Source organism: Gossypium raimondii, chromosome 8, assembly GCF_025698545.1.
Source record: "Gossypium raimondii isolate GPD5lz chromosome 8, ASM2569854v1, whole genome shotgun sequence".
NCBI classification, from domain to species: domain Eukaryota; kingdom Viridiplantae; phylum Streptophyta; class Magnoliopsida; order Malvales; family Malvaceae; genus Gossypium; species Gossypium raimondii.
This window is the reverse complement of record NC_068572.1, coordinates 41369944-41442032: the sequence shown is the minus strand read 5'-3', so window position 1 is coordinate 41442032 and position 72089 is coordinate 41369944. Positions and strand designations below refer to the sequence as shown.

General features: G+C 34.1%; 1 protein-coding gene across 1 annotated transcript; it reads left to right on the top strand.

The window, feature by feature from the left end:
- The first annotated feature begins 14430 nt into the window (after positions 1-14430).
- On the top strand, positions 14431-34768 carry LOC105793324 (uncharacterized). Its single transcript, XM_012622246.1, has 8 exons — positions 14431-14604; positions 14707-14850; positions 19098-19382; positions 19499-19743; positions 20132-20365; positions 34241-34384; positions 34477-34624; positions 34715-34768. The coding sequence occupies exons 1-8, from the start codon at positions 14431-14433 to the stop codon at positions 34766-34768; spliced, it is 1428 nt and encodes a 475-aa protein (XP_012477700.1).
- Positions 34769-72089: the final 37321 nt, after the last annotated feature.

Below are 72089 nucleotides of genomic sequence, written 5' to 3'. Positions count from 1 at the left end.
TCATAATTTTTTCTTTTCTTTTTTCATTTTCTAAAGCAAATTATTTTTTAAAATTGTACTTTACTATGAAAAATTAGATTTGACTTGTTTTTGGATTTCCCTTGGATTTATCTTGATTTCCTTTAATTCTCTCATTGATTTTTGAAATTTTCAAATGAAAAATAAGATTTGACTTGTTCTTTGATTTTCCTTGGATTTAGCTTGCTTTTCTTTAATTCTCTCATTGATTTCTTCTACTTACAGTTGCACTAAAGCCTATAAATATCACACCTACTAACATACTTTTAATACAACAAAGTCTCCTTTTTTTCCTCATTGAAATTTAACTTACTCTCATTCTCCCTCATTGAGTATTATCTTATTATTATTAGTATTATTATTATTTATTTAGAGTTCAATTTTTTATTTTCCAAAGTAAAATTTTTAATTTTTAGTCTTATGATGAAAAATTAGATTTGACTTGTTCTTTGGTTTACATTGATTTCCTCTACTTACCATTACATTGGAGCCTATAACAATCCCACCTGTTAACATATTTTTAGTACATCCGAATCTGTCTTATTCTTCAATGAAAATTAGCTTCTTCTCAATCCCCTTCACTAAGTATCTTCTTCTTATTGTTATTTGTTTTTTTTTTTGTAATAGAAGAGTTTGTTGAATTTGAGATGTATGTTGTAAGATGAATTATCCTTAAGGATAATGTCCAACAAACCTCAAACCTAAAAGCTCAGATTTTCAATTTCTTCATTCATTCGAATCTTCTAACACATATAGTTCCGTGAAGAAAGAGAAATGTGCATGAAAATTACATTTACTTTATATATTATTTATGCACCTATACGTGTTTACAGTATTTTGAAACTTATAATATAAGGTAAATTACAAAATTAGTTACCCAACTATGCCTTTTGCTCTACTTTGGTCACCCAACTATTAATTGTTTTATTTAGTCATTCAACTTTTCAAAATTAAATATTTCAATCATTCTTCTGTTAGTTGTCATTAGATGAGTGCTGGAAAGCTGATGTGGGCTTATTTGTCACACCCCAAGTTTTATAAAATTGTTATGTGCTTTTTGAGCATGTAGCACCCTATTCCTGACCTGATTTATCGAATCCGAATATAAGATGTCACAATACTTACATACTTAACAAAATTGTACAATCGACGAGAACCATACTAGATGTGCTTCTTATTTATTTAAAATCTTTTCTAAGACAAAATATTTGAATGAAACATATATCATTTATCATATACTTTCAAAGGTAGTATAAAACCTTATAACAAAAATGTTTAATAAGATAGACATTTTTGCAGCGTGTATTACTATTTGAAAACATGTTTCTAAAAATGTCCCTTTGTATGCATAACATCACCCTACGATCAACCACCTCAATGCATTCCTGGTTTCGTCCCTTTTGGCAGACTGGATCAACTAAAAAACCTGCATTACAATAGACGTTTGTAAGTTCAACAAAACTTAACAAGTCTTAATCATTATTACCTTTAAATAATATCATTGAGTTTCCCCCCGAATTAAGAATTCTAGACTTCCTTTCAAATTTTAGAGGATACTTTTTTTATTCCTGATGGATAACTATGCACGAACCTCCAACTTAACCACCTTGTACACACTCCACTAGATTGGCAGATCACAAACTACACAATTCATAACAGATCTTATTCCACACCTATTTTAAAGATAGAAGTTGGATGAAATTCTCAGGATGATATGCATATTGACATTACTCTCGGCGGATTCTTATTCTAGCCTTGGTGACCATCAAATTACCAGGTACATCGTGTCTTTAAGTATATTCAAAACATAATCTCATTTCAAGGAATGTAATATGCTTGATCATCCAAAAATAATTCCCAAATGACTTCAATACATACAAGAGAATACCTAGTTTTGGCGAACACTTACACCACTTATGGTTCCATGTGCATGAAGCTTTCTATTTTGGTGGATCATAATGGCTGGTTCATTAGCCAACATACTACTAAGAATTAGTTCAGAAAATGCCTCAAGGGCATATCCAGGTCTCACCACAAAGGCAGACGAACAACTCATCGATTAGGTGTTATAGAATTCACAATACAGACCTTCTAGAAAACTTGCCATAAGTATTCCCCAAATTACTTCGCCACTGAGGCTTTTTGAATAATGTCACAAAGACTCTTCGGATAATTCGCTACAAAGGCTTGGTTTGGTTTGCCACCAAGGCACCACACAAATTGTTGTGTTTGACGATATGGATTTGCTTAAACTCAGCATAGTTTGAAGTTTTCCCATCATTGTCCCTTGGGACACGCAGAAACCCAAGTAAGCAAGTGCGGCTCATTCGCCATTTCCAAAATATGCAATGGCCATGGTCTTTCCACATAATTGCCCCATTGGCCTTTTCTCATATTTACTGTCCTGGCAGACCTTGTGTTTATGATCCTAGCAGACTACCTTTTTTCATACTAGCCTTCGTGTTTACTATCCTGATAGATGTCATCAAAGTACCATTGCGGGGTCTATTATCCTACTATATATTTTCCCGACACTCTGCTCGAACCCCTTATCGCTAATCATACTTTGACATGTACTACTCAAATAAATCAACATGGACAGTTTTCACTCATAACCTTAACGAAAATCATACTTTCCATACATGATTTTGACACAATATCATTTTCATAGATCACATCGTGTACTTCAGTACATACATACAATTACCTCATAGAAAACACGTAAGCAAACATATATATTGCCACTCCTTCAAGAATATATACTCTTCTATATGGACATTAGCCATGCAAAGAATCATTACAATATAATGTGTAGGGGACAGGTCTAGAGACTCACCAAAGACTCACTTTTACCTCGGTCTAGAGCTTCTATTTTGTTCGTCTGTCTCGATCCAATAGTAAAAACTTAAAAGATCATAAAATTTTCTTTAAAATCCATATTATAGATAGTTTACTATCATTCCATTCACATGGGTCCCCCAAGTAGGGCCTTTCCACTCACACCTTACTTTTAACATCTTTCCCCTTCAATAATCGTGATATACAAAGCTATATGACTTATTAGAGGGTTGAATCATCCACAAATTAAAAAAATCTTGGTTCTAGCTTAACAAAGAAGAAGGAAACATTTTAGTTAGTGAGAAAAGAACTAGAATCGTGAGGTAGAAAATAAAGTCATCTAGAATGTCTTTTCCCTTACTAGATATAAACTCCCTAACCCCTTATTGTGGGCTTGACAAGTGACGATGCTTACCTAGTCGAAACTCCTTGATTTTCCCATAGAAATCTTAGGGTAGGTAAAGTGAAGTCGGTGAAGATCTTTGCTACTATTTGACTTGTCATGGGGAGGGTCAAATCAATCGAATTAAATTTTGTTGAATACTGGCCAACCATGCTGCTATGATGATTTATTTAGTTGGCTTTCTTTAACGTATAAGCAATGTTTCATGCATCTCAATACTCTGTTATATTCTTTACTTTGTTGCTACAGAACCCTAATAACTCCCAACTAAACCTGTTACAAGAATCAACTTAATAATGTTCAAGCAAATTGAGCGTACTAGACCTTGACGGTGACTCACGTATGACATGGTTTAAAATACAATTAAGTCTATTGTACTATTCTCACACACTTAGTAGGCTCTTCTTGCTGAGCCAAAACTTTAAGGTGTACTCTTTCTTCACTTAAAGTTACTCAGCAATTAAATCATTAGATATCGCCAACTAGCAGTTACTTTAACGTTAGTATGCGCCAAAACTCTATTTTGCCAACCAACCGGTTGAGTGGAAAATCATGCTATCATAATACGACAAAACCAAATTAACATGAATTATCTCACTCTCAATTGGATTTGCCAATTCTGGGGTGTGACAGAGCATTAGTGAGTTACTGGCCTGATGGTTAATAGTTAGTGAGTTCAACCTTGAAACCCAAGTTCAAGTCCCCACACTCACATATTTTTTAAAAATTTTGGCAAACCTTGTCGTCAACCTTTGCTTACAGCCCATGATGGTAGAGATAATGTTAGTGTTGACTCATAACTTGCTCATATTGTCTTTCCCTTTCTCCTCTCTTTCATTTTATTTTGTATCTTTCCCTTTGTCATATTTTGTTTACATATTTCCCCATTTTTTCCCTTTTGTCTTTTCTTTCCCCTCATATTTTCCCTCCTTTGGCTGTCCCTTTCTCTTTTCCTTGCTCCCACTCTCTTTCTTCTTTTTCCTACTTTTTTTGTTTGTACCACCACTCGTACCACCGTACACCACCATTTCTTCCTTTATGCCAGCCATATCTCCACCTTGTACTCCTAATTTTTTTCTTTGTCATCGTCCCTTCTCTTTTGCCTCTCATTTTGCACTACTACTTGTAACACTCAAATTTCTAATAACCTGAGGTTAAGAATAATTAAGGGACTAAATTAAAAGAGACCGTAAGTTAGCAGCCTCTATTGAAAAATCAATAAAATTTAGAAACTAAATTGGACATAGTTGAGAACCAATTCTGGTTCAGTTGAAAAGGAACCAGCCGATGGCAATGTGGGAGGTATAACGATTGTGAATACAAGGTTCTTATAAGGACAATAATAGAGCGGGAATGACTGTAAATAGTTGGGAAATATATTTCCATGGATGATTTTCTTCCCGATTCTATTTTATTTTCTCTCGTTCTTTATCTTCTTCAGTAGCTTGGAGAAAGAATAACCATGGAAGGTTCTGCATGGAGCAGACTTCATAAGGACTAAGATGGAAAAGTAAGGAAACCAGTAAGCGGGTAAGGTTATTAACCCTTCTGTGTACATAGAATAAAGTTATGGACTTTAGAACCATTTTAAGGGTTTTGCATGTTTTTACAAAAATGGGTTTAAACATAGAATTTTGAGTATAACCCATGATTTTGGTTGAAATGCTTAGCTTTTTGGAAAATGGAAGCTTTGGCGTTTGAGAAGGCTGAGCCATGGAGACGATTAACTTCAGGTGAGTTCTAGACTCGAAACCTACCGTTATTATCCATTCTATCTAAGTATGCTATGAAAAGTATGTGCACATGAGTATTAATAGTTTGTATGACATTATGCTTAAAATAGATGAAGTATGATGATATATGCATGCATTGCATAATTTTGGGAAAAACCTCTATGGGATAGATGAAGTTAGGAAGGGAAGTGGGGAGAGAACCTATTAGATATCGCATCGGGTGAAGCTCTGGACCTTATGGAGGGAACATTGCAATGTTCGAGCATCAGAGTTAGGTGGAGTAAATGAGGTAATGGGAAGAAGACTAGGGTAATATGGATTATAGAAAGGTATTTATCGCGATGACGATATCGACTGGCCTTTTGGGGTGACGCCATGATGACGGTATATGGCATAACGCCATAGATGAAAGATACTTTGGTAGTTTGGTATGAGGTACGCAGCATAAAAGCATGGATGAAATACGCCATGGCAGCATGATACAAGGTATAAGATATATGGCGTAAGAACATAGATAAAAGATGCTTTGGCCGTCAGGTATAATGAGTAAGACCATGGATGAAAAACTCTGTGACATCATATGATAGTACGCCAATATGATAGATCGGTGTAAGAGCATGGATGAAAGACTCCATGGCATCTATAGAGATAAGTTCGCTGAGACAGTAAACACAGAATAGAGATAATCCCTCGAGACAATAAATATGAGGTAAATTTGCTGAGAAAGTAAACACAGGATAAGTTCAATGGGACAAGGGAAATGAGGTAAGAAGTGTGTAAGACCATAGCTTGGCTACGACAACCTATAGAGTCTTTCAGGAAATAAACGTGAAAAGTTTCCGGGACATTAAGTGCAAGGTATACTATCAATGCATTAAGTATGAGAAACCACACAAGTGGAAGAAGAGTTAAAGGAAAGTGTAAGTGATGGCAAGCAAATCTAGAGGAATCTATCAAAAGTGATGAAAGCGGTAAAGGTGGATGTGAAAGCTAACAATGCATGGGCGAAGACTCAACATGAATTAGAGAAAGATAGGGCTATGTTGGAGCTATTCTAAGTGTGGAAAAGTAAGAAGAGACATAATATCTGTCGAGGTTATTCCTTTTTGAGGAAAGTCTAATGTGAAAATGCCGTCACAATGAAAATAGTAGGAAGGAAACAAGCAAGAGGAATGACAAGCTCGTTTAGTTACATAAATGATATCCTGCTAGTTCAACTAACTAGAACGATTTTTACTTATGGGATAAGAGAGTCTCCAAGTAAGGGCTAGTTTGAGTAGTGTATTATTGGATGTAATCCCACTATTGTGAACACTAAGGTGGAACAAAAATGGACTCACTAAAGTGGCAGGACCTACTAAAGGTCAGCACAATACAAAAGTGCCAACATGTCCTTTGAGACTAAAGTATGGTTAGAGGGTGGAAGTCTGCTAAGGAAGGTAGGTCTTAAGAAACCTTAGATGGGAAGACGAGAAGTTAGGATAGGACTCGCCGATATGGTGAGAGGTCTGGATCATGGTTGAATGAAGAGTTTGATCAGAGGAAGGTCTATTAGTGAGCCAAGTAGCTTATAGGATTGAGTAAAGTCTGCAACCCTAATAAAGAACACTCACCTTGGGCAAGAAAGGAGTAAATTTAAGTTAATTTATTTTACATCTGTTACCCTCGTGCAATAGAGTTTATTTGTAGTGGTTTAGTGAAGGAACTCACTAATTTCATTTAAACTTATAGCAGTGTGGTTGATGTTCGTAGAATTTGTGATGAGGTTTGAGGACTTAGAGAAGGGACCAAGCCAAATGGAGTAGAGATCAAAGATCGATGTTGGATCAAATTCATGCACATAGGAAGGGGGTACCATTGGAGATTTTCCTTAAGATCAATCATGGTGTAACCAGACGATGTCCTTAGGGTCTGGGTTTTGAGTTAAGTAACCCTAAGTTAAGGAAACTTTATAGGTCTCTTTGTATACGAATAGTTTAACTAGAAACATAAAGTTGAAGGACTAAACATTTAGTTACTTAAGGCATTGGTTGTAAGAATTATTGTTGATCTTATGATTAGATGGTTTTATTTTAATCTATTCTATAACAGTTACTTGAAAAATTTTAGGTTAAGTTAATTTGATTCATTTTTGATGCTCCATTCTCAGATCTGGCTGATGGATCAAGCGTGGGGTGTTACACCACCACCCGTCATCGCCGCACTACCGTTGCGCCCCTGTCGTGTCGTCGTCGCACCATCACTACCATTCTTCTTCTTTTCTTCTCCCTTTTTTTTCTTTTGGTTGTAGCTGATAACTCTTGAAAAGATTTATATTTCATGACTTTAGACCTAGCTAATTGCTTGTACTTAAGTATATTTTGTTGCATTTTAAGATATTTTAGTTAACATTTTTAATATTGGATTAGGACTTGGACTGTGTTTGAATTAGGTGCTTTTAATTGCTTACGATGGAGTTTTTGTGTGGCTGGAACAAGTTTTGGAACTAGGAAATAAATTAGTGAAGTTTTGTCAGGGTAAAGTGTAAATAGTTTGCCAGCACGAATGTCGCGGCAATGCCGGGATGACCAAGTCAAAATTTTTTGCGCAACAGTCCCAATTCAAATTCAAATTTGTACCAGATAAATCCCCCTAAATGAGGAGAAGATACTCACAAGCTATTAGTCGACCTTAGCCTAAATTATTTATAAAAACTAATGAAGGGGACCTCACAAACGGTAAACAAGTGAGAAAGATCCTTAGGCGTGAATAAGGGTTCGACTGTACAAATGCAAGGAACTTAAAGGCAGTTCTTCTTAGCCATCACTGGACGCTGTACTTCCAAAGTGTAGACTGGGCAAGCGAAAGCTGTTTCCCAGCTCATGAGTTAAATCTCATAGGTTGAGATTACTTTCGATGAAACCTTAAACTATTTTTATGGATGCAGTATATATCTAATTTACTTTACTGTTTCATTTGATTATTCTTATTTTGTAATTAAAATGCAACGATCTCTAGACATAGAAGGTTGTTCACATACTATAAACTGATTCTAATTACGAAAGAGTTGGATTGGTTGGATTAAAATTAAATGAAATGAGGAAGTAATCGATAGACAGTTGTAGTAGACTCTAGACATAGAGTCATGATCATATAGAAAAAACCCTAGCAATATATTTAAAAAGCCTATAGACATGGGCAAGGTAACTTAAGGTTTTGCTATCGTGAGAGGCAGGCCGTTTTATAACTCTTCTGTGCAGTTAGATATGATTTTTCGAAGGCACCATTGACAGTAAGGGTCAATTCTGGGTAATCTCGACTTTATCCTTGTTCTTTGTCGTAGTATCTTTGTCACAACATATTTAGTTGCTTATTTCTTTGTTTACATTCTATTCAAATGATCACTCTTGTTATTGCCATTACATTTTTGCTTTCACTTTTTCCATAGCATTTCTATTTACTCATCAATTCCATCAATCGCATACATTACCATTGCTTTGAGTTATCACTCCATACTTGCGTTAGTTTACAATTCATCAGTTTTTCCATTGCATTAACTGTGTTTTATTATAATAACTTAACCACATTTGTGCCTCAATTCTATCCTCGTGGGAACGATACTCACTCATCACTTTATTACTTGAATTGACATGTATACTTGTACAAAATCAAATATCATTTTACACGCGACAGTAGCTGAATCTCCCATTGTTCTTCTTTCTTTTTTATTTTTCTTTTGTCGAAACTCTTTTATTCTTTTCCTTTTATCAACCATTTCAAATCTGTGTAGTGTAAGTGTCCTCTAAAAGCAGATCTGGTAAATAGATCTTATTTGTCTTTGTCGAATCTAATGTTAGTGTTAGCTAAATCTAACATGTGATGTCTGCTATATGTACTTTTTGATTAAGGTGCAGATCTAGACGTGTTAAACCATTTCTTAGTTGTTGGAAGTACTATCATAACATGAACGTAAATGGGAGATAGTGTAAGTTGATTTTCACCAGATTTCATAAATGGATCTAGATAAATTGCTTTAACCAAACTGATATGTGTGTTGGTATGTGTTTTGTTGTTCAATGATTAGGTCTAGGTGAGATCCAATCAGATCGATACCAAAGGAGTACATTAGTTTAGATCTAGTACTATTCAGACGTACATAATAAGGTGTGTGTGTCTTTACTAAGTATATATATGTGTGTTTGATGATATCTAAGTGATTATATATATTATTTGTAACAAACCAATGGCATGAATGTCTTTGGAGTGATAGTGGAATGAGATCTGTACCCTTTCTTAGGGTTGGCCGCATGTAAGTGTCCCTAACTAAAATTTTTTGTTTTGATCGAAATGGTGTGTACCATAATTATATGATTTGTACAGTTTTACATATTTCGTGATGCTAAAACCTGCATATTGATATTGATATTCCAATTACTTGTTAATAATGTCTACTGTTACCGTTATTACTGATAGCATGATAAAGCATGCTCACTACTACTGATATATTGAATCCATGATAAATCATGCCCACTCAAAATCGTATGGTCATACATGAACATATACATGTATTTTGAAAATTGTGATTCTTTACTGTTATGATATTCTGTATATTAGTTGCATGATGTGTCATATATTTTTCTGTATTGCTCTGATTACTTGAGTAATGACTCATATTGAGCTTCTTAAGCTCACTCATTATTTCATTGTCTTTTCAGATAACCAATGAGGTTAGGATTAGGATTCGGCAATTGGTGAAGTATATTGGATAAATTTTAATAAACATATTTTTAAACTTGATTTTTAAACTTTTTGTTATTTGAGACTATAATGTTTTATTTAGACTGTGGCATGGGACTTGTAACACCCCATACCCGACCCGATCGCTAGGTTCAGGTACCGGATACTACATATAAGAACAACTTAATCACTTGGGCCTAATTGCCAATAATATCATACTCTAAAAAAAAGAAACATAAAGATTTCTTATGACCTTAATTTTTGTATTTTGTTACAATGTTTGAGTATGATTTTATTGTTCCTTTGTTTGCCTTGACCCCGAAGGCGAGGCCTCTACGGGTGCCCATTTACATACATGTACAACTTCTACTATGTCATATTGAATGAGTGATGGCTAGCTTGTTCCCTCTATTCACATCTCTTGTCACGCTTTATCTTGTGATTAAACAGTCAAAGCTATAAATTCTGGTGAACTTAGTGAGAATCTGCTTAACAACATAGTACAACAACTAGTAAGAAAACTATAATAAACAAGTTTTGGACAGAGATTTTGACTCACTGTCTCCTTTTGGTATATTAAAGATTTCTCCAGGGATGTTGTCTCTCCACTTCTCTTATAGCTTCTTGTAGTTCCGACTCTATCTTAATATGATACACGAGTGCATTCTTTCATAATATTGGTCATTTGATAGGTCATACCTAGCTCTGCCATACTCTAACCCTACCTTTTTACTTTTTCTCCACTTTTCTTGGCGAGTTGTTCCCCATGAGTTGTCAGCGAACTTATTCCGCCCCTAGCAGTCCTTCACCTACGGATCCCTACTGATTAGTTCTACTTGATCACCTATTGCCACCTCGAATTCTCATATTTTGCTGATGAACTATTCTGAACAACCAACCATTTACCCCTCTTCTCCTTACGAATTGCCAGCGGACCTTCCATCAGCCTAAGACTAATGATGTTAGGCCAACAAACTTTGAATCGTGTTTGCTTAACCTCATAAGATCTGGTGAATTCCTTTATGAATTCGAAGATCCACACCCCTCAGGTGCACCTCGCTTATGTGTACATGTAATTTATCATGTCATTCACGTTGTTCTTTTGTTCTTAGTCCATGGCATACCTCCTGTGTGGCGAACTTTCTCGTTGGGGTACCACATTTTACATTTTGGTAGACCTTTCCACATTACCATTCCGACGGACTTTCTGTAACGTCATAATGCTATACCATCATGGACTAACTCAGTATAATCTTTATGTTTAGCATTATGGAAAACTATTTAGTTTTTCTTTATGTATGACTCTTTTGGTTGCCTTAGCCGAGATAAGGTCTTACACCATGCTCACCACATATTCCCTTGGTCCTGGTAGATCACCTCGTGTTTATTGTCCCGACGAACTATCTGTACTGTGTTTACTGTACCAACAAACTGTTTGTTCTGTTTATAGTGCCAACAAACTATCTCTGTGGATGCCATGAAGTCTTTCATCCATGGTCTTATACTGACTCGCCATCTTGGCGTACTATCATATGACACCATGGAGTCTTTCATCCATGGTCTTACTCATTATATTTGGCGGTCATAGCATCTTTCATCTATGGTCTTACACCGTATATGTTTTACCTTGTACCATGTTGCTAAGGAGTCTTTCATCCATGGTCTTATGCTACGAACCTCATACCAAACTGCCATAGCGTCTTTCATCTATGGTTTTATGCCATATACTATCATCACGGTGCCGCCCTACAAGGCTAGTCGATACCACCATCGCGGTAAATACCTTTCTATGATTTTCATGTCCCGAATCCTCCTCCCATTACCTCTTTTACACCACCTAACCTTGATGCTTGAACACCACAATGTTCCCTCCGCAAGGCTCGGATCTTTGGTCAAGGCGGTATCTAATATGTTCACTCCCCATTTTCCATCCTAACTTCATGTATCCCATTGAGGTTTATCCCTAGTTATCATGCAATACATGCATCAACTCATCATCTATCTTAAAGCAACAATATAAGCTTTTCATGACACAATAACCTTACTCATGCATAGATTACGGATGCATTCCCTAGTTCATGCAAACATCATATAATCATCTATCACCTAGAAGCAAGGTGTAGAAACTCACCTTATTTTCTTATCCCTGTTACCGTGCGTTGATCGAATGCCAGTGTCTCCTCAGGCTTAACAACAGTCCCTCAATTTTTCTCCTTCTTAGACATCCAAGCCTACGACTACTGCAACATGTAAAACCTCCCACAGTTATATCCTCTTTTTCTTGAAGACGACTGAAGAAAAATGCAATGATTTTGAAGAGAAGAATGTGTAAACAGGATTAAAGAATCCCCCCTTTTTCTCGTCCCCTTATCTACATATATATCCTTATTGTGCGATCATTACAAACCGTCATCACCACACAATCCTAATTATTATGTTTCCCACTATGTAACTAGTCGGTACCAATCTAACCAAACCAGATTTGGAGTCTAACTTTATTTTAACTAGCCATTTAACTCCCTAAATTTCTCACTAGTACCCCTAACTTTCCATTACTATTCAATTAGCTCCCCAAGTCCTCCCTGAATTCAGGTATTTTGGAAATTCAAGTGTCATAGGACTTTAATTTGGGTTAATTTTGGCATGTATGACATTTAAGTTTTAAACTGTCTAAACTCAAAAATTGATTTAATTATGCAAGCAACCTAGTTTTTAATTAAAGATCTATCAAATATCACTTTTTCCGCTTCAATATGGAAAGTTAGTTTTGAAAAGTTAATAAGTTGGAAATCAACTAAGTTTTCAAAAATAATCAACCTGTGCAAAGTATATATATTTAAATAAATTATTTTATGTTTGAAACTTGTACTTTTTTGCAAAATTAATAGATTCACCTGATTTTATATAGAAAGATAAGCAAATGGTTTTCAAAACATATTTTGAAATCTGATGGTTTTACTAGGCTATTTCGGTGGTCAATGTAGTCTTAAAAATCTAGTCATAACTTTTAAGTTGGGTTTGGGAGGTTATATTTAATGGTATTAGAGCTTGAGTTCAAAAATCAAACTATGGTTTTTTAAATGAGTTTCCATGCATGTTTTAAAAAGAGATTATTGGGATCCATGCTACAAAGTTTTAAATAATATTTTGTCAAAAATAAAATCCGAGACTCTGATGTTGATCATACTTAGTAACTGATACTTTTGAAACTGTAGACAAACATTAAAACTATAATTTTTGAAACTATAGACATAAAACTGTAGACTTTCGACTGAAAACACTTAGGCAGATAACTAGATATTTTAATTTTGAAACTATAGATAAACAAAAGATTGTAGATTCATGAATTCATTAAGAGCACTCGAGGTAGACGACCCCGAGGTAGGCCACTTCTAACTGCTCATGTTGAGCCACAATAGCTTAGGATGACACTCCAATTCTTGAGGCTAATTATGGTGAAGATTCATTTGCCACTGAAGGCGTAAATCTTGATAAGGGTGATGACGCAGTATCCTAAGTGATTGTGAGGGTTCTACAGAGGGTTGTTGGAGCCCAAACTAGATTTGGAAATTAAGGTTCTGTGACTGAGATGCTTCGATCTATCGGAGTCAAACTGTTTAGGGGTGTTGTAGGATGACCCTGACTGTAGCTAAATATTGGATAGAGGCTATTGAGAGGATTCTGGATGACATGGAATGTACTTTAGAATAGAAGTTGAAGAGCACTTTATCCTTGTTAAGAGATGAGGCTTATTGATTGTGGTAGTTCATTTTGAGAGGTACTTAAGCTGAGCGTTTGACTTGGGAGTACTTCCTGGAGGCTTTTTAGAAGAAGTATGTGGGCACAAGATATGTGAAGGCCCACAGGCTTAAATTTATTGAGCTTAAGTAGGGATATATGACTGTGGCCGAGTACGAGGCTCGATTTATAGGGCTTAGCTGGTATGCTCAGGGTATGGTTGTTACGAAACAAGATAAGTGTGTGAAGTTTGAGAATGGGCTGTGATATGATTTAAAGATTCAAGTTGCTTTACATCAGGAAAGGGTTTTCAAAACTTTAGTTGAGAAAACCAAGATAGTAGAGAAAGTTAAGCACTGGGAGCACGAGAAGAGAGAAAAGATTAAGGTCCTGATTAAAAGAGATTCTGGTCCCAATGGCTCGACTTGATGTCCCATGAAAGGTGTCAGAAAGCGCAGACCATACCAGAATATTGTGCATAATATGGTAAACAACATTTGGGAGAGTGTCGAAGGAAGATGGGTGTTTGTTTTACGTGTGGGTCTATTGAACACTATATTAAGGATATTCCTAGTAAGGGTGATCAGATGCAAGCTCTAACTCAAAATCAGAATAAGAGAGCTAGATAGTTACCTCTGAAAGGCCGAGGATAGAGTAGAACTGGTAATATGGGTCAGGATTCAAACAAGACAAAGGCTAGGCAACCTGCTTTGATTTTTTCACTAGGCCTTGAGAGGATTGAGATGTAGCCGGTGTCATCGCATGTACTTTTATGATTCATTCTGTTCAACACTTTTCTTGATTTATATAAGATCTACCCATTCATATGTTGTTTGTATAATCGCGAATAAATTGGGAATTAGGGTAGAAGAAACTGTTAGTTGTGTAACTTTAGCTAGTCCATTAGGAAAATTTGTGATTGTAAACAAAATCTATAGGAGATGTCTGTTGGAGGTTCAATGTAAAGTATTATTGACAAACTTGATGGAGTTTCCCTTTGAGGAATTTGACTTAATTCTGGGGATGGGCTGGTTGGTTGAACAACAAGTCAGTTTAGATTTTGCTGCTAAGAGAGTGAGTTTGAAGAAAATTAATGGCAGGAAGATTGTGATGGTTGGTGAGTGTAGAGATTACTTGTCTAATGTGATCTCTATTATGGTAGCAGAAAAATTGGTTCGAAAAGGGTGTGAGGCATATGTAGCCTATGTTCAGGATGCAAGTGCTTGTGGTTCAGCTATGGGCAGTATTTGAACTGTGAAGGAGTTTCCAGATATTTTTCCCGAGGAACTAGCTGGATTACCTCCTAATCATGAGGTTGAATTTGGGATTGAATTGATGACTGAAAATATTTTGGTGTCCATTCCTCCCTACTGCATGACACCTGAAGAGCTTAAGGAACTTAAGGTTAAAATTCAGGAGCTTTTTGATCGAGGGTTCATTTGATCAAGTGTTTCGTCTTAGGGAGCTCTGGTTCTATTCATCAAGAAGAAGGATGGCATGATGTGGTTGTGTATTGACTACTGATAGTTGAACAAGTTGACTGTTAAGAACAAGTATCCTTTGCCAATCAGTTTCAAGGAGTGACTGTGTTCTCTAAGATTAATATAGCACCCCTAACCCGTATTCGTTGCCAGAATAGGGTTACGGAGCATTATCGGAGTTTACTTTTCAAAACTATAAAAAATTTAGAATATTTAATTCACAACATCAATCAATGTAAAACAAATTAATGACACACATATTGTCCTTTATATGAGCCTTCGATGCCCTAAAAATACATTAGAAATAAGTCGGGGCTAAACCAGAAATATATAGATTTTTTAAGAGAAAGATGAAAACTTTTAAATTGCAAAGGTCACACAGCAGTGTGGCCAGGCCGTGTGACTCACACGACTGAGACATATGCCTGTTTCTCAGGTCGTGTGGGTATTCGAAGTAGGGACACACGGCCGTGTCCCAGCCCATGTAACTCACAGACTTGGGTCACACAGCAAGCCACACGCCCGTGTGCCAGGCCGTGTAATTCTCGAAATGCAACCTTTAAAAACGTACATGGGACACACGATTGAGACACACGCCCGTGTATTAAGTCGTGTGGACTAGAAATAGGCCATTTTCAAGCCATTTCTTTCACCCAAAATATGTTCATACATACAAGCCCTTGCACTTATTTCAAGCATTCAAAAATATACTTAAAACATGCATAATAGAGCTACATTAATATGGTATTTATCCATACAAAAAATATGCCCAAAAGGCACCTCAAAGCAAGCACTCGACTTAACAACACATATGCATAATTGATCACTTTGCTACCATTTTAAAACATACCATGCTTAACTTATACATTGTCATTATAGCTTATCATTTGATCTATAGTTTTCATGCATCCCAAATATACATATAACTAACTTATACATATTTGACCATAAATTATCCATATATATATAGTTTAATTCATACCAAGTTATACCATAATTGACCACATCCCAAAATCACATTCAAACATACCAATTTGGTTATTCAAAACACAACTTCAAATGACCATTTCAACTTCAACCATCAAGGCCATCTAAATGACACAAATATAACCATATCCAAATGGTTCCAACAATCAACGTGTATAGAAACCATATTTCAATCATGCACATCTATTCAAAAACCTTTCCAAAGTATACCATATCTTGACCATGTTGAGGTCAATTCATCATATATCCCTTTGGCCATTCAAACATGCTTTAACACATTATTAAATTAACACATATCAACAAGGCACTAAATGTACCAAGGTTACATCACCCAAAATGACATATACATGCCAAACTCATCAACTAATATTCAAGTAATCATCAAACATAAGTCCACCAATACATGCCATTATAACCTTAACCAAGACATCAAAATCTACTGATATAATCACTGGATAGTGTGATAGATCTTCGACGAGCTTCAAACCCGATCGAGCTTCCGGTAATTTGTAAAGGAAAAATAACTACGTAAGAAATGGATGCTTAGTAAGTTTGTATAAATTTAGTCATATCAATCCATTTTAAATATGAAATTTATACATATCAAGGATAATCCTATACCAATACCACAAGATTCATTAAACCATATTCAACAACTCACAAAGTAAATAAATCCATAGCATCACATATACATATCATCCTTAGCATAGTAATTTTATAAAACTTTAAACTCTTTCAATTTTTTCTTATTTTCATTTGCATTTCATTACTTTCCATTGCATTTACTTTCTTTAGCTTAAATAACAACACCAATTCAACTCATCATTCCTTTTTTCATCATTTTACACTTCAAGCATGAACTTAATATTTTATTACCTTTCCACACTCGTTTCATATGCATAACATACAAGGCATATGCATATCATCAACCATAGCCACAAGCTAGTGCATTTAAACATATTTATTTTGGAATTAACCATATGATAATCCATTTCATAAGAAATTACGTAATTTACATCTTACCACTCTTTCATGAACACAAGCATATTTCCATTTTGGAACTTACCATTTCAATGCATAACTTATAAGTAAACATAATACAATCCAACCAATAGCTTAGCACATGCCTAAGCATCAAACAACAACACATGTTAACATACTTGAACATATTTCATATGAATTCAACATGGATAACCATTATACTTGAATATGATTCAATTGGATATAACATCCTTCATAACATAACATGCTTTCCATGTATCTCATCATTTCAATGTATTTCATGTATACTTGTATTTGCTTATATTTAACATTTACCGTTTCCTTTCCAATTCATCCCCATTGAATCGAATAGAATATCGTTGGATACTCAGGATAGCTCAAACAAAGTGTGCTAACTCATATAACTGTAATCCGTCAATTCATGTACATGTATGCTCACACGAGTTGTAAAAATGGGCCTGCTTTCACGAGCTGTGGGTCAGAACGTAACTACACGATGCTGCTCACACGAGCTGTGGAGTATCCGCAACACATGTCAGACCTCAGCCATCAATAGGAAATTCAAGACTAGCACTCAAATCATGTAAACCATAATGACATGTCATTTGTATCCTACGAATTCCTAAGGTTCAAACGGGACTCAATAGTCGTCATACGTCGTTGGATTTCCTTCGTCTCGTGACATGAGAGATTTCATAATAACATATATATATATATTGATGCATTTACATTAGAATAACACATCAAACATTCAATTAAACCAACATTTAAGTAATTATAGTTTATACGTACTTACCTAGCTAAATTGCAGAAATGTCAAAGTACGAGGGCATTTTTATAATTTTTCATTCTCCTCGATTTTCCACCAGATCTTGATCTAAATTAATAATTTCATTTAATCTATTAATTTAGATAGTAAAACAATGTGTTTTATGCAATTTAGTATTTTACATTTTACAAAATTTCCTTAAAGTTTTACTTTTATTCAATTTAGTCCATGAGCAAAAAACATGCAAATTAACCATTTTTTTCCAAATTTAAGCTTATTCGAATGTTCATGGCACCCAAAACAGCCCACATTTGTATTAATTTTACATCAAATCCTTATATTTTTACTATTTTAAAAATTTAGTCCCTAATCAATAAATTCATCGAAAATCACTTAACAAAATACTTTTAATTATCAATCAACATTTCAAATCCATCATTTAACATAAAAAATCACAAGATTCATCAATAGAAAGAATCAAAATCTTTAATAATGTCAAAATCAAAGATACAGGCTAGTTGAACCTAGTTGCAACGACATCAAGAACATCAAAATTATTAGAAACGGCTAGCTTAGGAACTTACATGCAAGGAAACATGGTTGGCCGAACTTCAAACTCTCCCATGGTGGTTCGGTGATGAACAAAACCAAATGGGGAAGAAAACTATTATGTTTACTTATTTTATTAACCTTTATTTTATGTTTATCATTTAATAATAATATAATAACATATAAAACACATAAAATTAAAAGAAAATGAAGCTTTAACCATCCACCAACTAAAGCATGGGTAATCTACCCATTAAGGCCACCCAATTTTAATTCTTTAATCAATTTAACGCCTTTAAACTAATAGTGATTAACTTTTTCCACTTTTATGATTTAGTCCTTTTAATTAATTAACTATCAAAACGTTAAAATTTTTCAACAAAAATTTAATACCACCTTAATGAAAAGCTGTAAATATTTATAAAAATATTTAGGGCTCAGTTTATAAAAATGAGGTCTCGATACCTCATTTTCTAAAACCACTTGACCTTAGGGTCATACCACTTGAACTTAATAACTCTCTTATATAACATAAATTATCAAATCAAAAACCTTTTTAAAATCATATTTGACTCATAAATATTAAATAATAATATTTACGAACTTACTCGTCTGATTTGGTGGCCCCGAAACCATTATTTTTGACACCACTAGAAACGAGCTGTTACAATTGATCTAAGGTAAGGTTATTAACAACTCAAGTTGAAGGATTCAGATGTACCCAAGACTATATTTAGGACTCGGTGTGGTCATTACGAGTTCCTGGTAATGCCTTTCAGTCTGACTAATGCTTGTGTTGCATTTATGGACTTGATGAATAAGGTGTTTCATCATTTTTAGATCAGTTTGTTGTTTTTATCAAGGACATTCTGGCCTATTCTAATACCAAAATCGAGTATGGTGAGCATCTAAGAGTTGTTCTGAATAATGGCTCTGTTGCATTCTTGGACTTGATGAATAAGGTGTTTCAGTCATTTTTAGATCAGTTTGTTATTTTTATCAAGGACATTCTGGTCTATTCTAAGACCGAAATCGAGTATGGTGAACATTTGAGAGTTGTTCTACAGATTCTCCAAGAGAAGAAGCTTTATGCTAAGTTGAGTAAATGTGAATTTTGGCTTAGAGAAGTGATGTTTCTGGGTCATGTGGTATTTTCTAAAGTATCTATGTGGATCCAAAGAAGATTGATGCTATTTTGGAATAAAAGTAGCCTAAAAATGTTTATGAGATTCAGAGTTTCCTTGGTTTAGCTGGGTTTTATCAGGGATTTGTCAAGGGGTTTTCTTTGATTACTGCTCCTTTGACAAAGCTATTGATGAAGAGTGCATTGTTTAAGTGGACTGATAAGCAGGAAGCTAGCTTTGAGAAGTTTAAGGCTATATTAACTCGAGCATTGGTTTTGATTCAGCCCGAGCCCAGAAAGGATTACGTGGTGTATAGTGATGCATCTCACATTAGTCTTGGTTGTGTACTGATGCAAGATGGTAAAGTTATAGCATATGCTTCAAGGTAGCTTAAACCACATGAGTGCAATTAGTCTTGGCTGTATGGTGAGAAGTGTATTATTTATACGGATCACCAGAGTCTTAAGTATTTTCTCACCCAAAAAGCATTGAACTTAAGACAATAGAGATGGATTGAGCTGCTAAAGTATTATGATTGTACCATTGAGTATCATCTCGAAAAAGTCAATGTTGTGGCAGATGCTCTAAGTATGGTCATAAGTGTTGGACACTTTTGTGTTGGACTCAATTGGGTGAAATGAAGATTTCGGGTTCGAACCTAGTTCAAGAAACTAAAGGTAAAGTTAGGCTGATTCAAGACTGATTGAGAGTGGCTTCGGGTAGACAGAAGTCTTATGCATATCTAAAGAGGAAGGACATTGAGTTTAATGTAGGGGGTTAGGTATTTCTAAAAGTGTCTTTGTGGAGGAAAGCTCTGAAATTTGGACAGAAAGGCAAGTTGACCCAAGGTTTATTGGACCTTACCAGATTCTTAAGAAAGTTGGACTGGTGGCTTATCAGTTAGAGTTACCTCTTAAGTTGGACCGTATCCGTGATGTGTTCCACATTTTTATGTTGAGGCAGTACCGATCTGATCCTCCTTATATTGTTCTATTGAGTAGATTGAGGTGATACCATATTTATTTTTTGAGGAGGAGCCTATTCAAATTCTAGATCGTGAGGTTAAGAATCCTAAAAAGAAGTGGATTCCTCTAGTTAAGGTTCTGCAGTGGACCCATGGCATTTAGGAGGCTACATGGGATCCAGAGGACTCGATTAGTGAGCAGTATCCTCATATGTTTGGATCAAGTAAATTTCGTGGACAAAATTTCTCTTTAGGAAGGGAGAGCTTTCACTCCCAAGTTTTATAATTTTTTTATGTACGTTTTGAGCATAGTTGAGTTATTGGCCTGATGGTTAAAAGTTAATGATTTCATCCTTAAAACCCAAGTTCAAGTAGCCACACCGAATATTTTTTACAAATTTTGGCAAACCACGTGGTCAACCATTGATTGCCGCCCATAATGGTGGAGATGATGTTGGTGTTGACTCATAACTTTCTCATCTTGTCCTCACATTTCTTCTCCCATTTCTCCTCTCTTTCATTTTCTTTTGTTTCTTTCCCTTTGCCAAATTTAGTTCACATATTTCCCAATTTTTCCCTTCTGACTTTTATTTCCCCTAATCTTTTCCTCCCTTTGGCTACCCCTTTCTCTTCTCCTTGCTCCCTCTCTTTTTCTTCTTTTCTCTACTTTTTTTTGTTTGCACCACCACTCGCACCACCATACACCACAAATTTCTCTTTTGTGCCACCCATATCTCCATCTTGTACCACTATTTTTCTTCTTTACCATCGTCCATCCTCCCTTACCGCCCATTTTGCACCACCACCAACCATCCTCTCCACACCGTAGCTACACCACCACAACCATTCTTGTTATTTTCTCCTCCATTTTATTTTTCTTTTGGTTGTAGCCGAATCTCCCATTGTTCTTTTTTCTTTTTATTTTTCTTTGGTCGAAAATCTGTTCTTCTTTCCCTCTTATCAAAAATTTCAAATCTGTGTAGTGTCAATGGAACGACGAATATGTGCAAGTGTACACAATCACAACAAGTAATAAAGTGACAAGTAAATTTCGAGTTATCTACCCACAAGGACTGTGAAAGGAATTTTTTATGAATGCAATTAAAAATAGTTTGGTGAAGAAAAATATTTTGATTTGAGAAGGTGATTAAAAACTAAGAATTTTAAATAAGTAAAATAAATAAAGAGAAAATAAAAGTTCCAATGCACGATTTCAAAAGATGATTTTAATTAAGATGACATAATTATGTTAGATTAATTACATTTCTTAACTTAGAATTACTAAACTCATGTTCATGTTATGAATAAATTCACGGCAACTCGGTAATTTGCTAACTTATGGCAACTCGGTAATTTGCTAACTTATGAACATACTTACCTACCAAAATCCATTTATCTCTTGACCATATCTCTATGTCAATTCAACTGATTAAACAAATTTTAATAAGCAAATGTGTTAATGCACATACATACTTATGAAATTAAAATAATCTCTTGTCCATATCTCTATGCGAATTCAAAGAATTAATTCAATCCCATAAGCACGTAAAAGATTACGTGAGGTAATAATGTATTTCTACTTTGAAACAGTTTAATCACAATAATCTTGCAAGTTATGCAAGGCTAATGTATCGTTAGATACCGTTGCTAGTTTAACCCTAAGCTACCTTAGATGATTAAACATGCACTGATTAAGTATTGTGTCAATTAATTACAATTTCAATCCATTTAAATAATTAATTCATTAGTTACCTTACAATTGTAATGCAAGAATAACTTAGTTGTGGTTTTACTTAATCAAACATCTTACCAAGACCTATAACAACACAAACACAATTTAATAAATTAAGTGGATAAAATGCAATCAACCTAACACGAATTAAATTGAAGCCATATTAATTAAATTAAACATATCAACATCACAAATATCCATAGATATATTCATAACAACAACAATAAAATTAAAAGGATAAGAAACAAAAATCAAATTCGATGTTTCTCCGAGGCTTGACTAGTTTGCTTTGCTCCTCCTTCTCCACTTGTTCTTGTTGAACTGAGGCTTCCACAAACACTTGAATGCTGATACAAATGGTGGTTGAAGGAATTTTTTTCAAGAGTTGAAATCGACAAAGGAATGGGGAAGAAAATGAAGAACAATGGAAGGGGATTGAAGAAAGAAAGTGAGAGAGAAGTGAAAGGATAAGAGGTTTTCAGACGTGTTTGAAATGAGCAGCCAAAGAGGGTATTTATAGGTTGAGTAGGCTGCTAAAAGTAGCAAAAATCAGCAGCCATGGAGGCCCCCCCATGGTCGGCCACACATGTGGCAAGTTTGAAGGTTGCAAACTTTCTATTTTAAGGTAGGGGCAAATCTAGGAAGGCATGATAAGTGGATGGGTTTGAATGCAAATTCAAGGAGTCTTCAAGGGATTTTTTTGCAATCCAAATAATCAGAAAAAAAAGCTGATTGGGTCAGCATATGGGATGGTTTTGGGTAGCCCAGTGCTCGGTTGGATCGGTTTTCTCGGTTCAGCTCAATTGAGCCTCTTTTCATAATTAATTAATAATAATTATTTAACCCAAAATAAATTGGATTAAAATGAAAATTAATTATATTATGAATTATTATTTATAATTTGGACCGTCTTCGGTTGAAAAATTAATTTGCCTTGATGCTTCAAAAATCGCTTCTCAGTTTTGCGCTTCTAGCAGTGTCTACTGAGCCAATTTTCGCCATTTGTGCAAATTTGTTGAAAATGATCAAAATTAATCAAAATTTATTATAAAAGTAATTAAAATTCAACATGTTAATAATTTAAGTACAATTTAATTATTTTATAATTATTATATATTTTTCGACAAGAATTACTACGAATTATCATGAATTTGAGTTAAAAAGGGTATGAAAAAGTGTGTATATTTTTGTGTTTCCAAACCCCAAACTTAATTCATTGCTCATCCCGAATAATGCACAAATTGAAAATAATTTCTTAGAAACACCCTCAAAAAATTCCTTCACAACAACATTCTTCCCAAAATTATGAATTTAGTATACTTATGCTCAAGAACAAGAATTTGGAGATTTACGCTACTTAAGTAAACATATCATTCAAATTAATCTCAATTATTATTATGATAGCAAAAATAGACTAAATGCTTGCTCAATAAAGACATGTTAAATCCCTGCCAATATGATTTTATTCCCTTATTTAAGATTAAGTTGCAATCATCAAGTTTAATTTATGCCTTCACATGTTGAGCATAGCAATTTCTTTCCACTAATGTAGGTAGCATAGAAACTTGAATCAATATGTCTTTTAAATAGGTTGTAATGTGGCTAGGCTAGGGGTAGGTAAAAGATAGATAAATTTAGGCTTAAAACCCTAGAATCAGCTTCAATCGAACCTTCGAAATATTTACCTTCAATACACCAACTTATTTTGCTCTCACATGCTCCTTTGTACATCTATTTTCTTTCAACTATGTACGCTTTTCTCTTTTTTTCTTTTCTTTTTTTTTCACGAGCCTTTTTCTGCATCTACTACAATTTTTTGAGCATTTGATACTTCTTTTCAACTCCCCCAAACTTATTTTCAAAGAATGTTCTAAATAGTACTGAGTCTAGTGTTTGGGACAATTTAAAGATAATAAGAGAAAAGTGATGACTAAATATTGCAAGGGTTCAAATAAAATTAGGTCATATAGTCTCAAAGTTGGGTTTCAAGGGATAAAATTTCATCAAGGTTGGCTTGAAAGGCTCAAAGGGTCCAAACAAAAGTTGCCTAAATCATTTTCAACATTCCATGCTTCCTAGGATTTCGCCTCAAGAAACTATTAAGTCAATTCTAGAGACTTAAACTTTCATACATGCCTAACTTTCTTAAGGAACTAAAAATTTTATGGTATGATTTGCATGATTTATTAAGAGTACATTTATGTCATAATTCAACCAACATAGCAATTATTGAAATAATAGAATTTTATTCATACTAAAGTTTACCATACTTAACAAAATTTCAAATTTTTGAACAAAATATATCATAACCATCATTAAAAGAAAATTTTATTCTGAGAGGAAATAATTTCAATTTTTCAGTCCCCCTACTTAAGATTAACGATGTCATTATTAGAAGTGAATAGATACTATACACTAGGTAGATTCTAGAAAAGATGAGGTGAGTCAATTTTACTGCTTAAGTACCAAGCTCTCTCTAGATCCAATCCTAGACATGTATATATCTATTGTCACACTTTGTACTTTGCAACTTGTTCATTTTTATTTATGATTTCCACTTCTTGTTTTATTATGCGAAAAATAAAAATCCTAATAGAACCTAATCCTAAAACATTAAATAACCTAGGAAAGAAAATGAAATAAAGTAAAGATCCCCCTTTTTATTTATTTGCAGATCCCTCAGAATCTGACTCATCTTTTTCCTTCCTCGACATTGGAGTTCATGGTTCGAGTATAAAGTCTAGAAATTCAGGCGCAAAAACAAACGAGTTATGAAATATATAATTAAATGCATCTCTAATTGAGTCATCTCATGTTTTTGAGTATCTTCAGTAATCTTGTTGTTGCAACTACATGTGTTGCAGCATAGCCATTATACCAAACTATTAAATTCATGGAATAGTGCTAGATAAAGGGACTCTTAGCGTTGAACTTAGGAAATTTGTTAAGGGTGGTTTCAGTTTTGGGCAGGTGAATGAGTAGCTGAGGGTAAGGTTTAGAGTTAAAGAAGGTGGCAATTTTAAGGATAGTTTAGGTTCGATAGTTGGTGACTTCGACTGAAGGTGTTTGGGGTGGTGATTCAGGTAGTTAAGGGATGCAACATTAAGGGGTTAAGTGAGATGCACTATTGGAGTACTTGGGAGTGGTAGTGGAGCAAGGTAAGGGATATAGGTTTGTGCGGAAAAGAGTTGAATATTTCCTTTCCTAGCACTATCTTAAGCCCAATGGTAGCTCCTTTTGGATCCTAAGCTCCTGTACTGAAAGTAAACTAAAAAACTCAAAGAAATTACTGCTTGGGTTAAAATTTGACCCTTTATTTAACAAAACAAATACTTAAACTCTTCAGCGTACTTAGAAAAATATTTTTCAAAAAATTACATTAAATTAAACTATTAGGAAAGAATAGAGGGGTCACAGATGGTCCCGCTTAAGTCCCAATCTCCTAGACAGAGTTTTAATTAATGTAATGAACCAAAGAAAATTTTATCTAAGTCTACCATTTTATTCAAATGAGAAAAAAACTAAAAATATAAAATAACGATAGAGGAAGTGAATAGAACTCCCTCCATTTTATTCAGGATCGTCATTGACCATGGTGGTGTCAAATGACCATTTGTCATACCAACCATAACCATCTAGCAAGTAATCATATTCTTTCCCATCAAATCTTTCGAACATCTTATGAGGGAAAGAAAACCCAGAATGATCTTTCCTGGTGGCATTGTTTAACTTCCTGTAATTCCTACAAATCCTCCAACCCGTGACTCGAATATTTGCAATAATCCATTCGACACCCTTCTTGTGCTTTTCCAAAACAAAAAATGACTCTTATTCTTGATTCTTGGTGAACTCAACTGAAATCATGATAGGTAAAAATGGAGATAAACCCAAATAATCATATTTCAAATGAGGAGGTAGAGTCTTCAGTTCCAATTCGACTGACTCTTCAATCAACACTTTTGGTTGTGTGTACTCCTAAAATAATAACTCTAATGATCCCAGTGGAACTTCTTGAGTATTGATTGGAACATTTTCAGCTGAAAAATTAATTCGCCTTGATGCTTCAAAACTCGCTTCTCGGTTTTGCGCTTCTAACAGTGTCTGTCAAGCCAATTGTTTCACTTTGTGTAAATCTATTGAAAATGATCGAAATTAATCAAAATTTATTATAAAATTAATTAAAATTCAACATGTTAATAATTTATGTACAATTTAATTATTTTATAATTATTATATATTTTTCGGCAAGAATTACTACGAATTTGCATGAATTTGAGTTAAAAAGGGCATGAAAAAGTGTGTATATTTTCATGTTTCCACTAAGTGTCCTCTAAAAGAAGATCTAGTAAATAGATCATATTTTTGTTTTTTTTTGAATCTAGTGTTAGTGTTAGCCGAATCTAACATGTGATGTTTGCTATGTGTATTTGTCGATTAAGGTGCAGGTAATGTAAGTTGATTTTCATCAGATTTCATAAGTGGGTCTAGATAAACTGCTTTAGTGAAACTGATATGTGTGGTGGTGTGGGTTTTGTTGTTCAATGATTAGATCTAGGTGAGATCTGATCTGATCGGTACCAAAGGAGTACATTGGTTTAGATCTAGTACTGTTCGGATGCACAAAATAAGGTGTGTGTCTTAACTAAGTATATATGTGTGTTTGATGATATCTAAGTGATTATATATATTACTTTTAATCAACCAATGGCATGAATGTCTTTGGAGAGATAGTGGAATGAGATTTGTACCCTTTGTAAGCGTCCTTAAAGAAAATTTATTATTTTGATCGAAATGGTGTGTATTGCAATTATATGATTTGTATTGTTTTACATGTTCCGTGATGCTAAAACATGCATATTGATATTGACATTCCAATTACATGTTAATACATCTATACTATTACCGTTATTATTGATAGCATGATAAAGCATGCTCACTACTACTGATATATTGAATTCATGATAATGCATGCCCACTATTTCTGTTAAATCTGATTGCATGTTGAAAACATGCCTACTGTACTAATTCCTCTACTATCACTGTATGTCATATTGCATCGTATTGGGGTTGAGTCAATTATGAAGGGAGGAAGTTCTAGTAGTTTATCTGTACTACTGGTGGCTTGTCCACAACACGATGTTGGGTAGGATCTTTCTCTGTAACTCAAAACTGCATGGTCGTACATGAACATATACATGTACTCTAAAAATTGTGATTTTGTACCGTTTTGATATTTTGTATATTTGTTTCCTGATGTGCCATATATTTTTTTTGTAATACTCTAATTACTTGAGTTATGACTCACACTGAGTTTCTTAAGCTCACTCCTTAGTTTACTGCCTTTTCAGATAACCAGTGAGTTTAGGATTTGGATTCGACAATCAGAGGAGTATCTTAGATAATTTTTAATAAGTATTTTTAAACTTAATTTTTAAACTTTTTATTATTGTGGACTGTAATGTTTTATTTGTACTATGGCATGAAACTTTAATTTAGGTTTTTTTTTTTTTGCATGCATGACATTTAAGTTTTAAATGGTCTAAACTTTGAAATTGATTTAATTATACTAGCAACCTGATTTTTAATTAAAAAACTGTCAAATATCACTTTTTTCGCTACAATTTGAAAAATGAGTTTTGAAAAGTAAATAAGTTGGAAATCAACTAAGTTTTCAAAAATAATCAACTTTTACAAAGTATATATAATTAAATAAATTGTTTTATGTTTGAAACTCATACGTTTTCACAAAACTAAGAGATTCACACGATTTGATATGGAAAGAAGCAAATGGTTTTAAAAATATGTTTTGAATCTGATGGTTTTACTAGGCCATTTCGGTGGTCAATGTAACCTTTAGAATCTAGTTATAACGTTTAGGCCGGGTTCGAGAGGTTACATTATTTATTGGCATAATAATAAAGTTATTCCTTCAATGTTTACACATTCTATCAATTTAATCCTAGATCTAACACGTTCAACAAATTTAGCCTTTAATGCTTACAAAATTTATCATTTTAATTCTAATTCAAAAAAATTCAATAAATTTAGCCCTCAACATTTACAAAATTTGTTAAATTAGTTCTAATTTGAAAAGTTTCAAAAAAGGAAAAAATTAAAAATTCATTTTTGGGTAAAAGTATAAAAATGAATTAAATTTTTAAAAAAAAGAACATATATATTAAAAAATAAAGTAATATCAAATGATTCAAAAAGAAATAAACATGTAATGTATTGGTGGACATTTGGGAGATGAATTTTGACATCCCCATAGGACATAAAATCGACAAAGTTATCTTGTTTAATTTAGTTCAGCCTATATTTTCAATTCCTAGACTAGATTTTCAAGGACTTTAGTAGTTTGACCGACATACTTGGAGTACTTAAGTTTAGAAATTACTGACGACATGTTCAAGTAAAAAAAAAAACATAGCAGAAAAAAAACATTTCTAGGTTTTTCATTTCATGAAAGATTTCAGATTGCACTGTTTCCTCTACGTGGGGATTAGATATTTGTATATTTTAAAATAAGAAAAAAATAAAAAAATCATTTTATAATAATTTTAAAATTGTTAATTTTTAAGAGGAGTTTAATTAAATAATACGATACTAATCTAAAATATGACACTTATCTAGTTGGACTTAAACTAACTTGATTTTATACCATATTCACGAAGGTGAAATTTGTTTAAAATGAGCACAATATGAATAATGTTAAATACTCTAATTGTTCAACAGTTTTAGAGGTATGGTAAGGAATATTAGAAAATGAAGTTTTTCTAAGTATTTTCTTTCTTTCTTTTTTGAAAATTTTAGAGTTAGAACTAAATTGACAAATTTTTTAATGTTGAGGGCTAAATTTATTGAATTTTTAGACTTTTAATCAAAATAAAAAATTAAACATTGAGCTAAATTTGTTGATTTTTTAGATTTAGGATCAAATTGATAGAACGTCTAAACATTGAAGGCTAAATTGCTATTAAAAGGCCACATCAACTTTTCGTCACTTATCTAATGAAAGCTAACGAGAGAGTGACTGAAATATTTAATTTCAAAAACTTAAGTGACAAAACTAAAAATATTAATAGTTGAGTGACCAAAATAAAACAAAAAACGGTTGGGTGACTAATTGTACACTTTACCCATTACATAAATAGCCTTAATTCATAAACCATTGGACCAATATTGTCATTATAAGGAGAAAAAGTAATATATAAATATAAAAGGCTAAATTATAAGTATATGCCAGTTTTTTAAAAAATAGGGTTTTAGGCTGATTTTTGTGATATTTAAGGAAATAGGCCAATTTTGGATAGAGAAATTAAAAGCGCCTTGACATTTTTTTTTGTGAAAATTTGGCAAGAAAAATTTATTTGTGTTTGTGTTTGAGGTAGACATTATGATAATTTTAAGCTATATTTGAGTTCACGATGCTTATACGGTCACGGGTTAAAGTATAATAAGGGCTCTTGGTTGACGATGTTTATACGATCATGGGTTAGAGTATAACTCTAGAAGCAGTTGATGTTGGTTATACAATCACGGGTTCAAGTTTCATGATAACAAAAGAGGATGCTTTGTAAATCCGATACATAAGTTTGTGACCATAATCATAGGGAAAAACAAAGGGGTTTTTCAGTATAATCAACTTATTATTTTTCTCCATCTTCACCAAAGCAGCATTCTAAACCTAATTGTCCAAGACCTGTGACAGAGTTGGATGCAAGAGGGCTTTTGAGGGGGCGAGTGATTGTGGTGGTGGAGAGAAGCTAAAACTCGAGTCGGGGTAGCAACGATTGTAGTTATTAAAGAGTTCTTTAATCACAGCAGACGCTGACACAACAAAATGACCTTCATCTTTTCTCTACTATAACAGTCACTCCTCCCCAAGAAAGTCCTCTTGCCTCCAACTCTATCACAAGTTTCAAACAATGAGGTTAATGATAGTATTTTGATGGAGATGGAGAAAAAGAATAAATTGATTATACTAGAAAGCCCCTTAGTTTTTCCCTATGAATATTGTCTCTGTTTCGGGTTTATAAAACATCCTCTTTTGTTATCATGAAACTTGAACCCGGGACTGCATAACCAACGTCAATTAGCTCCCGAGTTGACTGCATAACCAACGTCATTCGGGAGCAGTAGTTATACTTCAACCTGTGACTATATAACCAACATGAACTAGTGCTCGAGTTGCAATGAGATAGGCTTCTAAGGCGATGGTTCGATCCACACACCGCATGTAACACCCTATACCGACCCAATTTACTGGATTAGAATATAACATGTCACAATACCTATATACTAACAAAATTTTACAAGTTACAAAAGCCATACTGAATGTACCTCTTATTTACTTAAAATCCTTTCTAGAACAATAAGTTTGATTAAAACATTTATTGTTAGTTATAGACTTTCAAAGGTAGTATAAAACCTTGCAACATATTTTTTGATTTAATAGACATACTTACAACGTGTATTTCTATTTTTCATTTGAAAAACGTATTTCTATAAATGTCCCTCTGTATGCATAATATTTCCCTCGATCTACCTCCATGGCGCATTCCTAGCTTGGTCCCTCCGACACATTGATTCGATTCTCAGACCTGCATACCAAGAGATGCATATAAGTTCAAAAGAACTTAGTGGAGCTCACTCATTATTACCTTTAAATGGTATGGTAGAGTTCTTTGACTCAAGGGTTTGGATTCCTATTTAGACCTAGGTGAATAATTTTCTAAATCCTGGTTGGTAGATAGTCATGTGTCAATCTCTACACTTAACTACCTTTTACACATTTTGCCCAAATGGCAGATCACAGACTTCACCCCATAATTTGAACCCTATTACACACTTTCTTAGCAGAAGGTAGTTCAATGCACTCTTCAGAATGGTACTCAACATATGTTATTCTTTACGGATTCTTTTGTAGGACCCAACAATTATCAAAACACCAGTTACATCGTATCTTCATATCAATCCAGATAACCATTCTTGCTTAGGAGAATATAATGTTTTGATCCAAGCAATAAAACCCCAGATAATGCCTAAGATATGCCCAAGTTTGCCACAAAGATGGAATGACAACTCATCATGATGGCTTTCCAAATGATACGTCACAAAGGCTTTTCAAGTAATCCATGTTTACTGTCCTGACGAACCATCTTTGTGCATGCCATGGGGCTTCTCCCACATGGTTTTATACTTTCATGCCCTTTTGACGTATTAGCATATGATGCCATGATCTTCCCTAGATTTATTTCATAATCTGCCAATCCAATTAGCAATATACCTACCCTACTGGAGGCTACACAATAAATCTCCATTTCACAGTGATCAGCTTGTCTGGTTAGCAATATATCTGCCTTATCGGAGGCCATACAATGTAATTCTTATTTACATTTATTCATACTAAAAATTCACCTGTACTGGACTCGTACCACATCAAAGATCCTTTTACTTAGACTTTGACCATACACACATAGGTAACACTGATTATTATCACGCACACATTCCAGAGACGACATACCAACTCTCTAATAATAAAGAAACATATCATGTTATCTCATATTCAAACAACTTTCAACACTCATATTTTACTTCTATACATATATTTTCCTCAAAGAGACATACCTATCTATAGAGGCATCAACCATTTATTCAAATTAGAATGATATACAACAGTTGATTTTAGAGACTCACCAGGGACTCACCCTTACCTTAGCCTATAGCTTTTGCTTTGACAGTCCTTCCCAATCCAACAACAGCAACTGTTTAAATGATCATAAGATTTCCCTTAGAATCTCCATTATAGGCATTTTACGAACATTTCAACTACATGTGGCCCTCGATGCAGAGCCTTCCTATAACACTCTTTCCTTTTATAATCGTAACATGCAAGGTTGTAAGACTTACCAAAAGGCAGAATTGTCTACTCATTAAATGAGATCCTAGTTTGATCTTAATGAAGAAGAATAAGATATTAAGGTTAGAAAGAAGAACACAAACAATAAGTAGATAGAAAAACCATCTGAAAGATGTCCCTTTCCCATAAATATATTCTCGATCCTCCTAATTTCCTTACCAAATCCAAGTTAGGAACTGGAAAATTTGGTAAAGGTTTACTTTACTGTTGACCAATCATGGGGAGTGTTAAATCAATCTAATTGACTCTTTTTGAGAAATGGCCAGTCATGCTGGTTGTGATGAGTTGTTTAGTTAGCTTGTTGTAGTGTACAAACAATCTTTCACACATCTTGCTGCTCTGCTCTCTAGACTAATTTCTGCTTCTGTTGTTGCAGGATCCCAACAACTCCCAACCAAACCCGATACAAAATCCAATTGGACAATACTCATGCAAATCAAGCATAGTATATATTGGTGGTGACTCACGTTCGGCATGATTTTAATGACAATTAAGTCTCTTACAGCTTCTTCATAGGCTTGATAGGCTTTTAATGTTTAAACAAAACTCTGGGGAATACCCTTCATAGGCGCGTGTTGTCTTGGGCACAATCTTTCTTCACTTGGAAACGTCCTGCGATCAATTCCTTAGATACCGTCATGGGCAGATGCTTTAATGCTAGTATGCGTCAATACTCTAACTCACCATCAGGCCAAAAAGGTGGCGGATTATGTTACCACAGTGCTCCAATTGTCTATATACCTACCTTATCCATCTTTTTGTATTCGTAAATTTTCATTGTGTGACAACTCTCTCTTCCTTTAGGAAATTTCATCTTTTTGGATGCATAGCTAACTCCCCGAATCAAATGTATAACATTGCTTGGCGAAATGCCCAAGCATAGTTATAACAAACTTCTCATCGGTGTCGTATAGTCTGTAGATCCGAACTGGCGTGGATGCAAATATTTAGTCTCAATTGGCAGATTCTAAGCTTGTAGGAAAATGTTGGTAGGTACTCTCGTGTTTTCAAACGTCCCGTGGCCTTAACCTAGACAAGTGTCATGTTGTGATTTGAAGAATTTGAACAATTGGTTTTAAATTTGAAACTTCTTACGGATGTTTGGTTCTTTATAAATATTAGGATTAAACACATTCCCAATTATTATACTATATCTCAGAGCCATAGATTTATTTTCTGTCAAAACTTCTTGTTTCCTTTCGTCTCCAATTCACATTTTCTTAAGAGGTAATTTCCCCATTCATTTTCCTTTTCATTTAATTGAAAATGGTTTGAACAACTACACACGGAAGAGGTCGTGGTGGTCCTGGCTAGAGTAGTATAAATGATAGCCCTAGAGATGCGTTCACGACCGATCCTAGAGGTCCGAATTATATGCAACATGTTGCTCCTATGTATGAGTGCAACACCACTGATGAAGAACTGATGCGATACCTAGGGGCCCGAGGCATCCTTCGACAAAAATATGCGTTCAACTTACAGATAGTTCAAAGCGAGTGTCAACTAAGTGATAATACCATGGGGTTTATCCTTCCTCTTCTCTTGTTCGAAGTTGGTTTCCACTTGCCTCTACATCCTTTTTTCTGCTCGGTGCTTAACGAGTATCGTATTTCACTAGGGTAACTTTCTACTTTATCATGGTGGACGCTTGTGGCCTTCTTCATAAAATATTGTATGCAATACAAGCCACCGATGCTTGGCATATTCCAAAAGATTTACCAATTAAAGGTAAAGAGATAGTGTGCCTCAATTGGAAATGCCCACTTTAGCACATGCTAGGGCTTTGAGCCTATAATCCAGATTTGGACCTTGAACCTGCATATTAGAAAAGACAAGTTTGTGAGGGTCATCAGTAAGCTCGAAACTGGTTTTGGCTTTTCCACCTACTTGTCCCTACCTCAAGAAGGCATTTGCTTACAAAGTCAACCTGTTGACTCAAAGGTTTCTTAGAAACAATTTAAACGGTTAAGGGTGTGACATGTTCTAGAATTAGGGGAAATCGTCACTATTAGACATGTCTTCCAATGCTGTTTCTAAGGACTAAATCCCAATGGTTTCCAAGCTAATGAACTTCTATTATGAGTAGATTCTCAGAATATCCCTTCTACTGAAGTAGTCTGGCCCTATAACTCCAATAAGGATTTGGCATGAATTCTAGTGGGAAGGATTAGGGAGCCTTCTTTCTTGTCCTATGATCATTGTGGTCTACATCCATGCCATTTTAACATTATTTGTCATTATATGTCTTACACTCTTTGTCCCAGTAAGGCTAATTCTCCTATTGATGTTGCAAGGTCCACTTCCAGTTCTTATACCACTACGCCAGCTCCAGTAGTTAACATGGATGCCTTAGCTTTACTAGACGAGGTTTGTGAGAATAACGGTGCTATCACTGCCCCACCAAAAATGTAGTAGGTAAGAAAGCTCAAAAGAGGCCAAGATTGGAAGGAAGTACCTAACATGCTGAGGACAATGATTGCCCACAACTAACTCAATGTAGACTTAAAAAAGGGTTTGCTCCTCCGAACGTCAACACTGTATCTGTTCCTGCCCTTCCTCCTGTACCTACCCTGCTTGTAGAGTTTGCTAATTTTGTGGACTCTCAAGTCTATGCCATTGATTCTCTTACAGCTGAAATTCTACCAGAGGCAATACGCCCAAACTAGCCAGAGGCTCATTCTAGTTCCTTACCCAATAATGCTTCTACTGGAGAAACAGATGAAATTTTCCCTTGGCAGAATCTGTTGAGGTTAAGGCAATCTCCCTTCTCACTGGATGCCATCCATCAGTAGCAAAAAAATATTGTGCCTAAGCAGGTGAAAGAGGCTTTCCTCTCATTCCTTTCTTCGAATTTTCGATTACCTCCACTCTTGATACTGGGGAGGTCTTCCCAAGCCTTAGCAATTTAATATGGGCCTATGAGTTGGGCCCATCTAGAAACTTGTAAGCAAAACAATGCTAAAATGGTGAGCTTAGAAGAATCTATATACTCTGGGAAACAGTCTTTGGCTCACTTACGCCAGACTCATCAAGAAGTTATGAGCCAAATCGAGGATCTCAACTCTTGTTTCTTGGCTTGGAAGGCCAAGTATAATAATGTACAAGTTAGGTGTGTGCAGGTGGAGGAGGAGAACAGTTGGTTGAAGGCTAGAGAGTCCTTTTGGGAGGAGAAATTAAAATCCCAAGAATAACATCACTCATCAGAGTTTGAATGTCTATGTTAATCCAATGAAGAAGATCTAAGAAAGTAACAATAGGACATAAGGAAAAACAGAGGCTTTTCCTAAAATGAGGTTCAATCTGGTCTTCCATGCCCAAATTGATGTGGGCCCTTTAAATCTAAGCCAGGTGGATTTTAACTGTCTACAGAAGGTCTCTATCAAATTCTTGTACTTCAATGTTTATAACTCTAAAAGAGAATAATGGGAAAAGTTCTAGAGGGAATGAAAGTAATCAGCCAACTTCTTCATTCCCACTGAGCTCAAAGTAGGGGAGGAGGAGGACTTAGAAGGTTCGATTGATCTGGAATGAGTCCTTGGAGAATGCCCCTAGACAGAAGAAGCTCCCACCGAACCAATTGACTAGCCAACTGAGGCGGGAAACTGAAAATTTCTCTTCTATTTTTGTATTTAAATATCTTTACTCCTTTTGTACGAATTTCCTTCTCTCATTAATGAAATTATTATTTTCATTCTCAAATATCTCGCTTACCTCAATTCTAATAGTATACCAAAGTATTCACAACACAAAAGTCTTTAAATTATCTGAAGGGTTCTGCGTATTATGCAAAAAGGGTAAGCTCTAATTTAACTGCTAGAGGATTGGCTGAACCGAAAGCTCTTATACCAATCAATTTCTAGAGGATCTGAAGGTAGAATTCTTCGACTCAAGGGTTTGGATTCCTTCTTAAACCTTGGAGAATACTTTTTTAATTCCTAGTTGGCAAATAGCCATATGCCAATCTCTACACTTGACCACCTTCTACACACTCGGCCTAATTGACGAATCACAAACTTCACCCCCTAATTCAAGTCCCATTACACACTTGCTTTGCAAAAGGTAGTTGAATGCACTCCTTAGAATGATACTTAGAAGATATTATTCTTGACGAATTCTTTTTTAGGACCCAGCGATTATACTTTCACGCCCTCTTACCGTATTAACATATGATGCCATGATCATGGACTTCCCTCAGATTTATTCTATGATATGCCAATTTGATTAGTAATGTACCTACCCTACCGAACGTTACAAAACAGATCTCCATTTTACAGTGATCTGTCTGTCCGATTAGTAATATATCTGCCCTATTAGAGGCTACACAATTTAATTCATCTTTGCATTTATTCATATCACAGACTCGCCTGTACTAGACCCGTACCACATCAAATATCTTTTTACTTAGACTTTGACTATACACACATAGGTAATACTAATTATTATCACCCACGCATTCCAGAGACGACATACTAACTCTCTAACAACAAAGACATTTATCATGTTACCTCGTATTTAAACAACTTTCTATACTCATCTTTTACTTCTATATAAATATTTTCCTTAAAGAGACATGCCTATTTATAGAGGCCTTACTTATTTATTCGAATTAGAATGATATACAAAAGCCATTTCTAGAGAGTCACCTTTACCTTGGCCTAGAGTTTCTCCTTTACAGTCCTTCCTGATCCAGTAGCAACTGCTTAAACGATCATAAGATTTCTATTAAAATCTCTATTACAAAACATTTCAACTACATTCGACCTTTATGCAGGGCCTTCCTGTAACACTCTCTCCTTCTATAATTGTAATGTGCAAAGCTGTAAGACTTACCAGAAGACAAAATTGTCTACGCATTAAACAAGATCCTAGTCTGATCTTAACGAATAAGATGTTAAGGTTAGAAAGAAGAACCTGAACATTAAGCAGATAGAAAAACCATCTAAAATGTTCCCTTCCCATAAATATACTCTCGATCCCCCTGATTTTCTTACCAAATCCAGGGTAGGTACAAGAAAATCGAGTAAAGGTTTACTTTACTGTAGATCAGTCAAGGGGAGGGTCAAATCAATCAAATTGACTCCTGTTGATAAATGACCAACCATGCTATTTGTGATGATTTGATTAGTTGGCTTGTTTTAGAGTACAAGCAATCTTTTACACATCTTGCTACTCTGCTCTTTACTCTTATTTCTACTTTTGTTGCTGTAGGATCCCAACAACTGCCAACCAAACCCAATACAAAATCCAATTCGACAGTACTCAGGCAAATCGGGCGTACCATATCTTGACAGTGGCTCACGTTTGACGTGATCTTAAAGACAATTAAGTCCTCTATAACTTTCTTATACACTTGATAGGCTCTTAGTGTTCAAAAAACTCTTTGGCGCATACCCCTTCATAGGCGCACACTGTCTTTGGCACAATCTTTCTTCACTTGGAAACGTCTTGTGATCATTTCCTTAGGTATCGCCAATGGATGGATGCATTAACGCTAGTATGTGCCAATACTCTAACTTGCTATCAGGCCAATAGCGTGGCGGATTATGTTACCACTGTGTGCCCAACAGTTTACATACCTACCTTACCCATCTTTTTAGATCCGTCGAATTTTAGGGTGTGACACCACAGATGAAATGTGAGGGGTCTTCGTGTGTCACCATATCATTGAAAACTCAAACACACCTTAAAATTATCATACTATCTCCCTTAAACACAAATAAATCTTCATGTCTAAAAATTTCAACATTCAACAAAAAAATTAATTTAGGAGAGAATTTTTTATCTCGTAAAGGATGGTAGCCATAGAGTTAATGAAATAAGGGGGAGAAATACCCCACTTCATATAGGAAACTAGAGGGAATTGAAAAAAAAAACAATGTGAGAGCCCAATCTGAAAATTATCTTGCGATTCCTGTAATCTATAAAAATTATCTCGTGATTCTCGGGTTTTGAAATTATTTTACAACTTAAGGTTAGGGTTGAAAATAGGAAATGTTCCCTCCTATTTTCAACCCTAATCTATGAAAAATTCTCATAACTGAAACTTTAACCCTGAACCAAATATTCTCGAGCCAAACAATTTTGAATAAAATATTTTTAAAATCCTTCTAATAAGACGCATTTTTTAAAATCTCGTCAGACTTGTCATGTCAAATCTTTTCCAAGACTTTGAAGTTATGTTTGATATCGGGGGTAGTATTTGCTAGAAAATGAGCCACATTTCTGTTGGCGAACTTCTATACTAAAATTTCAAGTAGACTGTTTTCATAAGGAGATTTGCGTAAGGAGAAGATTCTTTATGTCAAAGACTTGAATTTTAAAAGTTTTGAAATTATTTTACAACTTAAGGTTAGGGTTAAAAATAGGAAATGTTCGCTCCTATTTTCAACCTAATCTATGAAAAATTCTCATAACTGAAACCTTAACCCTGAACCAAATATTCTCAAGCCAAACAATTTTGAATAAAATATTTTTAAAATCATTCTAATAAGACGGATTTTTTAAAATCTCTTTAGACTTGTCATGTCAAATCTTTTCCAAGACTTTGAAGTTATGTTTGATATCGGGGGTAGTATTTGCTAGAAAATGAGCCACATTTCTGTTGGCGAACTTCTATACTAAAATTTCAAGTAGACTGTTTTCATAAGGAGATTTGCGTAAGGAGAAGATTCTTTATGTTAAAGACTTGAATTTTAAAAATTGACCCAACACACTAAGTTAGATCAAGTTTTACTTTTTTTTTGGATAATTAGTACTCTTTTTTTCTACATAATGTTTACGTGAAACAAGTTATTTGGTTGAATAGGAGTAGACAAATTAAAATGGTTATTTATTACGAAGGTCAAATTTGTCACATCGAAATTGGGGTCATTTTTGTATTAGCCCAATGTCCTAGATTGGCTTTCAACAAGAGCATAAAACTACATAAGCTTTGGTCAAGAATTAGGAAAAAAGTTGTGAGTTCAAACCAGAGAAGACTTTCAAGCTTGAAATATAAATATCTAATGTCACTAAACCCTATTAGATATGATATATTTGAGCTCAAAGGCGACATGGAGGTCGAGGCGATGCTCGATTTGTATTGCTTTAGTGGAAATGTTATACTAGAGTTATATTCCCACTTTGTCAATGTCGTTGAAGGTGCTCCAAGTTCGACAACAGTTCTAGTTAATACCGAAGTGGAACAAGAAGTAAAAAGTCTAATCACATGGTTGTGCGATGGATTCAGAACATTGTTACAAAGCTTTTATTATGAAATCTCTAAATCATCAATGGAAAGACATTCCTCAATTTCAACCTTTGATTTCAACTTTGGTGCACAGCCCGTCCAACCGTCAAGGTTTGTCGATAACCTAAACTTTGACACCCCGACATGACATGCTGTGAGTGCTCTTGATTTAAACTTCCAAACACTGATGTTTTATGTCAGAAACACTTATATAGGTAAGCCATCAAGTTACACCAATGATTTTGGTTGTAACTTAGGGTATACAAGAACGGATGATTTACTCCTTACAACCTACACCAACGAAGGAACATCCAACCTGGAACATGCAGCTGGGGTTGATAACTAAAAGGCAACTGAGGATGAAGAGGGAGCTGAGAATGAAAAGGGATCTGAATTCGACAATGATCCAATCTAGGAGTCCAGGCTGGACGGTTCGAAAATTGCATTATTCTCTAAACTAGAATCAATTCCAATCGAACTAGAAGAGAGTGATTTTGATGGCGAATGTTCAGACAATGCTGGAGGAACCCATCCGAATTTCACGTCATTTGCACCTCTGACTAAAATTCATAATGTCAACCTCCATGCTAAAGGTAGGTTAGAATTTCTAGAACTCCCTTATTGAAGATTGGGCTATGCAAGTTCTTCGTTAAATGTTGGTGATTTACAAGTTAGAATAGAGTTTTCCTCAAAAGATGCTTTTGTTGTTTCAATGAAGTGGCTCGACATAAAGAATAGGGCCAACTTCCATGTTACAAAATCCTGATCAGAGAAATTTGAGGCTAAGTGCGCAATGTGTGACAATAGATGTTCATATAAAATCATGGCATTTGTGAGAAAGAAGACATGGTTCTAGACAATTAAAAAATATAACACTCTACATAATTGTGTTATCGCAAGTACGTCACATGATCATTCGAGATTGGATTTTCACCTTATCTTTGAGATTGTCTATCTCATTTTGAAATACTCGGGTTGTTTTAGGTATGACACAGAATTATCCCAAGTTAAATTCTGACATTATCTTACCTGTGGTGAAAGCGAGTCTTAGGATTCTTGTGCCTGTTTTAATTGCCAATATCCACATCCAGTACGATTATACGGTGTCGTACTACAAGGCAGGGTCACAAAAACAGATGGCTATGAAAAAGATGCATAATAGGTAGGATAAATCATCTAATAATTTGTGGCAATGGTGTCAGGTACTAGATTGGTACGTCTCAGGTTTCGTAACCGATTTCTAAATGGAGCTTGCATATTTCTACAATCGTTTGGTTCAAGGAAAAAGAGTTTTTCATCGTTTTTTTAGACATTCAAGCAATGAATCATAGTATTCTGGTCCTGTAAGCCATTTGTACAAATTGAAGACACATTCATGTACGAGAGATATGAGCATCGATTAGTGTTGGTTGTTGTATAGGATGGTAATAAAAAAATTTGTCAATAGCTTTTACAATAACAAGAAGAGAATCCACCGATTATTGGGATTTTTTCTTGACTAATTTGAGAAGGTATGTTGTGTCACAACCCGATATATGTGTCATTTCTGATAGGTGACCCAGAATACAGACCACAATTGAATGATTTGGAACCTCTAGGACTATACATACCATAGGTATTGTATATGACATATAATGTCTAACTACATGGGTCAATATCATTTGGATATTGAGTGGGAACAAGTTATTATAATGGGTATATAGTTGCAACTATTTCCTATATCATTTTTTTACATATACAGTGTTTGCATTCATGGATACACTATTTATTTTCTTTGATAAGGTATGAGCTCGCCCAAAATTGTTTTCATGAAATATTGGAGAACTTGCAGGCTATAAACGAACATGGTGCAGGGAACCTTGATGGGATACCCAAAAAGCAGTGGACTCAATCGTATGATAGAAGTCTACGATACAAGCACATGACAACGAGCCTAGCGAAATGCATAAATTCCGTATTGAAGGGGGCACGTCTTGCTGATAACCTTGGTGATAAAAAATATATTTTTTTGCTTAGCAGTCTTATTTCTAAAGTGAGCGGAAAAGTATGCTAGACAAATAAAGGCCAATCACGTTTGGTGCGAGAATATGATGAAATAAATTAGAAAAAAAATGCCAAAAAAGAAAACTTTATGTTTGTAGTGTGTCACACGTGTCCAAATCAAACATTTTGGGTTACAGAGTTCCATAAACCCGACTAGGGTATTATCGAGGGATCGCATGGTGTAAATTTGAAACGAACCTGCGATTCTGAAAGATTACAAGCACTTCATTTTCCATGTGCACATGCAATTCCTACATGTTCCTCGGCACGTTTGGATTGCATGAGCGATGTTAACGAAGTATACAAACTAAAATGCATATATAATGTATGGAAATTTGTATTCCCACCGATCTTAGATGAAAGTATGTGGTGCCTCTATGGAGCATTCCGTTTGAGTTGATACCAAATATTTCGTTACGTCGTAAGCCCAAAGGTCAGCTGAGTTTTACTCGAATACGTAACAATATGGATATTCAGGATAGGACAAACCAATTGAGGTTATACAGTTACTGTAGGAACTCAGGGCATACTAGGCTAACATGTTCACACTTGGGGGAAACATTGAGAACAAGACCTAATTAACACATTTATTCATTTTTTTTCATAGATAATTTGTTTGTTTTCTCATTGCTTCTCATTTTTTGGTAAATTGTAAATATTAATATAATATTGATGTAAAATATAGTAGAATACAATATAAACAAATTTTTTATTTCTTTATTGATTGTAAATAAATAAATATATATTATTGATATCAAATACATTATGGATGCAAAAAAATTAATACAATAAAAATTAAAATTTAACAAAGTAATTGATGATTTACATGAAATTTAAAAAAAACTCATCAACGTCGTCGAGCCGAATGTGTGCCACAACTCAGTGGGTGACGGTTGCGAGTAGGATTTCTGTGTACTTAGGGTTCCAACTCGTCATCATGTTCTTCTTCATCTTTATCTTCACCTCGTTCCTCTGTGGTTGAGTGAGGTGTCATCCTAGGTTGTCATCGTATATGGTCTGTTTTGGTAACAAGTGGTTGCGAAGATGAGTCACCTCAATAGAGCAATGACGTTGGGGGTGTTTGCAACACTATCAATGAATAAGTGTATGGTTTAGCATAACTCGATTGCAGATAAAATGTTAGAATTATCAGATATGAAGGATACTTCAGTATTGTTGTCGACATTGGCGCTCTATATGGTGCTAGGGATGGAGGTGGTGTAAAAAATACGCCTGTAGCATGTTTTGATACATGGTATGATGGTGCTTGTATATAAAAAACGGGGTTAGTGAAAGCAGTAGAATAATATGAACCATACTGACTAGGAGGTGGTGCAACCATCGGTGCCACGTGTGGGGTGGAGCTGATGATGAGTCCATCGAGGTATATACTCTCGACCTAAGATTCATGCAGAGTCATCTTGGCCTCCTACGATGACGCTACCTAGTCCTTTCCTCCTTTGGCAATAGATATGACTTATCGTTTGATGTCTAAATCATGTCATGTAATTCGGAGAGGTTGCCAACTTTGGTGCAAGAATTGGTTCATGCATAGGTATGAAATCGTACCTATGCTACCAAATGTAGATATATTTCTCGTGGCATTTCACCCAATCTTCGTTGATTCTTTCCCACAAGTCGACCTTATGCAGTTTTTCGATCTCATGGGGTGATGGTGGAATAGTTTGCCTAAACCTGAACTGGCACATCACTTAATCGAATTCGTGCATCTCCACTGTTGTGAAAACTATCAATGACACCTTGACGTGCCAAATATTGTGATTGTCCAAAAATTCGATCGGGATGCATTATTGAATACAAGTGGATGCATCATTGTTCCACCTATTCAAATAATATGTTATTTCAAATATATAATAATAATAATAATAATATGATAACTATATTATCAAATGAATTTTTCCCTATTACGAGTGGGAATTGATAAAGGGCGTTTACTCGGAGACGTAAAAATGGTAGTCGATACCATGCCCATGATTGTAGGAGTATGCAACCACTGATTTTAATTTTTTTGTGGTTGTGTCGTTGGATGCAACCACCGATTTTAATTTTTTTTGTGGTTGTGTCGTTGGACACATCTCTCGATACAAGACATCCAACACAACTGATCTATAACTAAGTTGCCTCACTTCTTTCAAGTCGACGAGTTGTAGTAGCGACCTTAAATGTACCATATTTCGAGATTTATTGAGCATTAGAATACTCCCAATTAACCTTAGGATGAATGCTCGAGCGTATTGTTCTCTTTCAAGAGAACTCGCGGAGTTGTCGAGTTAACTGAAATTTTCTTCCAACCATGTCATCTCTATCTGGCTACCAAAAAATTTGTCTAGCACCTTGCCTAATATTTTCTCGCAAATGCCACTCCAATCACCAATGACCACTATCCCCATAGCGACTAACTCATCCACTGGTAAACCAAGTTGTAAAGCTACATCCTCGAGTGTGATTGTACACTCATCGCATGGAAGATGAAATGTGTGTGTCTCATGTTTCCATCTTTCCACCAAAACATTGATAAGTGTGGGATCCAATTTAGTTCCCCCGAGCAAACAAGACATGTGTAAGAATCCCGCCTCTTGCAAGTGTTGTTCAATAACACGTGGTGCCCTCGTAGATAAATTGTGTATGTACATCTCTAAAATTCGATCTTCGGCCTGATTATATAAACATAAAAAAATATAAATTTAATAATGTTAACAACTTAATAATGAACTTAATTAAAATTGAAAACATTAAAAATATTTTCTTAACATTTGCAATTGGGTGTCGAAAATGTGCTTGACATTGAAACAAATAAGTGGAATTGTCATTATAAAAATCAATTATAAACAAATAAATTATGAAATATAAAATTAGAACAACTACATTTTGAGAGAAATTGAATGAAAATTTGAGAACTGAAGACTTGAGGGAAATGAGAGAATGGATGAATTAAGAGATTTGAGAGAGAATTAGGAGAATGAGATTTAAATACAAAAGGAAGAAAATGACCTGGGTTTATATAGCAAATAAACTAGCCGTTTTAGCCGGTGGAAAAAATTTGTCGATTGGACTTTTTTACCATTGAGAAAAGTTACCGTTGCCTGAAAACACATCTAATAGGACACGTTTTCATCTAACTTGGTAGAAAAGCGTGTCTTGTTGGACGCGATTTCTGTTTCTCTCTCCAAAATAGACTTATTTCCTTAAATATCACAAAAATCAGTCCAAAATTCTTTTTTTAAAAAAAAAATTGGCATATTTTTAAAATTTAGCCGATATAAAACATATACAAGCATAAAAAATACACCTGTTATTGCAAAATAGAGTTATTACTTACCACATGATTCATAGTTATGTATATAGAATTATAATTTGGAAAAAGAAAAAGAATATTCCAAATTTGAATCTCCAACTAATATAATATTATATTTTAAAATGATTATATAATGAAGTTCAACTTATAAGTTTCTCTACCAACAACTCTCTTTAATAAAATGAAAAAGAAAAAAAAGAAGCTTTCCCTCAGCATAATCATGTCATTAGTATTAAGTTGAATATTATCTAATATTCAGATTCTGCACCACCAAATACTAATCATGCAGAAAAAAAATGGAAAGATTCGACCAATTCCTGTATAATGTTTAATTGTTTAATCGTAGCTTTAATTTTTCTTTTTCCTTTCCAATTGGATAATGGTAGCTTTAAACTGGTTTAATTGGAAGGTTCTCTTTTGGTGGGCATGAAAACCTTTATTGGTGTAAAGAACAATTACTCCAAATTACAGGCAGCTCTAAAACATTTTATTTATTTTGGTTGAAAACTCTCGATTTCATGTGAATAAGGATTTAAACAACGTAAGATAATGTTAGAGAGCAAGCAGAGCACAAGACCTAAAATAATAATTTTCATTTTAATATAATGATAAGTTGCACTTTTCACCCCTCCCAAAATAATAAAATTTCAGTTCAATTTCTTTAAAAATTATAACAAAATAAATTAATACAATAATAAAATTATACTTTAACCAATTTGTCTTGCCTATCAAATTATTAGCTCATTTTGATTGGGATGGTCCCTGAAATAGTGAACTAATTAAAATTAAGCTAGTTATTTTCCAAACATTCCTCTCCTTTTATGTGAGTGAGCAATTATTTGATTCTCTCTTTTCCATTTCAAATGCACATTCATACACTTTGATTTGATTTTGAGAAGGAAAAATAAAATAAAAGAAGCTGACTTAAGCATATTCAAAGTAGAAAACAACACCCACGAAAAAATGATTAGGCTTCCTTTTTATTAATGTATTATACCTGCCATGATGGTAAAGGTTATTATTGTGATTTTGCTTTTGATTCTGCACCTCTAAATAATGTTTTCTTTTCTTGCATATTATTAATTATTTTTTTGTTGTATTCTCTAATTAATGTTTTCGATAACACCAAAGATTTAAATCAAAATAGCAGTAATGGAAATGATAGTTCATCTATCTTTTTTAGGTTGATTTTTATATTTTTACGCTCGATTAAGAGTTTATTGAATTAATTTATTGAATTATTTAAATTAACTCGAATAAGTTATTCGAGTTTTGAGTTTAAATCAATTAAATTTTACAATTCAAATAATAGATTAATATAAATACTCTTTTGGTCCCTGTCAAGTTTGAAAATGAATAAATTTTCTCTTCTCAACAAAAATTACATCAAATTCAAAATTAAAAAATCATTTTTTAAAAATTATAAAATTCTAAAAAATGTGTAAATAAAGTTAAAAATTATTTTTTCAATAATAATTTTGGGACCTAAATAAGTTAATTAACGATTCAAGTTTATCATACTAGAATATTTTTATTTTTTTTCTTTGAAAATGTTTTCAAATATATATGGTTTTTCATGTGTTCTAACATGTAATTAGTTATATTGTAACAAGGTTTTAATTTGACATGTTTAATTTTTAATTTAACTTAAATAATTTCATTCGATTTGACTCAACTCAATTTCATTTCACTCGACTTCATTCAAAAAATTTCAAATTAAGTTAAGATGATAAAATAAGATTCGTTAACTCGATTAACTTGAAATTTTTTACTTGATTGAATCGAACCCCTACATCTATACGCGAAATCTCAACATTGGAAATGGAGAAACACAACTTGAAAGATTATAGAGATATAAAATAATGGTTTTGGCAATATGAAGTGGAAAAAATTTAAAGTGTTTTTATATATATATATATATATATATATATATATATATATATATATATTATAACTTTATGGGATTATTTGCCAAATAAACCCCTCCATGAAATTGCAAATTTTCATCATCCTCTTTTGCCTTCTTTTAATTACCTTTACAGTCCTAATTATACCACATCATTTACAATTTACTATAATTTTTACGAATTATTACAATACAAGTTCCCCGTTCTACATTTTTAATTAAAATCTTTTTTTTCTGAAACTACCTCATAATTAATTCGAAAATTTTAAAATTTTCAGAAATTTAACAAAATAAATCCTTTACTCATCACCTAACACGTTTTACAGATTTTAAATAGCTTTTTCTAATTTATTGCATATTTATTTTATTTTATTTTTATTTACTTTCTTTTATATGAGTGGTCTTTATTTTTTCCTCCTCAACTTTTAAATGAGAAGATAATGTGTTTTAGCACACTTGAACCCACATTCTCCTACCTAACAATAATATCGATGCCAATTATTTAGTGAATTTAGTTTTATATTTGATTGGTTGAAATGCAATCAATATTTAATTCTTATTTAGTCCAAGTTATTATATTGATTTTGATTAAGTCATTTATTCAAACATTTTAACATGGTAATTTCATATTAACAGTCCTTCAAATTTATTTAAAATTTATTTAAACATATTGTTTAGTTTAATATGTTTTAGTTTTTAACCATATTACTTATCAAATGTTCTTGCTTTATGTAAATGCTTTCAAGATATAATTTTATATATTTAATAGATATTTACAGTTTGTACAGATATACAAAGTAATACTATAACAAAACATGGTAACTTGAGTTAAGTGGATAATAACTTTGTTGAAATAGCTTTTCAACTTATTATGTGCTACATATCAGCAATTAATTAAAAGATGAGCTAAAATAAATGTAATACATTTCAATATTTTAATTTCTCATTTTATCTTAGTAAGGATTCAAATAACCATAACTTCCATACCCCTACCGAATGTTATTGCATCCGATTGTAAGTTACAGGATAACAAGATTCTTAAATATTTTATTTAGTATACTCTATTCACATTATTTTCATGCTTTTAAATACATTGATATTAATTTCTATATAAGAAGATGTGGATTCGAGTGCGTTGAAGCGCATTATTTTTTTATTTATTGGTTGTAAAGAAGCTATGGGTAGTTCTAAACATTGTGTTAAAACAAAAGAATAAATACGATAAAAACTTATAATGAAATTGTTAAAAAATTACTAATTTAGAAAACAATTTCCGATAACCTTCTAAATTTTTCTGTTAATTGTAAGGTTTTTATATTAAAATAATATCAGATAGAGTTTAATCTTTTTAAAATTGTTTCTCCTGTATTAAATTTCATTTAATATATGTTATCATTTGGATACAAATTAAAAGATAGAAACTTGTTTAGATATAATAAAATATAAAGGTTTACTAAAAAGATGAATTTTTTTGATATATTTTATTTACGTTTTATAATATAACCTTTGATATCTATAACATAACACTTTAAAAATTTTCGACCCACTCTTTTTCCCTTTTATATTCATACGAGGGGAGCTGCCAAATGCCAACGAATGATTTTGTCTACATACTTTATTTTTCTTGCTCATAATTGATAAATGTAAGGCAAAGACACAACCACCAAACATTTCCTCTATTGAGCCATCAATTTAACTAGTGGTTGCACCATTAATCCCACTACTATAATAATTTCTATTGTTTAATGGACTAAAAAGCTCTCAAATTAGCATTCTTTATTTATGTTAAATTTTATTATTAAACTTGTAAATTTGAATTTGATTAATTTTAGTTTTTTGTATTTTTGTATTTTTAATTTTTAATTTTCAACAGTTAGATTTTTAGGTTAAATTCTACTATTAGTCTCGTATTAGGTATAAGTTTTGGATTTAGTCTCTCTTCTCTACTTTTATCATTTTTTGCCTTTGTGCTTTTCAATGTTTGAAATTTTAATCCTGACTCAAACGATAGCCATTAAAGTGCTAACTCTGTTCTCAAATTTTGATCACGTTCAGTCTCTGTACTTTTAGTCTCACTTGTGTATTGCTTACAAAATGCACTTGTAAAATGGTTCTTAATTGAACAATATAAAGTGCTAACTTTAGTGTCACGGAGCTGGAATTTTAGTTTCGCAATTAATGCGACCTTAAGCGATTTCCTTGCTTTAAATCCACCTAAGTCAGCCTAACTTTCGCAAAGTGATAATTCACAATAAAAATTCTCCAAGGCACAAAAATAAAATGGAAACAACTTAAAGACAAAGAAGCAACGAGAGAACAGAAAAATCCACAATAAAACAATGCTCACAAGATGTTTGAGTAAATGCTCTTAAATATATTCAATACTTTGAATGAGGTGATTAAAAATGAGAGGGAATGCCTCTATTTATAGTTGAGCTCCCCTATATCCAACAGGACAGTTTACTTTGTATCGACGGTCGAGATTAAAGCCTATCTACAATTGAGATTCTAAAGGGATTTACACAATTCTTTAAGATTACAAAATCAAAGATTATAAGATTACAAATCTTCTAAGATTAGTTTTGATATTTACCATGACAACCCTAATTTTCCTTAAGTGCTTCACTAAGCCACCAAGGCTTCAAATAGATGGGTTTCTCCACATGTTTCATGAATCGGGCCAACTCAAGTGGGTCGAATGAGCCCTATTTAATCAATTGACCTCCACGTGAAGCTCTTTGTGCATTAGTCACGGGCTTTGATCCGCAACTCGTGACATTCCCCCACCTATTCTTACGATGCCCTCGTTGCGTCATCTGAATGACACTGATTTGACTCATCTCAGAACTGTCTTAGTGCCTCAGTCGATTTCCAACTAGTCACTCTATTAGGTAGTTCTGTCCCTAGAAACATTTGCCTCAGCTTCCGTCATCGCCTAACTCAAACCATTTCACTCCTCGATACATCTCGTTCGTGCGAGCCCACCGCTTTTACTTGCCCCCATTGTGACTTGCCTCGATCGAGATACCCTTGGTTCCCATAAATAGGCTTAGGCATGCCAACATTGAACACTGGTTTAACCTAGAGTATACCCACCAACTCCAATTTGTAAGCCCCTCGGTTTACCCGCTTCAGAACTCTGAAAAGGCTCCTATGTCTTTGCCAAGCCAACGGTAAGTCAAAATGTAAAAAAACTAGGAAAGTGTTTGAGATGTACCTCTTTCATTGCATTTACTCTTTTCAACTACCTATTTGCATAATTAATTTTCCCCCAAAGTCTAATGCACAACCCACCTCTCTCATAGGTGGTAGCCTCACTAATGACTTAAAAGGCTTCATATCAGTTGTCATACCTCTAGCAATTCCAAGGGGATCTCCTTAGCACTCCAACCTACCAAGTCAATGTTCTTGCCACGCTGAACATTCTTAGCTAGCTGGATTGTTGACAATACATTGGTTTCACCTTTCTTATCATGGCTCACTAACAATATGCATTGTCGTTGACGATTATCCAAGATACAAATGAAATCAACAAAATAAATCAAAATAGTATTAATTTTATCAAGGAAAATTAAGCCAATCACGAAGTTGTAGTCATTTAAAAGAATTACCTCGAATTCTTTCTTGCCTTTTCAGTTGCTAATTTGTAGCTCAACTCCTTATGCTACTCCACAGTTGGGACTTCTTTGGCATTTACCATTTTGATCCTGTTAGTTAATTTGCTAATTGACAGACCAAGTTTATTCGTAGTTTTCTTTGATATGAATAGATTTGATACTCTTGTATCGACAAGAGCACTCATTCGGCCTACGATGTTGATGTCCAAAAACATCAACCCTTTTTACTTGTGGTCCATCTTCACCTTAGCAAAAATGAGTATCATTGTCCCATGCCTCAATATCCTCTCATCATCGGGCTCCTCTTTGTCTTATTTACTAATCACAGATAACATCAATCACTGTTGGCAATCTTACACCCTATGCGACCCACTAAATAAGAAGCATTGTATTTACTTCTTTTTTATTCTCATTGTCCCTCAAATGGCTGTTAGGTCTCCACTTCTTGCTAGGTGATTTCTCATTGCCACCATCGTCATTTTTCATCATTCTTTCTTCATCTCCTTCACCGTTGCCCTTCTCTTACGGCTTGGAAGATTCAAACTTGTCTTTCCTTGGAATAAGCTCAGTTAAGCACTCTACTACAATCATGGCTTTGGTAATTTCCTTAACTCCCTATTGTTGCAACTCATGCTTTGCCCAAGGCTTCAGTTTCTCTATGTAACAACTCGTTTTTAGTGGTATCAAAAATAGTGGTTTTGGGACCACAATTTTGACAAGTGAATTATTATTTTAATATTTATTTATTGTCTACAAGATTATGTTAAGATCATATTAAATTTCGTTAAGAAAATTTAAAGTTTAAGGAGTTAATTAAGTAAAAAGGACTAAATTGTAAAAGGTGTAAAAGTTGAATTCTATTAGTTAAAAGGGCTAAATGGCTATGGAAAGGAAAGTTAATGGCCTTGAAAGGTGAATATACCAATTAAAGAGTTAGTGGATGTTTATGGATAGGTTTTAATGAAAATTTAATAGTTTTAAAAGGTTAATTTGGTAATTTGATAATTAAGTTAAAATGTTAAGTAATTAAAACATGAAAAGATATCATCTTCTTATTTTTCTTCCTTGCCACGACTGTTTTCACAATTAGAGAGAAATCTAGGTTCGGCCAAGCTCCTTTTGATGCATGTAAGTGAATTCAAGTATCATTTTTAATGATTTTTGATGAATTTTGGAAATAGGGATTAAATTGTTAAAAGTATAAATCCATGGGTTTTGTTATGAATTTTTGTAATAATGGGTTGTTTCAAGGTCCCTTGTAACATTGGTTAAGTTGGATTTAGGCTAAAATGAATTATATTCTAGTTATGAGCTTAAAGACTAAATTATGAAAATTTAAAATGTTAGGGGTAATTTCATAATTTTACATAAAATGAATTATTGATTAAATTGAATATTAGAAGAAATTAATTGAATGAAATTATTTATTTAGATCAAGATAAACCACAATCAAACTTAAATTAAGGAAAAACTAAAGCTTCGGATAAATTCAAATTCCACTTCTACGATCGTAGTTATCGAGGTAAGTTCGTATGAACTATAATTATTTTAATGTTAGCTAAATTAACTATTTGTTATGTTGTTTTAATATAAATGAATTTGCATATAAGTGTATCAATGCTATGATGAATTGACGGATAACGAGTCCCGTTTGAACCTTAAGAATTCTTAGGATACAAATGACATGTCATTAGGGATTTCATGTTTTAGGTGCTATTCTTCAATGTCCTACCGATGGCTGAAGTCTTACATTTTTTGTGGATTCCCCACATCTCGTGTGAGCAGTATCGTGTAGCTTACATTCTGACCCACAGCTCGTGTGAGCAGACTCATTTCACAATTCGTGTGAGCATTGATGTAAAGGAAAAGTTACAGTTTTATGGAAAGACACTATGTGTGAGCATTCCTGAGTATCCGATGTAATTCTAGATGGTTCAACGAGTAATAAATGAAATGAAATGGTAAGTATGCAAATGGAATGAATCATGATCTTATGATATCATTGATGAGTTAAATGATGTGTTTATATATGGTAATCTACTTATCTTATGGTCGAATTCATTTGTATCATGGACAAGTATACTAACTTGTGAGTTTGATGATGTTGTACAGGCTTATACTAAGCTTAGGACATTGGTAATAATTTATGCTTAATCTATGAATTGTATAAATGAAATGGTAAGTTATGGTTAAGTTTATACGAGCTTACTAAGCACTCGTTGCTTACATAGTTACTTTCCTTTGTTTTATGGATAACCAAAAGCTTGATCAGAAAGCTTGTCGGAGACCTATCACACTATCCAACAACCATTACGGTAGTTTTTGAGTACTTTGGACAAGGTTAATAATGGCATGTATAGGATTTTTTGTAATGGTAGTTCATGGATGAATTAAGGTGTTTGAAATGACATGTTTATGTGTGTTTCAATGATGTTTAAATCCCTTGAATGTGTGCCCAAATGTTATGAATGGTTAGGTATGAATTGGACTTGAAATGGCTTGATTTTAGATCACTTTTTAGGACCATACGGGCTGTCACATGCCCTTGTAACACATATGGCCTGGCTACACGATTGGTGAATGCAGATTGAAAGATGGGTCATGTTTTAAATGCGGTTCTTATGAATATTATCTTAGAGATTTCCCTGAAGGATCTAATAAAGAAAAGGCTCAGACTACCCGACTGAGTAATGCAACTGTGAGAGGGAGACCACCCCAAAACACTGGAAATGGGAGATATAGTTGTAGTGGGATGAAAGATTCTACTGTGATATCTGAGGCACGAGCACCAGTAAGAGCTTAAGCGATTTACGTTCGAGAGAAAGCTTCAGCACTTGATGTGATCACCGGTACATTATTTTTATCTTTGATGCTAATGTTAATGTTTTAAATGACCCAGGGTCAACGCGCTCTTATGTATGCATAAATTTATTTTCAAATAAGAAAATACCTTTTGAGTCTACTTAATTTGTGGTTAAAGTAACGAACCCCATAGGTCAGTATGTGTTAGTTGATAAAGCCTGTAAAAACTATCTTTTGATGATTCGGTATTGCAACTTTCCGGCTAACTTGATGTTATTATCCTTTGACGAAATTGATGTGATTCCGGGTATGGAGTGGTTAACTCTGCATGATGCTGTTGTGAACTGTAAACGAAAGCATATCGTGTTAAAGCGTCAGAACAATGAAAAGTTTAGAATTGAATTAGATAGAGTGGATAGTACATCTAATGTTATTTCAGCTATGAAGACATAGAAATATGTTAGAAAAGGCTGTGAAGTGTATCCTGCTTATATATTTGGTTTCAAAGTTTCAGAATTGAAGTTAAAATATGGAAAAAGGTTTTGAGGTTCGGTCGTAAGGGTAAACTGACCCCTCAGTTTATTAGACCTTATCACATTCTGAAACGTGTGGGACCTGTCACTTATTAGTTGGAGTTACCTCCGGAGTTGGACCGTATTCATGATGTTTTTCACGTCTCAATATTGAGGCGCTACCACTCTGATCCTACGCATGTTGTTTCTATTGAGGAGATTGAGGTTAGCCCAGACTTGACCTTCGAAGAGGAGCCGGTTCAGATTCTGGAGCGTGATGAAAAGGTCATTCGAAAAAATTCTATTCCCTTAGTGAAGGTTCTGCGGCATAATCATAGCACTGAAGAGGCCACGTGGGAGCCTGAGGATGCGATGCGTCAGTAATATCCTCATTTGTTCTGATCAGGCAAAATTTCGAGGACAAAATTTTCTTTTATGGGGGTAGAGTTGTAACGCCCCAAAATTTCTAATTTTGTTATTATGAAAATATGACACAAAATATCTGTTTGCTTTAGTGGTTATGTGTTCTGGGTGTGTTTGGAAGGTCCCAAGTTCAAGCCAGGACTTGGAAAAATTTTGGTATTTTGAATGAATTAGGCCTTACTCTTGTTCAATAGGCTTTTATTTGATTATTGAGTAAATTACATTAGAATGGGTCTACTGGTCTGGTGGTTAAATAGTGTGTTATTATGGTGGAGGTCTTATGTTCGAATCCCTATGCAAGCAATGGTATTATTTTTTTTGCTCAAATTTCGGGATAGAGTTGTGTAATAGGGGGATTCTGAGTAGTGGATGTGTAGTGGGAATTAGGAGAGAAGATAAGGGATTTTGGGGGTTATCGAGATTTTATTTTATTTTTTCCCATAACCAAATTTTGACTCTGTTTTCCAAAAAAATCTGTCGTCTATTCTTCTCCCTCTCCTCTTGCCGAAATTCTCTGAGTTTTTCCATCTTTCGCTTCCTTTTCTTCTTCTTGATTTTTCCCTAATCCATTTATGTTCCTTCGTTTTCGCACGCAATTAGTGCTCGCTTAGTTTCAGTAAGTGTTTCTCTTCGTTTCTGTCATGAATCTTTTAACGGCTAAAGTGGTAATGTTTTTTCTCTTCGATTTGGGATTAGGGGGAGGCTCGGACTAGTGAATTCGGTGTTCTTCGTCTTAACAATAGTTAAACGAAGGTTTATCGTTGGTGGTAAGTTGGGTTTCTATTCATTTTTGGTTGTCAATTCGCTTGTAAATTTGGTAAATTGATGTTGAGTATCTTGATTATAGGCTTTGGAGTGCTCGATGATTGTTTTAGAATCAAACAAAATCAGGTGTGTACCCGAAACGTAAAAAAAAAGGGATTCGGCGAAAACCCAAAATTACTTGTTGTTTAGACAATAGCAGTAGGCTAACTTTGAAAAATTGCCATAAATTGTGAAAATCGAATTAGAGAATGAAAAAAATATGGAATTAAAGCTTATTGAGTTTAGTTTCTTATAGAAGAAATGGTGTAAGTAATGGAATTGTAAATCATGAGGTATAATAAACTTTGTGAGACAAGGTCAGAATGAATTCAGGTTCCCCTGTTCTGACTTTGGAAAATCATCAAAAATTGGAGAAAAATAATTAGGGAGCCTATTTTCAATATAAACAAATGGAAACATCATCCAAATTTTGTAGTAAGAGATAATTAATTTTTAGCAAAGAAGGGACGAAACTGTCAGACAACAGAATAGGGGTAAGTTTGAAGATTTTACTATACTTATTGGCTGAACCAAAAATTCTGAAAATTTTATTATAGAAAGCTAGTTGAGTCTCTTTTCAAAGACATCAAGCGGATCTTAATTCGGAATTTTGTAGCTCAAGATATAAATAATTTAGTAATAGTGACTCAAGTAGACAACTTTGAAGGAACATATAAGTAAATAGTGAAAATACATATGAATAATTAACTAGCACGGGTTACATTAAAAATGGATCACGTGGCCAAGGCTAATTTGGATTGAGTGGGCTACATAGGCATGTGAGCCCATTTTTCTAAAAAGTTCTGTAAGGTTGCACGGGTTGCCCAAGTCAACTGTAGACCTACTATAGGGTCGGTAAGCTTTACTTAGATCCCTATATGTGTGACCTGTCTGCTTGATTTCCATACCGAGCATGACTTATGATATCTGAATGTATGTACTATTAATTGCATAATGGCATGACATATTTTGTATATTGCATTGCATCGGGGTGGGTTGATGATATTTGGAGGAAGTGTCTGAAAGGGTATTAAGTTTGTTAACTGGCAGCTCGGCTACAACCTTCTGATTATGTGCCACATTTTGGTACAACATGGTGTGTAGGGATGGGTGGGTTGATTTTATCCCCACATGGTGTGTAGGGTTGGACGGAGATGGTGTGTAGAGGCTGGTGGGTAGGATTCTGATTTACTGTATCTGCATTCTGTATCTGATATGGGCCAAGCCCTAATGTATTTCTATGATTGTATCTAAATGGGCTAAGGCCCAAACTGATTCTGTGATGGGCACAGGCCCCAGACTGTATCTAATTGAATTATGTTGATTATCTGTATGCATGTTTTCTGTGGGGATTACACACTGAGTTGGCGAAAACTCACCCTTTCTCTGTTTAATCTGTACAGGTAATCCCCAGACTTGACGAGTCAGTACAGCGGAGGACTCGACGGTGGCTACATGTAAATTTTAGACTGTTTTCCGTTAGTGCCTAAAATTTATTACTTATTTGGGGGTTTTGATGTATCTTCTGGACTATGGACTAGTGGGCTTTAAATTTGGACTTTATACTGTTTTTTATGGTTTTTTTTTAAAAACTGCAACTCCACAAAACACGATTTTTTCCTAAAAACTAAGGCTTTTCGTAAATAGAAACAATTTTCCCTAAATTAATTGGTTACAAAAGCTTCCACTAAGAGACAAGTTTTAAAGAAAATCAACTAGTTTTTTTTCGAATTAAATAAAAGCTAATTTACTGTAACGATTTTTAAACTCGACAATCTTGTCTTCAAACCCCTTTCCATGTGACATCGCCAAATTCGACCATAACGTCTAGGCCAGGTTTGGGGTGTTACAAGTTCCACTTTGATTTCCTCCAGCATTATTGTCTATCCAGGTCATCTACCTCTTTGAGAAGTTGGCAAAGACTTAACATTCTGGTCATTAGTACTACCAATCTTTCTCGGGCAGTTTTTCAAGAAATGTTTTGTTCAACCACATCAAAAACAAGCACCCATTTTAATTCTTCATTCACTAGCGTGTGATTTCCTACAATGCTCACAAATAGGTCTTGGAACATTACAAACACTGCCAACACTGTCCGCTTAAGTAGTTTGAAATCTTGAATCACTCGGTCTCGACTTATTTCTTCCCGAAAACCTTGACGGTGACATGAGGCAACTAAAGGCTTTTATTGATTTCATTGGTTGAGTGGTTGAAAATGGTCTGGATACGCTTCATTTACCGAAGTCTCGAAATCACATTTCTGCCTATTTCTTCTCGATAAATATTTCCTCTATCTTTTGAGCTCGTTTCAATAAAACTAAAAATTCTCAAAAATCCAGTGCCCTGACTAACATTTGGATCTTCTCATTCAACCCAAATTCAAAACGGAAACACATTTCATCCTCTGTCAGTACGATTTCACAAGCATATTTGCTTAGTTGCACAAATTCTCACTCATATTCAGACACAAATCTATTTCCCTACTTCAATTCAAGGAATTCTTTATTTTCCTTGTCTAAGTACTAGTTTCTAATATATTTCTTTCGGAATTCAGTTCAGAAAAAGTCTTAGTTAACTATTTCCTTTTGTATCATAGATGTCAACTTCAACCACCAATGGTAAGCTTCATCTTTTAATAGTGATACAACACACCTTAAATAATCATCAGGTAAACATGACATCTCGTTGAAAACCCTCTAAGTATTTTCAAGCTAATATTCAGCCCTAGCTGGATCATTGTCTGTCTTACCTTTGAACTCTTCAGCCCCACATTTCCTAATCTTATCTATTGGAGGCCTAAGTACATGTACAAGAGTAAAACTTGGAGGACCAGGTGGTGTTGGTGAAAGTATAATAAGGGGCAAATGTAACAACCCATTTTTAGTGAAATTGGAACAGTGGTTTTAAGGCCACAAATCGAAAGAGTAAATTTTTATTTTATTATTGTTTTAATGTCTAGGGAATTTTAGTAAGGTCGTATTAAAATTTCGTTACGAAATTTTGACGTTTGCTTGATTAATTATGTGAAAATGACTAAATAAAAAAATACAAAAGTAGAGTTCTATTAGTTAAAGGGGTCTAATGGCTATGGAATTTTAAAGTGAGTGGACTTAAAGGATAATTAGACCATTAATGTGGTTAGTGGATATCCATGATGTGGTTTTAATGAAATTTTTATAAGTTATAAAGGTTGATTTTGTAATTAGATAAAATAAGTTAATGTAAATAATAAAAGATGAAGTAAAATATCATCTTCATCATTTTTAACCCTAAGAATTGTCCACCATTGTTGAGAAAGGGAGAGAGTTTTGGCCAAGGAAAATTACCTTGCATGTAAGTGGTTTTGGTCCCGTTTTTAATAACTTCTGTGTTTTTGAGAAAGGGAGAGAGTTTTGGCCAAGGAAAATTAGCATAGGGATAAATTTGTAAAACTGCTAAAGATTGAGGGTTATTCCATGAATGGTTTTGTATGATTCTTGATATTTAACGATAGATTATGAGTCCTTTTTGATAAAAAAACAAGTTTTGTAAAGTGATTTTTGGTGAAAATTGTATTTAGGGACTTGTTTGTAAAAATGATAAAATTCATGGTAAATTTATGAAATGATAGTTTGTATGGATTGATTTAAGTCCCTAGAGAATTCAGTTAGCTTGAGAAGAGGATTAAAATGTTTAAATTTAAATTTATGAGCATAAGGATTAAATTGTGAAAGGTTAAAATGTTAGGGGAAAAATAGTAATTTTGCAAAAATATGAAATATGGACTAAATTGAATGCTAGGGATATTAAATGGATTAAAATTTTCTATTTAGATTAAGATAGACCACGTACGGATCTAGATTGGGGAAAAGCTAAAGCTTCAGATTTGTCGATCTCGTTTTTACGCCCTAGTCATCGAGGTAAGTTCGTATGAATAAATATCATTTTAATGCTATATCAATTTATATGTTAATGTGTTAATTGCCATGAAATTAACTAATGTATATCCAAGACAATGCTATGACGGTTATTGAGTCCCGGTTGAACCTTAGGAATTCGTAGGATAAAAATGACATGTCATTAGGGAATTCATGTTTCTGGTGCTAGTCTTAAATGTCCTACCGACGGGTGAGGTCCTGCATTTGTTACGGATACTCCACAGCTCGTGTGAGTAGCATTGTGTAGCTTACATTCTAACCCATAGCTCGTGTGAGCAGGCCCATTCCACAGCTCGTGTGAAAAATGATGTAAAGGAAATGTTACGATTATATGTTTAAGCACACTTCGTGTGAGCTTTCCCGAGTATCCGATGATATTCTAGATGGTTCAACGGGCATGAAAAGGAAAGGAAATGGTAAGTGTTCAAATTAAATATATCATGTACTTATGAAAAAGAAATGGTGAATTAAATGGTATGAGAAAAGATGTAAGTTACTTGTTATGGATGAACTCATTTGAACCATGTATAAATGCACTAACTTGTGTATTGTTGATATTGTCTAGGCATTGTGCCAAGCTTATGGTATTAGTTCATGCTTTAATTATGCTATTTATATTATGCAAATAAAATGGTAAGTTATGTTTCATTTTTTACGACCTTACTAAGCATTATGTGCTTACGTTACTTATTTCCTATGTTTTATAGATTACCGGAATATCAACCGGTTTGGAAGCTCGTCAGAGATCTATCACACATCCAGCTTAAATATTGGTAGTTTTTGAACATTTTGGCCAAGGTTATAATGGCATGTATAGGTGGACTTATAATGATGTTCAGTTGAATGCTTAGATATTGATTTTTTATGTAAAAGTTGCTTGGTTTGGTACACTCGATGCCTTACTAGTTTGTGTCAATATGGTTGTGTTGCTACATGTTTGAATGGTTTAAATGGTAAATGTGAAGTTGGTTTGATTATGTTTAAAATATGGCATGTTTTGGGAATGTATTGAGCTAAATGTAAATGATGGAAATGTGACCAAATATGCATGTTTAAGTAAGTTTTGATGTTTGCATTTGAGGTGCCTTGAATGGAATATTGGCTGGTTTATTTAGAACTCTTAATTTGGTCATTATAGGTATGTTTCGGTAAGATTTTGATGCGTTGATTATGTGCACAAAATGTCTATAGGTGTATGTATGAATTGGTTGTAGATATGGCTTGGTTTTGGGCAAATTTATGTCCACACGGCCTGAGACACGGGCGTGTGACAAAGCCATGTGTGACACACAGCCTGGTGTCACTGCCGTGTGTCCCCTATAGGTTCCTTTGCATACAAGTTAATCAGTTACACGGCCTAGCACACGACCTGGCACACGGGCGTGTGACATGGCTGTGTGACCCTACTCAGTGAGTTACACAGGTAAGGACACGGGCTAGGACATGACCATGTGTCCCTAGTTCAATTGTTACATGGCCTGAGACATGGGCGTGTCTCTCAACTGTGTGAAGCACATGGCCTGGCCATACAACCATGTGACCCCTGTTTCTAAAATTTTGTGAATTTTTATTAAGCTTTCCAAATGTTTCCAATTTAGTTTTGAATCATTTCTAAGGTATTTTTAGGGCCTCGAGGGCTCGATTTAGGGACGATATGTATGTGAATGATTGGTTTAAAATGTGTTTATGATAATGTATGAAATGCATGTTTAATGTTTTTTTTGTATGGTAATGTTCTGTAACCCTAATCTGGCGACGGATATAGGTTAGGTGTGTTACAGTTATTGGTATTAGTGCTACGGTTTAGTCGGTTCTTGGACTGAGCGTAGCATGTATAAGTCTAAAAATACATGCCATTATATAACTTGTGATAGTGTGATAACTCCTGACTCAAATTGAATTATGTTTTCATATAGATAATATGTCATCCAACCAAACTGATTCTGATGAAGTAGAAAGTAATGCACAAGCCTTTGTTCATGAGGAAACTTCTAGTGGTAGTAGGCTCGTATTTGAGCGTAGGGGAGGACAGGCTAAAGAAGCCTTCTTCCAGATGATATCCGAGTGGTTTTTAGAGTTCGTGCGAATGAACCCAATGGCTCAATGACCTCGATCCCCACTTGTACCCCAACCGGTCCCCGTAGTTCCTCAGGTTTTGGAACTAGTACGAGTAAACAAGCCTCCAGTTGATAAAATTCATAAATATGGGGTTGAAGAGTTATGAGGTACAATCGAAGATGATCCTAAGAGAGCCGATTTCGGGTTAGAAAACACAGTGAGAGTTTTTGATGAATTATCGTGTACTCTAGTGGAATGCTTGAAATGTGTTGTTTCTTTGTTAAAAGACTCAGCTTATCAGTTGTGGAACACCTTGATTGCGATAGTACCGAGAGATCGAGTTAACTAGTAATTCTTTCAAACAGAGTTCAGAAAGAAATATGTAAGTCTGAAGTTTTTGGATAAGAAATGTAAAGAGTTCCTTGAGTTGAAGCAAGACCGTATGCCAGTATTAGAGTATGAGAGGAAATTTGTGCAACTTATCAATTATGCTCGAGAATGTGTGCCAATAGAAGTTACAATGCGCTCTCTATTTGAAGACGGTCTAAATGAAGATAATGAGTTGCTAGTCGGGATTCTTGAGCTGAAAGAATTTGTAGTTTTGGTTGATAGAGCACACAAAGTCGACGAACTTAGCAACGATAAGAGAAAATTTGATTCTGAGGCTCATTATTCAGGAAACCGACTTATGGGAAAATCATTTTCATCTCCATCGAAGAAATCAAAAGAATATCATAGCTGTTCATTAGCTTCACTGGGTTATTCTAGGAAAGATAAATGAAAACAACATTCGAGCTTGAAACCTCAGGCTATGTCTATAGCGAGCATGGGCAGTGACAGAAACAATAAGCCTAAATGTCAACAATTTAATAGGCGACATTTCGAGGAATGCAGATTGAAAGAAGGTTCATGTTTTAAATGCGGTTCTTATGAGCATTATCTCAGAGATTGCCTGGAAAGGTCAGATAAAGAAAAGGCTCAAACTACACGACCGTGTAACACAGTTGTGAGAGGGAGACAACCTCGAAGCACTAGAAATGCAGGAAATAATTGTAATGGGAAGAAAGGTTCTACAGTGAGATCTGAGGCACGAGCACCAGCAAGAGCTGATGTGATTCGTGCTTGAGAGGAAGCTTCTGCGCCTGATGTGATCATCAGTACATTTTCTATCTTTGATACTAATGTTAATGCTTTGATTGACCCAGGGTCAACTCACTCATGTGTATGCATGACTTTAGTGTAAAATAAGAAAATATCTTTTGAGTCTATTGAATTTGTGGTTAAAGTAACGAACCTTCTAGGTCAGTATGTATCAGTTGATAAAGTCTGTAAAAATTGTCCTTTGATGATTCAGGGTTACAACTTTTCGGCTGATTTGATGTTATTACCATTTAACGAGTTTGATGTGACTCTGGGTATGGACTGGTTAATTTTGCATGATGCTGTTGTGAACTGTAGATGAAAGCATATTATGTTAAAATGTCAGAACGGTGAAAAGCATCAAATTGAATCAGATAGTTTGGATGGTACATCAAATGTTATTTCAGCTATGATGGCACAAAAATATGTTACAAAAGGCTGTGAAGTGTATCTCACTTATATATTTGATTCCAGAGTTTCAAAACTGAAGTTAGAATCTATTTTGATTGTATGTGAATTTACAAATCTTTTTTCAGAAGAGTTACCAAGGTTACCGCCGGTCAAATAGGTTGATTTTGCTATTGAATTGATGCCAGAAACATCTCCAATATTGATAGCCCGGTATAGAATGACACCTACTAAATTAAAAGAGTTGAAAGCACAGTTGCAAGAGTTGACAGATAGAGGCTGTGCTCTACCCAATTTTCTCCTTGGGGTGCTCCTGTGTTGTTTGTTAAGAAAAAGGATAGATCAATGGGACTATATATTGATTATCAATAGCTCAACAAAGTCACAATCAAGAACAAGTATCCATTGCCACGTCTCGATGATTTGGTTGATCAGTTGAAAGGTGTGACAGTATTTTCAAAGATCGATCTGCGTTCTGGTTATTATCATCTACAGGTTAAAGACTCTTATGTGCCGAAAACTACAATCAAAACCAGGTACAGACATTATGAATTTCTTGTGATGCCATTTGGTTTGACGAATTCACCTACTGTGTTTATGGACTTAATGAACAAAATATTCAGACCATACTTACATTGATTTGTTGTTATATTCATTGACAACATCCTGATTTATTCACGAGATGAGACAGAGCATGCCCAGCATTTGAGAATTGTTTTGTAAACTTTAAGAGAGAAAGAACTATTCGCTAAGTTCAGCAAATGTGAGTTCTAGCTCCGAGAAGTCAGATTTTTGAGACATGTGGTATCGGTAGACGGTATTAGAGTTGATCCGAGTAAAATTTTAGCTCTGGTAGCGTGGAAACCTCTGAGAAATGTATCTAAAGTCAGAAGTTTTCTAGGTTTATCCGGATATTATCGACAATTTGTCAAGGGATTTTCGACAATTGCTACGTCGTTGACAAAACTGTTGTAAAATAATGTGTAATTTGAATGGTTTGAGAAATGTCAGCAAAGTTTTAATCAGTTGAAACCTTTGTTAACCGAGGCACCTTTTTTTGTTCAGCCAGAGTCTAGTAAAGAACTAGTGATTTATAGTGATGCTTCATTGAATGGTTTGGGTTGTGTTTTAATGCAAGAAGGAAAAGTGATAGCGTATGCTCTCAACAGTTGAAACAACACGAAAAGAATTATCCGACTCACGGTTTAGAGCTTGCAGCTATCGTATTTGCTTTGAAGATTTGGCGACACCATTTGCACGAAGAAAAATGTCACATTTTCACTAATCACAAAAGTTTGAAGTATTTGATGTCATAGGAAAATTTGAATTTGAGACAGCGCAGATGGCTCGAGTTATTGAAAGATTACTACTTGATCATTGATTATCATCTGGGAAAAGCTAATGTCATTGCTGATGCTTTGAGTAGAAAATCTCTATTTACTTTACGAGCGTTGAACATGCGATTGATGATGATTGATGACGGTTCAATTTTAGTTGAATTAAAAGTTAAACCAATGTTTTTGCAAAAGATTTGCGAAGCTCAGAAATGTGACAAAAATTAGATTGCTAAACGACAAAAAATTGAGACAACCATTGATTCAGATTTTCATATTGGTTCCGATGACAGTTTGTACTTTAAAAATAGAATTTGTGTCCCGAGAAGTTCTGATCTCATTCAGACGTTTTACAGGAAGCTCACAGTAGTAGCTTACCGATTCATTCTGGTAGTAATAAAATGTACAGCGATTTGAAATAGATTATTGGTGGCCAGGTATGAAACGTGAGATTTCAGAGTTTGTATCAAAATGCTTAATTTGTCAGGAAGTTAAAGCCGAACATTAGGTACCTTTTGGTTTGCTACAGCTTGTGATGATTCCAAAGTGGAAATGAGAACGTGTCACAATAGATTTCATATCGGGATTGCCTTTATCTCCGAAAAAAAAGATGTTGCGTAGGTCATTGTTGATCAATTGACGAAATCTGCGCATTCCATTCTAGTGCGTATGGTTTTTTCACTCGAGAGATTGACAGAGTTGTATGTCTCTGAAATTGTTAGATTTCACAGAGTGCCAGTTTCTATTATCTTTGACAGGGATCCATGATTTACGTGTTGATTCTGGAGCAAGTTACATGAAGCTCTAGGTACACGACTGCATTTTAGTATGACGTTTCATCCGCAGACCTATGGTTAGTCTGAACGAGTAATTTAGATTCTCGAATATATGCTTCGATATTATGTTTTAGAGTTGAAAGGTAACTGGGAGAAATTTTTGTCGTTAGTTGAATTTGCATACAACAACATTTATCAAGCGAGCATTAAAATGACACCGTACAAAGCTTTGTATGGTCGAAAGTGTCGAACTAAGTTATACTAAACTGAGCTGAGTGAGAAAAAGTTGTTCGGTATTGATTTGATATTAGAAATTGAAGAAAAGGTGAAAGTAATACGTGATAGTTTGAAAGCAGCTTTTGATCGAAAGAAATCTTACGCAGATATGAAAAGAAAAGACGTTGAATTTCAAGTCGGCGATAAAGTGTTTATTAAAATATCATCATGAAAGAAAGTTCTTCGATTTAGCCGAAAAGGGAAAGCTTAGTCCACAATTTATCGGGCCAAATGAAATCATTGAGAGAATTGGGCCAGTAGCTTACAAATTGGATTTACCATCAAAGTTAGAAAAGATACATAATATTTTTCACGTATCAATGTTACGACGGTATCCATCAGATCCTTCACACGTGATATCTCCAGTTGATGTTGAGATTCATTCTGATATGACATATAGTGGCTATATCAATTTATATGTTACTGTGTTAATTGCAATGAAATTAAATAATGTATATCCAAGACAATGCTATAACGACTATTGAGTCCCGATTGAACCTTAGGAATTCATAGGATAAAAATGGCATGTCATTAAGGATTTCATGTTTCGGGTGTTGGTCTTGAATGTCCTACCGATGGATGAGGTCCTACATTTGTTACAGATACTCCACAGCTCATGTGAGGGACATTGTGTAGCTTACATTCCAATCCACAGCTCGTGTGAGCAGACCGATTTCACAGCTCGTGTGAGCAATGATGTAAAGGAAATGTTACGATTAAATGTTTAAGCACACTTCGTGTGAGCTTTCCTGAGTATCCGATGATATTCTAGATGGTTCAATGGGCATGAAAAGGAAAAGAAATGGTAAGTGTTCAAATGAAATATATCATGTACTTATGAAAAAGAAATGGTGAATTAAATGGTATGAGCAAAGATGTAATTTACTTGTTATGGATGAACTCATTTGAACCATGTATAAATGCACTAACTTGTGTATTGTTGATATTGTCTAGGCGTCGTGCCAAGCTTATGGTATTAGTTGATGCTTTAATCATGCTATTTACATTATGCAAATGAAATGGTAAGTTATGTTTCATGTTCTACGAACTTACTAAGCACTATGTGCTCACATTGCTTCTTTTCTATGTTTTATAGATTATTGGAAGCTCGATCAGTTTGGAAGCTCGTCAGATATCTATCACACTATCCAGCTTAAATATTAGTAGTTTTTGAACTTTTTGGCCAAGGTTATAATGGCATGTATAGGTGGACTTATAATTATGTTTATTTGAATGCTTAGATATTGATTTGGTATGTATAAGTTTATTGGTTTGGTACATTCGATGCCTTACTAGTTTGTGTCTATATTGTTGTGTTGTTTCATGTTTGAATGGTTCAAATGGTATGTGTTAAGTTGGTTTGATTATGGTTAAAATATGGCATGTTTTGGGAATGTATTGAGCTAAATGTAAATGATGGAAATATGACCAAATATGCATGTTTAGGTAAGTTTTGATGTTTGCATTTGAGGTGCCTTGAATGGCATATTGGTTGGTTGATTTAGAACTCTTAATTTGGTCATTATAAGTATGTTTTGGTAAGGTTTTGATGCCTTGATTATGTGCACAAAAATGTCTATTCGTGTATGTATGAATTGGTTGAGAAAATGCCTTGGTTTTGGGAAAATTTATGTCCACACGGCCATATGTCCCACGTAGGTTCCTTTACATACAATTCAGTTAGTTACATGGCCTAGTACACGGTCTGACACACGGGTGTGTAGGGAAATTTTGAGAGTTACACAGCCTGGCACACGGGCGTGTGACCCTACGCAGTGAGTTACACGAGCTGGGACACAGTCGTATGTCCCTAGTTCGATTGTTACACGGCCTTAGACATGGGCGTGTCTTTCAGCCATGTGAGGCACACAGCTTGGCCACACGGCTATATGACCCCTATTTCTAAAATTTTGTGAATTTTTATTAAGCTTTCCAAATGCTTCCAATTTAGTCCCGAATCGTTTCTAAGGTATTTTTAAGGCCTCGAGGACTTGATTTAGGGACGATATGTATGTGAATAATTGTTTTATAATGTGTTTATGATAATGTACTGTAATGCTCAGTAACCCTAATTCGGCGATGGATATGGGTTAGGGGTGTTACAATGGAGGTTGTGGAGCCGCAAGATTGGCTCGCATAAACTCTGAAAACTACCAACTCATCATGCCGAAAATGGCATTTTTCGCATCATTTTCAGACATTTGCAAAACCAACATGCTTTGACTTGCTTCTTGCTTAAAATTCGGTACATTACCGTCTGCCTCATCAGTAACAACAAGATTTGACCTTACTGACATCTTTGAATCTATATGAAAACAGGTTCAGATCAAATCCAATCCTTAAATCATCTATCAAGTTCATCATTTGCATTCTTTCAATCACATATATAAATACATTTCTATCATCAAGGATATCATTATACCATCTATTACCTTTTTGTTACCATTTTAGCCTGATGAACTATAATAAAGATATATAGATACGCAGGTAACCACCAAAACACACCTAATTTATCAAACGAGCTAAACCATGAATACAAACTCAGTGCTAAGACTGTAGGCTACCCAGCCCTCCAAAACACACCTAAATATCCGTAGAGATAATAGGTAACAGTGGTCTCCGCAAAGACAAACTCAGTAATCCGCAACAAATGTTGGATTCTGGGATGATTAGTATATTCTCGTACGTCAATCACATCTCATCTATAATCCCGTACAGCGTGCAAACAACCCTATTGGCATGCCAATTGTATCCTATCCTATTGTTTATCTAGACACCATTTATCATCCGATACAATCATTACAATTCAATCCATTACTCACCTTTATGTACCATTTTGAATACAATTTCAAATTATAATTACATAAAATAAATTCACAAACCAAATACAATACATTACTCATATATATGTATATATGTATATATAACTACACCGTATGAATTTAGTTGGAAATTGATACTAAACGAGGTGTGGGGGACTAGTCGATAATTTTTCCTTTTCCTCGATTAAGTTCTAATTGATTCGATTCTTGATCTATATGATATTTCATTTCAAAATATCGTGCTAACTACCTTATAATAGTTTATAATGCATATGATATCCTATTATCATTTTTCACAATATCCTTAAATTTTTACAATTTTTTCAATTTAGTCCCTAAAATTTAAACTATCATATCTTTCACATTTAAACATCGTTTTACAATAAAATTTCAAACTCATCCTTCTTCAACACTCTACTATCAAGAATTATAAAATTTCATGCAAATTTCAAATGTTTACAAGTTAGTTAATATATTCAAAACTAACCAATTTTACTTTAGAAATTAGTCCTTAATCATATCTAAACTTACAACCAAGTCATTTAACATCCAAAAACATCGAAAACCGTCAATGGAAAAATTTCAAAACTTTAACAAATTTATGATTTTATCCCCGAGTTAGCTAGATTAAGCTACAATGATCTCAAAAACATAAAATTTATAAAAATTTGTCCCGAATATATATACCATGCAAAGCCGAATGTCAATGAAATTTTTTAAAGGTTTCATTCCTTTGCTTCAATAGTGAAAATGGTGAAAATGGATGAGAATGAAGGTACTATCTCTTTCCATCTAGCTTTTGTTTTGTTTATTAATTCTTAACTTTTATTTAATTAACATAATAATTAACAAAATTAAGCTAATTACACATGCGCAACCGTCCATGCCTTATTAAAATGGCTAATTTACCACTGCAAACCTTTATGTTATACTATTTAACCTTTTAAACTAATGAAAATCAATGCGATTAAATTTTACTATTTTTACGATTTAGTCCTTGTACCTTAATTACTACCGCTCATTAAAAATTATCGTGCCAAAATCAAAATAATTTATAATAGACTAGTAAATATTAATAAATAATATTTATCGACTCAATAATTAGAAAATGGGATTCCAAAACCACTGTTTCGGTACCACTTATTACATGAAGACTTCAATTAAAATTAACTAAAGGCCTAAAATAGCAATTAGACCATAATAAAATGAGATATAGTGGGCAGTTGGATTAAGAAACCATTAACTTAATTAATTTAAGTTTTAACTAAATAAATTTTGTTTAATTAATTTAATTATATATATGAGAAAGTGGAAGAAAGATGAATAACATCATCTTGTTCCTCACTAAAACGAAGCAAAAGAGAGAAACATAAAGAAAGCTTAAACTTTTGGCCCTAATTTGGTAAGTGCAATTTAGTCCTTCTCTTATAATTTGTATAGACTTGAGGTCATGAGAGCTTGATTTAGCTAGCCCATGCATCAATTTGTAAAATTGTTAAAGTTTTAGAAAGTTTCCATTATTTCTTGAAGTTTTAGGTGTGAAATTGATAGATTTTAAGCTTAAACGTGAAAAATGACTAAATTGTAAAAATTAATTAATAGTTTCGTATATTAAGGACCAAACTAAATAAAAAATAAAATTTACTATATAAATAAGAAATAAAGGGTAGCAAATGGGTAATAGTGAAATCATATTTTAATTTAAAACTTTAAGTTGAAAGTTATGTTAGCCCCAGTTTTAGGGACTAAATTGAATTTTTTTTATAAATTGATAATTGATATGGAATTGGTTGATTATTGATAGTGTTATATGTTTTGTGTTAATCTGTAGCTAACTTTGACCAGACTTCATTACAAGGGAAAGGAAAATCCAAAGCCGTCAACGAATAGCTCGAAATTTTCGATTTGTATTTCTATGATTTGAGACCTATTTGATTGTTGCATTTTCATTTCATTTTACATCATATATTTTTTATGTAAGTTTTTTATGATTATTTGAGTTGATTGGCATATTTGAATTGATTATCGAGATAAGGACTAAATTGAATAGATTAGATTGATATTTGATATGAAATTGAATTGAAGCATGTGGTGATATATGATAAACTGATGATTTGATGATAAATTGAGAATAAAAGAATAAGAATTGATCTATATGTAATGTAACAGAATTTGGTTGATATATGATAAACGGACATAGTTGGAATGCCATAGGGTTAGAGTACTGTTTAAAACCATCATTTTTGGGCAATCCAGGGTGGTAGATATTGTGCTATGAGTCATCGTTGCTAGACAATCTCGGGTGACAGATTGATTGAGTTGAGAAAATCATTGTTGTTGGACAATCCGAAATGATATTATATATCGTTATAGCGTCATCGTTGTCAGGCAACTCGTGATGACAAATCTATATCTGTACCGAGTCTGTGTCTAGTTAATAGTGTTATAAATATTTAAATTGATTAAATGGTATAAAAGAAGAAATTATATTGATTTGAGATATGTATCAACATGCAAATAGTTGAAAATAAGGCCTGAGGGTCGAATGAGTATGAAAGAGCTATCAAGCTCAAAAATGATTGAAATGTTGAAATGAAATGGAACATATGAATGTACTTGTGATAATAATAAGTGAATAAGCGCCGACATTTATAAGTGATAGTATAAATGAATTAATTTGCCTATGAAATGTATGTTATATGGTAAGATGTTATATATGCATATTGAATTAGGATGCTAACATGTATATAAACATGTTATATTGAATTAAAAAGTGATTGCCATGTGAATTACATGTGAATTGATTGTAGGTTAATTTGAATTAGATCTATCCATCAACTTATATTGGTTTAAATTATCTTGAATCATAGATTTACCACTGGGCATTTTGCTTAGCGTACAATTTTGTTTTTCCCCATACATAAGTAAAGTAGGTTCCCAGTAGATCGAGAGATGGTCATCTCAGCATCTAGAAATCAAACCTGAATCAGCAATGTTTTTGCATTTCCTATTTTGTTAATAGTTTGGGATGTACCTACCTAAGTTGAGCCAAGTTTTTTTTTTATTCTAAACTTTTGTATCTTTTGAAGTTGTTATGCTAAGGTGTAGATTTGACTAAGTGATCATATGTTGTTTATAAGTCTCTAGTATATATGTTCTAAATGGTATGGATGGTTGATATGTTGAAGATTAGTTGATTGTAGGTTTGTTTGCATAAGCTTTTGAATGTTATGCAATATTTGTTTACATTATAGATGGTAAGGTACTAGCCTAGTTTAGTTAAGGTAATTGGTATGCTTAGATTGGTATGAAAATGAAACTTGTGTATGTGGTTAAATATGGTATAAATGTTCAGGAATTGATATTGTAGGTTTGATTATGTTAGCTGAGCATGATTTGAGTATGTATATGATTATGCTTATAAAGTTTCAAGAATGTGCATTTTGTAAAATACAGGGACTTAGTGGTCTGTTCCCGATATTGCGATATTGTACCCTCGATATCACGACATAGACCTGTTCTATTTTGAAAACAAACAATCTGGTCCTTAGGTTGGGAAGTTTAGTTTCAATCTAGGAAATTGAGATACCAAGCCTTGGATATCGCGATACCCTCTTGTCATATTTCGAAAATTTTTAGTTTAGTCCTAATTCGATCCTAAAAATGGTACTGAGCCTTCGTAAGCTTTAATAACACCTATAATTGATTTATTATTTTAATTTGATCATGATTTATGTTTAATTGCACATGTGAATGATTATTATATTATAAATTGATTGAAATTGCTCCATTAATGAATGTGGCACCTTGTACTTCAGACCCGGTGATCGAGTTGGGTGTGAGTTGTTACACATTAAGGATAATGTGCAATCTAAAGTGTGGGGGTTACATAAAAACTTTTTAATTATTTTGCTACTACTTTTTTATTGTCTTTTTCGTCAAAATTTTTTGTTTTGGGTGCATTGTGCTTAAGCTTGTAATAATACTAGTGATAGGTTAGGAGCATAATAGGAATGGATTATATGAAATTTGTAAATTTGACATGATAGTATAATATTCTAGGTTGTTAAAATTTAGACTAGCTAGTTAATTTTATGAAACTGTAAATAAGTGAAAGAAATTGAGTATACCAAACGATGAATGATTACTTATGGAAACATGTATGTTTGACTTGAATTGTAGGTAGTTATAATTTTATAACTTGCATGATTGAACCCATGGATGTTGAGATGCCTAAGGTGACCTAAGGCCCTGTTTGGTGAAAATTAGCGCCAAAAAGCTAACCTTATGCATGTGTACCCTAGTACCTATACTTGAGCTTAATCCACTTTTTGATGGGCTAGCAATGTCACAACATTGGACTACGAACTAAAATTTTGAATTATCAGGGGCAATGTCACGAGATTGAACCCTGGTGTCGCGAAATGGAACCCTGGAGTAGCGAAATGGAACTTCGAACTAAAACTTGAAGGTTCTAAGGGTGAATGTCGCGACATTGACCTCCAACCTGCAATCTTGCAACATCAATATTGGTTGTTGTAACATCTAGTCGGCTTATGCAGTAAAATACCCAATTCAGGGCGAAAACTCTTAAAACCCACTAGTTTTAAACCTTAAAACCTAAGAATAAAACATATCTAACCTCACTAAAGCCCCTAAATCAGATTATTAGCCTCTTAAACTCTCCAAATCTCTCTCACAAAACACTCCAAATTGATTTTTTTTTCTCCA

Excerpts from the sequence above, each read along its gene's own strand:
- LOC105793324 (XM_012622246.1), top strand. The coding sequence starts at position 14,431 with ATGGAGTTTCCCTTTGAGGAATTTGACTTAATTCTGGGGATGGGCTGG. Across the intron at positions 19,383-19,498 it reads TGATGTTTCTGGGTCATGTG|GGATTTGTCAAGGGGTTTTC; the intron begins GTATTTTCTAAA and ends GGGTTTTATCAG. Across the intron at positions 19,744-20,131 it reads GTTATAGCATATGCTTCAAG|GGGGTTAGGTATTTCTAAAA; the intron begins GTAGCTTAAACC and ends AGTTTAATGTAG.